Source organism: Vicia villosa, linkage group LG5 (assembly GCF_029867415.1).
Source record: "Vicia villosa cultivar HV-30 ecotype Madison, WI linkage group LG5, Vvil1.0, whole genome shotgun sequence".
Taxonomy (NCBI): Eukaryota; Viridiplantae; Streptophyta; class Magnoliopsida; order Fabales; family Fabaceae; genus Vicia; species Vicia villosa.
The window spans coordinates 165,963,460-166,035,131 of NC_081184.1; the positions used below are offsets into that span (position 1 = coordinate 165,963,460).

At 32.9% G+C, this 71,672-nt stretch overlaps 6 protein-coding genes and 1 non-coding gene across 9 annotated transcripts; 3 read left to right on the forward strand and 4 right to left on the reverse strand.

Moving 5' to 3' along the window:
- Positions 1-134: 134 nt before the first annotated feature.
- TRNAC-GCA (transfer RNA cysteine (anticodon GCA)) lies at positions 135-206 on the reverse strand. The gene has a single exon. It is a non-coding gene; the product is annotated as a tRNA-Cys (tRNA).
- Positions 207-3,768: 3,562 nt separating this feature from the next.
- Positions 3,769-6,254, reverse strand: LOC131603736 (B2 protein). The gene is made up of 5 exons (XM_058876158.1): positions 5,492-6,254; positions 4,922-5,022; positions 4,666-4,749; positions 4,383-4,493; positions 3,769-4,169 (listed from the first exon to the last, which is right to left on the reverse strand). The coding sequence occupies exons 1-5, from the start codon at positions 6,111-6,113 to the stop codon at positions 4,098-4,100; spliced, it is 990 nt and encodes a 329-aa protein (XP_058732141.1). The 5' UTR covers positions 6,114-6,254; the 3' UTR covers positions 3,769-4,097.
- Positions 6,255-24,739: 18,485 nt separating this feature from the next.
- On the forward strand, positions 24,740-31,971 carry LOC131608107 (uncharacterized). 3 transcript variants are annotated; one of them, XR_009285505.1, is made up of 16 exons: positions 24,740-24,923; positions 25,056-25,251; positions 25,750-25,824; positions 26,173-26,247; positions 26,482-26,579; positions 26,883-27,129; positions 27,945-28,042; positions 28,249-28,495; positions 29,284-29,400; positions 29,558-29,662; positions 30,088-30,150; positions 30,225-30,314; positions 30,447-30,502; positions 30,873-31,059; positions 31,173-31,277; positions 31,377-31,970. XR_009285505.1 is itself a non-coding variant. In XM_058880039.1 (15 exons), the coding sequence occupies exons 1-14, from the start codon at positions 24,816-24,818 to the stop codon at positions 31,038-31,040; spliced, it is 1,743 nt and encodes a 580-aa protein (XP_058736022.1). In that variant the 5' UTR covers positions 24,740-24,815; the 3' UTR covers positions 31,041-31,059; positions 31,173-31,970. The 3 variants fall into 3 exon arrangements, 2 of the variants coding, with proteins under 2 accessions (XP_058736022.1, XP_058736023.1); XM_058880039.1 differs by having other exon boundaries at positions 31,173-31,970; XM_058880040.1 differs by lacking the exon at positions 26,173-26,247 and having other exon boundaries at positions 31,173-31,971.
- A 7,615-nt stretch (positions 31,972-39,586) lies between these two features.
- On the forward strand, positions 39,587-42,000 carry LOC131603738 (small ribosomal subunit protein bS6c). The gene is made up of 2 exons (XM_058876160.1): positions 39,587-40,008; positions 41,598-42,000. Exons 1-2 carry the CDS (start codon positions 39,652-39,654, stop codon positions 41,841-41,843), a joined length of 603 nt encoding a protein of 200 aa, XP_058732143.1. The 5' UTR covers positions 39,587-39,651; the 3' UTR covers positions 41,844-42,000.
- A 67-nt stretch (positions 42,001-42,067) lies between these two features.
- LOC131603737 (3-oxoacyl-[acyl-carrier-protein] synthase I, chloroplastic-like) lies at positions 42,068-44,691 on the reverse strand. The gene is made up of 8 exons (XM_058876159.1): positions 44,374-44,691; positions 43,926-44,284; positions 43,345-43,773; positions 43,052-43,225; positions 42,751-42,864; positions 42,552-42,653; positions 42,372-42,438; positions 42,068-42,278 (listed from the first exon to the last, which is right to left on the reverse strand). Exons 1-8 carry the CDS (start codon positions 44,504-44,506, stop codon positions 42,211-42,213), a joined length of 1,446 nt encoding a protein of 481 aa, XP_058732142.1. The 5' UTR covers positions 44,507-44,691; the 3' UTR covers positions 42,068-42,210.
- A 3,329-nt stretch (positions 44,692-48,020) lies between these two features.
- LOC131603740 (uncharacterized) lies at positions 48,021-51,307 on the forward strand. Its single transcript, XM_058876162.1, has 4 exons — positions 48,021-48,162; positions 48,258-48,364; positions 49,152-49,186; positions 50,849-51,307. The coding sequence occupies exons 1-4, from the start codon at positions 48,160-48,162 to the stop codon at positions 50,914-50,916; spliced, it is 213 nt and encodes a 70-aa protein (XP_058732145.1). The 5' UTR covers positions 48,021-48,159; the 3' UTR covers positions 50,917-51,307.
- On the reverse strand, positions 51,135-55,429 carry LOC131603739 (bidirectional sugar transporter SWEET4-like). Its single transcript, XM_058876161.1, has 5 exons — positions 55,189-55,429; positions 55,051-55,087; positions 51,893-52,271; positions 51,691-51,810; positions 51,135-51,600 (listed from the first exon to the last, which is right to left on the reverse strand). The coding sequence occupies exons 1-5, from the start codon at positions 55,235-55,237 to the stop codon at positions 51,430-51,432; spliced, it is 756 nt and encodes a 251-aa protein (XP_058732144.1). The 5' UTR covers positions 55,238-55,429; the 3' UTR covers positions 51,135-51,429.
- Positions 55,430-71,672: the final 16,243 nt, after the last annotated feature.

A 71,672-nucleotide genomic window follows, 5' to 3' on the forward strand; every position in this document is an offset into this window, starting at 1 on the left:
TATGTAATGTATTCCTTCCTTTTTCCTTCAGCACTGTATTCCTTCCTTTTTCCTTCAGCACTGCTGGGAACGAAAGAAAAGAACGAGCACTGTTGGAAAACGCAAGAAAAAACCGAAAATATTTGATGCAAAAAAGGGCCCAACCAGGTTCGAACCGGTGACCTCTTGATCTGCAGTCAAATGCTCTACCACTGAGCTATGGACCCAAGAGATATTGGATTGTTCTCCGTTAGTTTTCTAACTCGATGATGAAACTCTTTTATATCTACATGTTTTGTATGTGTACTTATTAAATTTTAAAGCGAACTCTAAAAAAGGCCTCAGCAGAAAACTAGAAATTTTATTTTTGTTTTTTAGATGAAAATATTTTAATTATGTGTGTTAATTGGTGTATTTAATATATTTGTGAAACTTTTTTAAGGCTTTTTGACCCCTAAAAACAATATTTTTTTCAAGACTTATAATTTTTTTTAAAGACCAAAAACATAGTTTTGCCTGATTGAGTATTTGTAAACTTTGTAGTTTGGTCTGAATTGATTTTTTTTTTGTATATGTAAAATCCAACCAATTTAAATATCAAAGTAATACATTGTTTAGTTTTATTTGAAATCTATTTTTATTTTTCAAAAAACTCGATCCAATTTCATTAATCATAATTTTAATTGAATTATTTTATTTAGTTTCCCACTTAGTTACATAAAATAACTATTATAAACTAAATAATATTGTAGTATATAATGCATAATACTCATAATACTAAATAATAACAGGAGAAAATAACAAGCATCAATTTTACTTATAATTAATGAAGTTGTATAGTGGTCTTGCTCAACTGATAATTCTGCAACGATATTGGACTATAGATGTATGAGTTCAAAATGTAACATCTTATAAACTTTAAATTATTAATTTATCAATAAAAAAATTATAAAAAACATAATATAAAAATAATAAATTTTCACCTTCAGTGTAAAATCATAATCTTGGTCATTTTATTGATCACATGCAATTTATTAGATAACCATTCAATGTATCTAAAAGTCTCGGCGAACAAAATTTTCAGAAATTCCTTAATCTTTTCTTTGATTCGAAGAATAACTTAGAGACTAAATTTTCTTAAAAGTTGTTTGTGTGGTTTATATCCTTTCTTGATTGGTAGCATGTATTCAACTTATTATGGGTCAATCTAAACATATCATGATAATTCCATGCACAATGATCTCTATAATTAGTTCCATTGATCAACCTATCTCACACTTTTTCAATAATACACAAACCTTGCAATCCAAATATCTTTTGTTGGAATTAACCTCAATCTTCAGGGTAATCTAAATCAATTTTAATGAACAAAAATCAATCTTTATGATTGATCACTCCCCACGCACTACAAGAAAATCAAGTTTTAGCTTCAACATTTTAGCGTTGGTCCCGACTCTCACGCTAATAGCGTTGCTAATATGATTGTCCAAACCGACGCTAATCAAGTGTTTTACTTATTTATTTGAAAATTAATATTAGCGTCGGCCAAAGCCTTGGCTACTTGTGAATTTGACTAAATCTTTTTTTATTAAAGAGGAGCGGCGGTTGTAGCGGACGCTAATGTTGGTGGAAAAAAAAATTCATTTCTCCCACCAATTTCGTTTGCCTGCCTATTTATTTATTTAAGAGTAGCGGCAGTTTTAGTCGACACTAAAGTTGGTGGAAAAAAAATTCATTTCCCCGTCAATTTCGTTTGCCTGCCTATTTATTATATTATAAATATTTATTTATTTAAGAGTAGCGGCGGTTTTAGTCGATACTAAAGTTGGTGGGAAAAAAATTTCATTTTCTTCATCAATTTCGTTTGTCTCCCTATTTATTATATTGTAAATATTTATTTATTTAAGAATAGCGGCGGTTGTAGTTGACGCTAAAGTTGGTGGGAAATAATTTCATTTCCTCATCAATTTCTTTTGCCTCCTTATTTATTAAATATTTATTTATTTAAGAGTAGCGGTCTTAGCCGACGCTACTTTTGGTCTTTTCTCCACAAATTTACCTTTTTTTATTGTTTTAGTTATTTTTAATTAGTTATAATAACAACAAAATATATAAATTTAAACTATAAACTAGAAAAAACATATTTCATAGAATAAAGTTTAAAAATTAATAAACTAAAATCAAAATTATACTAAACTCCAAGTTATAAAATAAAATCAATAATATAAATGATAAAATAATAGAAATAGGATTCAATATTTATTGACGAATCTTAAGTACTTAGTTATATGAGTTCTCTCTCTTATAAATTCAACATTTCACTTATTTATTGACGATGTGGGACTTAACCACTCACACTTGCATCCAACATTTTCCTCCACAAGGGTGGGTTCTTACATTCTATAATAGGATTCAACACAGGATCTAGCTTCCCGACCAAGCCGGACCATGACTCTGATGTCACTTGTTGGAGAGACCGAGAAAGACGAAAGCACCAATGAAACCAATGTTTCATGATCACTAGAAAGGGAGGCGTCACATCTTCACCCAAAATTTTAAGACATCAAATCAAATATATAAATCTTCTATCTTATGAATTTGATACTTCACTCGTTCATAAACAATATGAAAATTTCACCACTCACATTTACACTCAAACGATAACTTTCTTTAACTAGGCTTATCCACAAATTTCAACTATTTTCTTAGGAGTGTAACTATAGCACCAAGTATTAGATTAGGATCCAACAATTTCTATCTAAGAGGTCTCTTAGCCTCACAACTGCTTGTTAGTACCGCTTATTTTATAGACATTATTTTATAGAGAATTTAACAATTATGTTAAATTTGACTTAAAATTGAAACTACAACTAGATTAAATTCAAAATTAAATTATATTCAATTATTTTATCAGTTAAAAAAGATTAAATGAATAGTCAAATTAAAAGAACGAGAAGAAGAAAAAAAAACTGAAAATTTTATATTTCCTTTGTTTCCATAATAAATTTATTTCAACTTTCAATATATAAAAAAAGATTTTATCAACTAAAAAATCAAAGAAAAAAAGTGTGGCAATCGATATCTATCTTTACTTATACCGTAAGGCACTCCAAAAGTAACAGCTGTAGCCAGCTAGTCTTAGACATCCCAACAGCAAAATTGACTCATAAATTAAAATGTATAGTTGACAATCCTATAGTCAATTAGTGAAAAGAATGCTTCCTTGTTTTGGTTCAGTCTATTACTATAATCATATTCACAAACCAACTTGGTAGAAAAAATATCTACTAGTAGTTGTAGTACAAGTTATTTAAATAAACTTAACGGCAGAGGAAATTTACTCCTTTTTAAGTTTATCTACTTTTATAATCAAATTACCTAACAAACAACCAAGAAAATGCCTTTAGCATATTCCTATTTGGCTTTTGGTTAGGAATTCAGATTACCAAACCATACCCACACATAGCTCAAAACTGAACCATATCCATACTCAACATATAAGTCTATTTTTCATCATTCTTGAAATTGATCACCTAATAATTCTTATCAAATAACCTCTTCTTTTTTTTTTTTTTAATGTAATGATGTAATGAAATGACAAAGTCTTTTCTCATTAGTAAAAGATCATTACTCCTATTTTTTGAAGACTAGGCACAAAGTCTTTGTTGACTACTAATAATAGTATTGCCCAATTTACCTAGTCAAATTTTTGATTTTGAGAAAAACACGGACATGAATGAGAATGCCAAATCTAACCTAGAATGATCATAGAAAAACAATAAAATTAACTTAAGCAAAATAAATATTGTATTCTTTTTAAATATGATATGATAGTTTTATACCAAACAAAAACATAAGAAAATTGGACAACCATGTATAGCAGTAGCAGCCTCTATACAAAACATTAGAACACAATATTTAGACTGAATACCCATCCAAACATATCCTCCACTAAAAACACTCACTTTGTTTTTTTTATATTCTTAGGACTCTATTTTTAAGTCCATATAGCTATAAAAACAAACCAAATCTCTAATTATGACTTATTTTTCTTTATTCCTTTGTAAACTGTGTCCCCTTTTATGCTTGCATAACCTTTCAAAAGAGATGTGTCCCTTTTATGCTTGCATAACCTTCACAGAGTTGTTGGAAGTATCTTGTTCTTCAAAAATATCCAGCAGAGATAACGCCTACAAACAAATCAAACAAGAAAGCACAATTTAGTTGACATGAAAAAAAAAAAAAAAACATTTAACTACATTAAAAAGGGATTGTTAGATTGGACGCCATCACCAGGGTGATTCAAACCAGAATTCGAATTGGATAGATTGTGTCTGAATTTCTAGTGATTATTCCAATTTTGTCTACAAACCCAATATAATGAGCAAGTTGAAGATTAATACCTCAGGCACATTGAGCTCAAGACGAAACTTAGGACCATCATAGTGATGAAGAACTGGCCTGAAAGAATCCTCTTCAAGTGGCTCACATGTTTTCCTAGTTATCACTCTGACCTGTATTCATCAATGTTTATGAAAAACATTCTTAGCTTCCACAAACTAGCAATTCAAAAGTGACATAATAAAACATAAACCCGAATCAACTCCAGTGTATAGTGCATCAACCGTATGAACGGTTGCTGCGCCATACACGGTAGAGATTGAGATTGGATATTGAAAATGTTACCTGAGCAGGGAAACGAGATTCTCCGACACACTTCTTGTCCTCCCAAGCAGTTGGATCAATATTTGTTCCTCCAAAACTTGCAGCCTAAATAAACCCAAAATCATATGTTATGAAACTTCTAAAATGCATAAGCTGGTAATGGTTGTTTTAAGATGCCTATTCCATAATTTTAATGGATAATTCAGCTTAACTAACAAAACAGTATAATTTAAATTGATTAGGTTTAAAAGAAGATGATATTAACCTAGTAACATACCTCAAAGACTCCATGAAGTTGATGAGTTGTATAGTTGTACAGAAAAAGGGGCAACCCAGGAGTAATGGCCCTAACTGAATCTCTGTATCTGGGAGGCAAACCTAAAATCACAAACATACAGAAATTCAGAAAAGAAAAAAAAAACAATTAATATTAAAGGCTATTGTGATTCTGAAATCAAACACTTCAAAGGATTCCTTTAACATGATATATACATTGAAGAACACATTATTATCCCTTATATGCCTAAAGTAATCATCAAACACACAAATCTATAATCAATAAACTGTAACAAAAATATCATACAATCTGCAAAATTTCATGGCTTCATAGTTGCATATAACTAAAAACTAGCAAACTAATTGTCCTATTAAGTGAGTTCAGTTGGTAGCTCAAGTCACTGTTAAGTCAATTCAGTTGGTAGCTATGCTGAGATATTAGCGATAATACCAATTACAGTAAAATTAAACAAACATGGAAACCAAATTAGAGTACCTCATAGATCAAAGATAATAATAACAATTGCATTATTGAATAAGAAAAGAAAAAAAGGAAAGTAAAGGAACATACCAAAGAGTTGCCTCTTGAGATTCTCAGCCATGGTATCATTGTTACAAACAAAGATATACCCTCCAATTGTTTCATTCCTAGGCAAAGACTCCGTCGGTGGCAACGTTTTGAATCTCTTGTCAGAAGCACCTTTCACATCCTTATTCTTGTTCCCATCACTATTGTTGTTGTCTTTCTTGTTAGGGTTTGTGTTCTTCTTAGAAGATTTAGCCACATGAAAATTCTCATCTTCAACCTTAGCACCACCAAACTTAACTCCCTTGAAATTGATATCAAAGTTGTTGTTGTTATTACTGTTAAAATTACCATAAGGGTTTGAATTCGGATAAACTCCTTTGTTGAAACCGCCATTAATCCCAACATCAACAACACCAACCATGTTGCTGTTGTTGTTGTTCATCTGTTTCCAACCATCACTTTTGTTGTTGTTGTTGCTGATTTCACCACCAACTTTGATATCAAAGTTTCTTCGTTCATTTTTGGAGGATGAGTAATTGTTACCCCAAATTGAATCGTTTAACGATAAGTTTGCAAGATTTGATGTGTGAACACGAAGTTGATCACTGAATTGCCAAAACGATTGTTGATTGTTGTTGATGTTATTGTTGTAGTTGTTCTCCATCTTGTTCTTCTTCTTCACAGATAGATTTTCTGAAGAAAGTTCAATGTTTATAGAAACTATATCTATATGTGTATCTATATGTTACTTTGCTCAACAGAGAAGAAAAGTGTTATAGAGAAAATTGTTTGAACGACAAGAGTGACAAGTGTTAATATAAAGATGGAAAAGGGTAAAATGGATATTATGTTTTATTTTTATTTTTTGACCTGGATAAATAAAAAAGGAAAAATGTTACTACAAATTTGTGAGAATATCCGATTTTTATTAGAATAATAATGATAATTAGAAATTAATTAATAGTATGTTGAAATGAAATATCGAGGAAAGCAATATGAGAGTTATCTTAGCTGAGAAGGTTTATCCAGTGTAACTGCCAAATGTCGAAATGGAAAATGGTTTATGGTAATTTGGGATTAAGATATTTCAATTAAATGTTAATTAAATGTGATTAGGTGGGTGAGGTGATAAGTGAATGGTGATGATGATGCGAAAACCGCGTAAAAGTGATGAGGTGGCAGAAAGTGGAAGGAGGAGGTTGAGTTTTGATTTCGTGTACTCTTTTCTAGAAGATGCTACATAACTTCATGTGTGACACAGTATTTTTACTTGGAGAGCAAGATTCACTTCACACTGGATAAATTAATACTTCTCGGTGTCATATTATAACTAAATTTTAGTACTGATTTAATAGTGTATTTTCTTTATTTTTATAATATAATAAATTTCACATTTTTAAATTTGTTGAGTAATTTACTTATCTGATAGATTAGATATATTAATTATTTAATAAATTTAAAAATATATCTAATCTATCATATACGTAATTTATTCAATAAATTTAAAAATGTGAAATTTATTTATATTATAAAATAAAAAAAATACACAATTAAATTAATATAGTTGATAGTTGTGTACTGCAGGGACGGATGAATAGTTATGATATTTTTATTATTTTTTTTTTGTTTGTAATAAAAATTTATTAAAATATATTTAATAAATTATACAAAGTCATATGAAAATTTAATTTAATAATGGGTGACTTAAGTTTATTTAATTTCATTGAAGATAATTAATTTAAGAGTTTAATGGTTATGCACGGAAAAGTTTTACACTGTCATCCAATTAGAATATTACGTTCTGCCATGTCATACAAGTTTTTTTAAATTTTCAGTCTGACTTATCCTGATTCATGATTGTCATTGGTTGACACTGCATATCTTTTTTTTCCTTAATTTAAATATTTTTATTGCAAATATGGTATACTAGCTAAAGTTTCTTAGTTACAAAGATATGAAAATTTGGACGCGTAAGCATGTGAAACTGCGTGTGTGACACTACTGTACAAAACCTTTGGATATGGTGCGTAACGAGCGGGCACGTGTTTTTTTGACATTTTCCATAAATCTAATTTAGTTTTCCGTGTTTGGTGGCACTTTTAATTTTTAAATTACCGTTTCACCTATATCTATTTATTTAGAATAAACTAGGCAAATACTGTGTATTATTTGAAGTAGAAATTATTGTTATATTAAATTAAATATTAATAAAATATATATTGAATAATGTATTTAATTTATGAGAAAATTGGTCATGCACTGACAGTGTAAAATATTTTTACACTGTCAACCAATCACCACCATGCATCCAATTAAACAATTCTTTTATTTTAAAAAAATTTTAATAACATGGCACATCCATGACTCCCTACTGGATGACAGTGTAAAACTATTTTACACTGTCAGTGCACTACCTTTTAACTCTTAATTTATTAAAAATTATGAGAAAAGTTATTAAATAGTAAAATTGAAATTAAGCGATATAAATAATGTATGCAAATCCTAATTCAAATGACACCAAAACCAAACCTCAATAAAAACAAAAACAATTCGAATGATAGACCAGTTCTTATTATAAAATAGTTACTCATGTTTATGTATTAAAAAAATGATATATGGATTACTTTTATAAAATAAGAAATAAGAAGTATGGATTTTACACTCCATCTATTTTTTTTTTTAATTAATATATTATAGTCATTCTTAGTTTTATATTGTTGATATTAAAAATATATATATTTTTTATTAATTTATTTAGTGACATGTAATTATTTTATGTATAGTTTTTATCATAAATTATAACTTATATATTATAATTATAAATATTTATTTTAAAATATTTTAAAAATATTAAATTTAAATAATTAATTAATAAAAATAATTATTTCATATGTAAATTTCAATCCTCAACAGTTTTTCTATTATTCATTTTTAAAAAAATGCGATAAAATTGAATTATGGAACATTATAGTTATGAGATAGTATATTATAATTGTTTTTATTTTTATTTATACAATCGAGAAATAGGGATGATTGTAGAAACTGCGGTGGACTGAGTTTTTGATGACATTACGTTGACGTGACACTGTGGATTGAAGGTTGCAATCACGGTGTTTTTTGAATCAGATGTATCGGTTTTGATGCGGTAATTGATGTGTCTCTTTCGCCAGTATACGGAGTGTATTAGAATAATATAAAAGGGATGATTGTAGAAACTGCGGTGGACTGAGTTTTTGATGACATTATGTTGACGTGACACTGTGGATTGAAGGTTGCAATCACGGTGTTTTTTGAATCAGATGTATCGGTTTTGATGCGGTAATTGATGTGTCTCTTTCGCCAGTATACGGAGTGTATTAGAATAATATAAAAGGTCGTCGAACCCACATAAACTTAAGGGTCAATCTATCATTTTCTATTGTTACAGTGTTTATCTAAGGCAAACGTTAAAGGGTTTGGAATAAGAATAACAACATAAAAGAATGGGCTTTGAATAAATTAAAGGATATAATATTGAAATGTGGCTCTCATCGATCAACAATACTCTTATCATTTCTAAGAGTACTTACGAGGCAATATTTTCTACCTTGAAAAGAATTAATTAAACAGGAATCATCACTCTCGCGTATTCGGAACCAGATTATACTCTCTAAATTATATTGTCCGACGCGCTATGCGTTAAATTAGCAAAACCTATTTTAAGGAATTAGATCCTTTACTCAGATGAAAAGTAGTTTTGATTAAAAAATTTAACTTAAAAGGGTTCCCGACTTTCGCTCGGCTAGCCGAATCATAAACCTATAAACGCGTCCACAAATAGTTTTAAACTCACTTTCTAGAAATGTTGAAATCTCTTAATTAATTAATTAAGTGCTCTTGCGGTATTTATTTAAAAAAATCAATTTTAATCTTAAGTTTTAGACGGCTTTCAATCTTACCCGACGTGTTCACGATTCTACTTTCATAGTAACCGATCAAATTAAGTTCAAAAAAATTGTGTTTAAACCAAAACAGCCATCAGTCGTAATCCTAAGGAAACAACATATAGAGTATCGTCGAATCAACGTCCCTCACATTACAACACTAACAAATTAGTTGGACATACTTACGATAAATGTTAAAGCTTTTGATTAAAATATGGGAATTAAACATGTTGAGCGATTCAAGTAAAATTAAGAACATGCAATGGAATAAATAATAAGGCTTAAATAGTAAATAGTATGTTGGTCCCTGTAAGTTAGCGTGTTTTTGTTTTTAGTCCTTAATATGATTTTTCTTTTTGGGAAATGGTCCCTGAATGTTAATTTTTTGTTTTGTTTTAGTCCTTCAAATTAAAATCAGCAGGAAACCAACAAATTTTAAATTTAAGGACTAAAACAAAACAAAAAACATTCAGGGACTGTTTCAAAAAAATTCTAGATTAGGTACTAAAAACAAAAAGACGCTAACTTATAAGGACCAACATACTATTTAAGCCAAATAATAAAGTTGCAGGATTAAAGTAAAGCAAGGAAATAAGTGTGCAAAGTAAAATAGACAAAGTGAATAAAATGTAAATACTGTAATGCTGAATAAATTAAGAACATGCTCCAAACAGAGACTTGAATTTGGTACAATAGAAATAGACGGAAATAAACTTCAACGGAATGTAAATGACGGCAAGATTAAAAGCTTCAAAATAAAGTGCTCCAAACTCAATGGCAACAACAATGCAATAATCCTCCGATGAGAAGAATTAGAGCTTTCTTAGTGTAACTTTATGCCTAAGTTGTACTAAGTTTGGATGCCTTAAAAGTGAAATGTTACTCCTATTTATAATGCTCTAAAATTATAAAATTTCAAGTGGTGGTTGTTGACTTCGTGTGAGAGAATGTAGGGAGGAGTGGAGGAATTTGAAGACCATGCCAAGCTCTTTTTTCCAACTGCTGCAAAATACAAAGGATGGTGAACACCACCTTCGCAAAGTGGCATAACTTGGTCTTTGTGACTGTTAGTGCGTGGGACACGTCATTCGCCTCATATATAACCACCTCCATGGAGAACGCCATGATGGACGCTATGAGTGCAAATTAATCTTTTTTTCTCCGTTTTTCACCTGATTTTCTTCATTTCTTTGCGTATGACGCTATGAGTGCAAATCACTCTTTTTTTCTTCATTTCTATGTAGTGCATTTCGGTGTTATCAGTGACGTTAACCGATGTTGTTACCTCTGATACGGTGGACTAAGGAGGGTACATGCATTGTTAGCACTCTAACACCTAAGTCAATTTAGGGTTCAAGATAGTTGGTAGTGAAAATGGAGATTAAAGATTGTGTACCTTAAAATTCTTTAAGAAAGTATTTATACCTTGGGCCTGGCAGAGTAGGTTAGATAATGGGTCTCGTGCTACTGGGCCTTTGGCCAGCGTTAACTAGTGGTTCCCGAATCTTTGTCCAGCACAGAATAATGGTCCCGGGTCTTTGGTCGATGTGGAACTGTGGGTCTCAAGTCTTTGACCTACACGCAATAGTTTCCCCTAAGACTTGTCCGACATGTTTAATGTCAGGGGAGTCTTTTAATAATAGTGACCGACCTCAAAGGAAATTCTTCCAGTCGTCGACTGGCATGCTCCACTTTGGTTTTGCCAATGTGTGATGCGAATATGAGCATTAAATGCAATACACCGAAACAGATCGGCATTTTTCTTTGACGCGTGACCTAAAAAGCTATAGGGTGACGTGACACAGCTTCATGTTTACTTGAGTACACTTGCACTTGAGTGTAGTTGTCTTCCCTATATGAAATATGCCCGTCAATTTGTCCTTATCTCCTGCTTTCAACCGATACGTTTGATTTCCTTCGCATATATAAAGATGGAGAGAGAATCATGGAGAAACTTTTTAAACTTCTCATAAACTGAGTAACCGTCATCACATGTTCAAAACTTAAAAGCATTAAAGCTTTTATTTCCCACCTCTTTCTCCTGTTTAAGCATCGTCGCCTTCCTATTTCATGTACATTCTCCTCTCCTCCATTTTTACTCAAGTTTTTATCACATTTTTACTCAAGGATAATTGGATAGAATTGATTTAATAGAAATAATAGAATTTTTAGCCGATAATTAATTAACCAGAAATAGTCGAAATAGTCTGAATAATTATGTTGTTTGTTTGTAGTTTATGTTGGGAGATTCAATGTGTTATATACTCGTCGTAGATTGTGAATTTGCAGGTGATGAAATTGGTTGTGTTACTCTGTGTGGTTGTTTTTCCTTGTGATGTGTTGTGATGTTATGATGCTGTGATAAATTTTGTTGATTACGATGTCGATTGCGATGTTAATTATGATGTTGATTGAGATGTTGATTACGATGTTAATTGCGATGTTAGTTGTTGTTGTTATGTGTAACGTTGCATTCATTAAGTCGCATACATTTGCATACTTTGCGATGGCCTAGGTTGGCAACACGATGTGAGCTTTGCTCTGTTTACGATGGCCTGGATTGGTAAACACGATGATGATGAAGGCTTATGCCTTGGCCTTAATGGCAAACACGATGGGAGTTCTACTCCATTGGTACGTACCACGTGCATGCGCATTTGAATAAGTTGTTACATCACATGTTGCATATTTGAGTTGTTATGACGGTGAATTCATCGTTGTGTTACGTTGATGAATATGTTGATGAGTATGTTGTGATTGTTTGTTGTGCGAATAATTTGTGAAGTGGTGACTTACATTATCTAAATTCTGTCATATATTATTTATCATACGATTTATTAGATTGTTAGATATTTCACCCCTTCTATTTGAATGTTACTCTTTGTTGGTAACGTGCACGTAACCAAGATGAGTAGTCGTTACCGTTAGTAGCTCGAGTTGGTGTCCTTTGCTCTGATACGTAGCACTTGGGGGTTGAACGCTTGATTGTTTTATTTCGTTTTAATGAATTATCGTTTACTTGAGGATTAATGGGAATTATTGTGAACTCTCTTTTATTTTAAGTTGTTGTTGATTTTGATGAAGTTGAATATGTTAGAAACAAATTACGATTTTCTTTCCGCTGCATTATTAAAGTCAAGTTTGAGAACCACGATTTAAGTTTTTATGTTGGTTTATCCTAAAGTGTGCTATGTATCAAATTGTTTAACTTGAGTATGTTTTGTTGTTTTGAAGAAAATGTGACATCCTGTTTTACGTATGAAATTTCACAACTCTGATTTTATTAATATTCGACGGGTAGAAAATGAGGTGTTACAAGTATAACATGTGACAACTCACAACATCTAGCAGAACATCTATCAAAACTCATGACAACAGAACCTATCATGACAGTTGGTCAAGATGTTACAATATCTTGCTCAACAATATATAAGAACCATGTTTTAGCAAAATTTATGTCAACCATAAAACCATGGATCTAACAATCTCTCCCTTTGGTAAATTTTGGCTAAAACAACCTAAGCACAATTAAGTCATGGAGATAGGAATAAAACTACAACCAAATGCTATATGAAACCATGTAAATTTACATCAAACTGCAAACATAAATATATCAGAGATGCACAACAGTTACAGAGAGAGACCTATTCTTCAAAGCTCTCCAGAAATCATAGGTTCATACATGTGGCCAGAAATCACATCAACACAACTATTATAGCTTGTACAATCAGATAGGTCCATTGCTCCCCCTATCATACAAAACCAAATATCCCCCTCAAAGGGAAAACCCACATATGAACTACCCAAGTTCATACATTAGAGGTACATACAGCAGAAGATAAATAAAAACCTCACAAATCTCCCAGTCTCCAGTAGCAACAACATCACAACACAACCAATAAGCATGACAGACTATCATGCTCCCCCTAAATAGGTGCATCTAGAAAGCAACCACAATTACTACTTTTCCTTAGCTGTAGCACAGTCCTATCAGCATGCTAATCAACATGTCAAGACATGTGTCATAACATAAGGACAAACAAAATACACTAACACTTTAAGCCCCATTTATAGCCAAAAATTGACCCAAAAAATAGAGTAAAGGTAAACAAAAATGGAAGCACAAACATTGCACACAAGCAATAAACACAGATGGAAACATACAAACTTGATCATATCCAAAAAATCCAAGGTATATCCCACAAATGAAGAGAGATACACAAGCAAATAAAGATTTACACTTATCTAAATATTTGCAGGTATCCTTCAGCTCAACTATGATTCATTTCTTTGAAGTTGAGTTGAAAGCTTCTTTACCAGATGTCACAAAATGTTTGAGACATATGTTCCTGCAAATAACCTAAACATGTAACAATGGTAGAGGTATGAGTGGTGGGAACCCAACAGGCAGTCCCAATCCTATGAAGCACAACATACTTTACACTCAACTTGCTAGCAGACATTTTGCCCTTCTTTGGCCATTGTTTGACCTGTTTAGCCATGATATCCTTGCAAGCGTTATTATCAAAATTATTTTCCTCATCACAACAGATTTACCTTCAGACACAACCTCTTGAGATTTCTCAGGGGACTTAATAGGTCCAGACTCATAGTCTACCACATTTTCTAAAGCATCAGTCTGTTGGGATTAGAGCTGTCAAAATGGGTCAAAGCCCATCAGGCCCAAAAATAGTTAGGACTTGAGCCTTATTTTTAAAGCCCATTTACATCCGGGCCTTTTTAAGCCCGGCCTGAAAAAGGCCTTAAAAAATATGGGCCGACCCGTATGGGTCATGGGTAGCCGTCAGCCCGAAAAAAATTAAAATGTTTAATATAACTAGAAATTATCCTTTCCTAATTCATAAAGGTATCTTATAAACAATTTGCGTATTATGTATTTTAATATATTTTTTGTATTATAAAGGTATAAATATCAAACAAAAGTTGATGGTTTGACTTGATTTCAAACTAGGTTTCATCCTAATATAATTATGTAGATAGTATAGAAAAGACACCATGATGTATTCTAATTAAAAAATAAGGTTGAAATGAGATTTAAAAAGTTCTGATGTAATTTTTATGGTAGGATGGAGTTAGTACAAATCATATATATAATAATTTGTTACAAAATAATATCCCATCAATCTAATTATAATTGTTATAATTTTTTATAACAGTTTGTTGTTATGATTGTTATGAAATAATAATTGTCATGAATATTTATATCTTAAAATTTGTTGGAACAAGTTATTTAATTTTGTGTGCTACATTGGATAATTTTTTATGTATTTTGAATAGTTGAAATTAAATTAATTTGTTGTTTTACATTTAATTGTAATTTATATAGATTATTTAGAAATCGTAATTTTAGATATGAAAATTAATATATATATATATATATATATATATATATATATATATATATATATATATATATATATATATATATATATATATATATTATGATAGTTAGAAAGGAGAAAATTTTGTTTGCCCGTTTAGGGCCGGGTAGCCCGCAACCCAGACAGGGTTGGGCCCGGGTAGTAAAAATAGAGCCCATTTAAATATTCACTTTTTGGTTCCGACCCTGAAAAGTCAGAGGCCCGCATGGGCCGACCCGTTTAGGACCGGGTAGCCAATTTTGAAAGCTCTAGTTGAGATGATGTTCCAAAATCTCTGTCAACATCACTCCCTTTTTTAATGATCAAGTCATCAACCATAAACGATGTATCAGATATAGGACTAGTATCAACAACCTTAGGTAATTTCCAGTCCTTTGTAGTTTTGATCCTTACATGATTAGCGCTATGTTGAGGTGAATGTTTTGGATAACCATACAATTTGTAGCCTAATGGTTTTATGTGACCATATTTACCACAATAATGACATTTTAAAGGTTGGAACTTGGCTTTAGTTTGAGTTTTCTGAAGTCTGGAAGGATGTTGTAACATTTTGTCAGACATTAAGAGCTCATCCTTCACTTTAGCAGGAAAAAAATTTGTCACTTGGGTTTTTCTTTGATTATTTAAAGACTAATAATTAAACCCAGTAGCAGTAAATATTTTACCTCCTTTCCCAACTTGAAGAATTTCATCCAACACATTAGATCCATTGCTCAACATTCTTATGGATTTGGTCATGTTTTCAAGTTTAGAATTCAATAAGGTTATCTCTTTTTGAAGATCAAGGATAATAGATGACAATTTCTCTTTTTCAACCCGCAGTTGAGATAAAATTTCCTTATGTTTTTCCCCTTGTTGACAGACTTATTCACTTTTGATTAGTAATTCTGTAAGAAGCAGCCAGCTCATCATAAGTTATTTCTTTATCACATGATTCTACATCAGAAGCCTGCCTTCTAGTTAAGACAGTAACAGGCTTGGCAGATTCATCATCGGGATCACTTTCCTCATCAGACTAAGAAATAGAAAGCCTTTTAAGTTGTTTCTTGAGATAGGTAGGGCATTATACTCTAGTATATCCAAAACCTTCACATTCATGACACTAATACCTTTAATTTAATTGGCCTTTTCTTCTGTTTCAGCCTTTTCTTTAATTGGCCTTTTCTCCTTTGACATTTTCTCTCCCAAGGCACTAGATGAATTGGTAATATCAAGAATGCTCATGTGAAATTCACGAATAGATTCATCATCCCTCATCTTGAGATTCTCAAATTGAGTAGTGAGAAGCTAAGTTTTAATATTTTTACCTTAGATGTGCCTTCATGAGTGGTCTTGAGAATTTTCCAAGCACTTTTTGCCACAGTACATGTGTTTATCACTCTGAACATATTTTTATCAACTCCATTGAATATGAAATTCAAAGCTTTGGAGTTTCCAAGAACACGTTCATCTTCTACCTTTTAGCTTCAATTCAACTGTACACATCACCACAAGGTGTTCCTAACCTTTGATAACTACTTTATATATTTTGCTATCCATATATTTTAGAAAAGACATCATATGAGTCCTCCAGTAATCATAGTTGGTTCCATCTAAAATAGTTAGTTTGTTAACAAATACTCCTTCCATAGTACCAGAAAATATCTTCCTTGGAGCTCACTCAATAAACAGAACAGGGTGCCTACTGTGATGCCATTTGAAATTCTAGTATTTACAATACAGATGTCAAGACAAATGTCTCAACATAAAACACAATATCCGGACAGTTGTTATAACATCACCTGCTAACAGAAAACACTTTTACCAAAATAGAAACTATGCAGAATTCAATTACAGAAGGTAAAAGAATACAATCAGTTGTTAACCCAGTTTGGTGCAACTCACTTACTTTGGGGGCTACCAAGCCAGGAAGAAAATAAACTATAATAGTATTAGTTCAAAGCAAAAACAATTCCAGTTTACAACTTATCACCTAATCACTACTTCTATGCAATTTCTACCTAGGATCCTCCTAGATACGAGAACCCCCTCTCACTTTCCACAATCACCTCAATGATAAAAATAGTCACAGTCCCATCAACTGACCAAAGAGCCAAATAGAATATTATATTTTCAATAAATAATACTCGGTCTTGCTTAAAAGTTTCAACCAAGAAAAATACTCGACTCTTTTGCTTAAAAGATTTAAGAGTGAGAATAATCATTCTACCTCAATGTATCAGAAGATACATGAGTGACATAAAAAAGATACTAAAACTTTAAAAGACACTTGCAGTATGGGCTTGGACTCTTGAATTAAATTCAATCTGCTCCTTTTTCAATCAACTGCAAGATCTTCACACAAAATAGGAACAAGTCAAATCAAATCAAATCAAATCAAATCTAAATTTTCTAAAAAGTCTTAAAGATCCTTTTTATGAAACCAAATCAAATCTGCATTGTGCCTAAAAATTCCTTGATTGGCCGCGCTTGTATGAGTGCCTGAATCTTCCAAAATCTCATATTTTTCAATCAAATCTTCAAGGATGAAAAACCAATTTATATTGTCATGATGTTCTGGAATAACATGTCACAACATCTGTCAAAACTCATGCAGCAGAACCTGTCATGACAGTTGGTCAAGATGTTACAACATCTGACTCAACATCAGATAATAACCATATTTTAGCAAAATTTATGTCAACCATAAAACCATGGATTTAACACATGCCATCATTCAAAATAAAACATTGATCATTAAATAATATATCTAAATTACCTATTACATAACCTGATGCTCAATTTCAAAAAATATATAGAAAAAAAGTTTGGAAAAATAATTTTTTTACCAAATGTGAGTTTAGTTCAATGGTGATTGAACTCTTTGATCGATTTGATATTAATGGAAGAAGATTTGAAGTGAGTTGAATGACTTTAAGTGAACGTGAGTTAAGAGAATTTCATACTTGAGAGATTTAAAGTTCGACAGAGTATTTTGAGATGCATTAAGAGATGCTTTTTTTACTAAACAATGTTCGGGGAGCATTTCTGTAATATGTTTTTGCATTTCCTCTGGGCTTGACTCTTAAACAAATGTGTTTGAGGTGCGTCCGGATATGCATCTCCAAAATTATGAGTATTTTTGAATTTTTACGATAGTGTTAGCTTTGAAATGTGAAAGTACTAAAATCTCACGTTGTCTAAGAATGGAGGAAATGTTGGGCTTATAAGAGAGGTGGCTCATACCCCTATTTTCTTAAGGTTTTGGATGGATATGTGGCGTCAAAGTCTCTTGGATCTCCAACGTCTGACCCATTGACACTTCCGGACCTCGCTCTCCGGACTCCCAAACAAGTGGCATCAGAGTTTAGTTGGCTCGGTGTGGGAGTGGAAGTGAATCCTAGTGTAGATCAAGGCTAGTGATGTGAGTGACTCATACTTGTGTGAGAGATTGTTGAATTTCAAATATGAAAGTGTTAAATTTCCACATCGACTATGAATGAAAAAAATGTTAAGTTTATAAGAGAGATGACTCATTTCCTATTATTTAAGGTTTTGAATAGACACATGATATCACTATTTATTGGATCTCAAAGTTTGACCTATTGATACTTTTGAGCTTTTGCTTCCAATTTTTCTAACATGGAGCAATTTTCTATTGTTTAAAATAATAAAGAGTGAAGACTCATTTTAGTCCCTCGCAAATATTACATAAGTCAAATTAGTCTTTAACAATAAAATAGATCCAATTTAATCCCTTATAAAATTTAACCGGGTCATATAAGTTCTTCTGTTAATATTTTCTCAAACCGGTTTTTTCCTAGTTTTAAACCGTGACTGGACTACCACGTTGGATTTTATTTATTTTTCATTTTTTAAATACTAAATTATTTTTTATTTTTAATTTCATTTTTAAATTATAAATTAATAATATAAAAAAGCCAAAATTATTTCTTGTAAGGAGTTGAACTCAGGCTCATGTGGTTAATCTTAAACAATTCTAAATTTAAAATAAAAAATACAAAATTTGTATCAATATGGTCTCGAACCTCTTCAGATTAAATGACAGTCAGTTTAATACAATAGAAATTGATTTGTCTATTTGTAAATGATAGTCATTTTACTAACAATAGAAATTGATTTGTTTAGTTGTTATTGATAGTCACTTTACTAACCGTAGAAATTGATTTGTCTAGTTGTAAATGATAATCACTTTATTAACAATAGAAATTGATTTATCCAGTTGTAAATGATAGTGACTTTACTAACAATAGAAATTGATTTGTCTTGTTGTAAATAGTAATCATTTTACTAACAATAGAAATTGAATTTTCTAGTTATAAATGGTAGTCACTTTATTAACGATAAAAATTGATTTGTCTAGTTGTAAAATGAAAATTATTTAGCTTGGAGGGACTTGGATTTGAGACTTCATAAGTAAAAATTTACGTATAGAATTTGTTAATATTAGTAGAAATCATGAAAATTACTTAGTTAAAAATTACTTTATAAGAAATAATTTTGACTTTTTTTGATATTATTCATTGATACTTTAAAAATGAAATTAAAAATAAAAATTAATTTAGTATTTAAAAAATAAAAAAAATAAAAAATCCAACGTGTCAGTTTTGTTACGGTTTAAAAGTATGAAAAGAACCGGTTTAGAAGTAGGAAAAAACCGATTTGAAAAAAATATTAGCAAAAGGACTAATATGTTTTGGTTAAATTTTGTAAAGAATTAAGTTGGGTCAATATTTTTGTGAAGGACTAATTTGACTCGTGTAATATTTGTGAAAGACTAAAATGGGTCTTCACTCACTAATAAAAAATTAAAGGCTTAAATGCAACTTTGGTCCCCCTATTTAGCATTTTTTTTGATTTTGATCCCCCCACTTTCAAAACCACCATTTTAGTCCCTAATTTAAGTTTGTTGCTTGAATTTAGTCCCTCAGTCAATTTGGGACAGATTTTTTATGACGTGGCGTGTTTTTATATGATGTGTCAACGCCAGGTCATTTAAATATTAATTAAATTAATTGTTTTATTTCATATTTTATTTAAAATTTTCATTAATTAAAATAATGTCAATTAATTTAAGCCAATTTTATATTGTACTATATATTTCTCACAAAACCCTAAATGCCTCTTCACGTTTCAGATTAAGCTTCCAGCAGCTTTCTTCCACCCTACCGCCAACATTCTAGCCTTCTTCACCATTCCTTAGATCCAACATTTTTTTCTCTTTGTTCAAATCTTCTTCTCTATCTTTCCTAACCATTTCGTATTACACCCAAAAATGTCAGAAACAAATTTCTCTTTTGCCTCCTCAAATTTATCCGGTGCTAGAAGAAGAGGTGGTAGATGTTGGTGTGGCCTTGAATCTCCGTTGATGACTTCGTGGACTTACGAGAATCCAGGAAGAAGATTTAATGGATGTGGTAATTACAAAGTGATGAAGAAAAAACAATGTAACTACTTTCAATGGTATGACGAAGACATGAGCGGCCGAGCAAAAGATGTGATTAGAAGTTTGAAAGACAGGAACGACGAACTTGTGGACTTATTTAGGGACACCAAGAATAGGGAAGAATTTCTGCAGATGAAGATTAAGTTTATGTCCTATTTTGTTGGTTTTTGTATGGTGTTTGTAATATTAGGGGTCTTTGTACTGGTTGCAACATATGTAGTTAAATGAGATACTCCAATGGATTTAAATGGTTGTAAAATGCCTTGTCTCTTAAATGAAATGTTTGTAACCTGTTATTGTATCTTTAGTGAAATGGTTGTAACCTGACTTATAAAGAAATTGCACTGTTTTAATTGTGTTTTAATAAAATGGTTATAACCTGTTTTAATGAAATTGTTTGGAAGTGAAAAACACCATTCCTGTTTCTATCATAACATTCCTGTTGAAACATGTTTGTGTCATAACATTTCTGTTAAAATTGTTATAATGAAATGTGTTTCGAAGTGAAAACACCATATTAAAACACCATACTAAAACAACCACGTGAAAAACATCATGGTGTGTAGTTGGCTTTTGAAAAACACCATATTAAAATAACTTGTTTCTGTCATGCACAACCATGTGAAAAAAACATCATGGTGTGTGTAATTGGCTTTTGAAAAACACCATACCAAAGTAACCTGTTTCTATCATAACATCATGGTGTGTTTATTTGCCTTTTGAAAAACACCATGTCATTAAAAATACATACAAAGAAGCATAGTTTCTATCATAACATCATGGTTTAGTTACCAAAATAACAGTATACTCACCAAAATTACATACTAAGGCCAGAACACAATAGAAGCATAGTTACCAAAATAACAGTATTGCACAACCACGTAACAGTAGGGTACCTAACAGCATAACAGCATACAACAAGAACATAACAGCCAGCCTAATTCAAGTTTAAAAATGACCCAAAATGTTTGGTCATTACAAAACAGCTAACAACAGAATATATCAAACAACAAAGTAACTATTCTTGGGTTGATGGCGGTGCTTGGGATCCTCCTTCAATGACCGTTTGTCCAGCCACTTTGTCAACCTTCTTTTTCGCCTTTTTATTTCCACCTTTAGGAATCGCTCTCTCCGCCGCTCTCTTTCCTTTACACGTTCGTTTGTTATGGCCAAAACTACCGCATTTTTTGCACTTCACAGTTTGTAGACTTCTAGGCAGCGTATTTCTTGCTCTTGGTTCATCATTTGCCTTGTTGCGATTCTTTTTTGGACGACCGATAGACCTCCTCATGAATGGAGGGTTGATTGGATGAGAAACATTCACCGGCCATAGTTGAGGCCCATTGGTTGGCATTACGATATGGCTATAAGTAGCCAACACAGTAGATTTCCTATACACAAAAAACAATACATTAGAATATGTAGAACATGTAGTAGAACATTGTATAGAATAACAGTAGAACACGTTACCGATAAAACGATGAAACGAATTCTTCGGGCTCTTTCTTGGCAAACCATATGCACGAGATAGCGTGGCAACATGGAATTCCGGTTAAGTCCCATCTCCTACAGCCACACCTCCTTTGCAGCAAATTAACAGGATACGTCTCGACACCGTTTGAAACCCCAAATATAGCAAAGTCATCATCGGCGTGCCATGTCGCAATCCAGCCTTCAGCTTCCCTCTTTGTTCTTTCCAAGACTTTTTGAATGTTAGGACTGATTACACCTTTGTATCTACCTAACTTCTCCTTTTGAGTGGAAATTCTAACTGTTATGTAATGTTTGATTCCTTCCAGCAATGAAATAATCGGCTTGTCTCTATACTCCAAAATTGCTCGATTAAAAGCTTCACACATATTGTTGACTTGTAAATCGCATTGTGTGTTAGTCTTGAAATGAGACCTACTCCAACTTGCTGCAGGCACATCCATCATGTCTTTCCAAGCATTAGGATTCAGCTCTTTCATGTAATTCATTGATCTTTGCCATCCAGATATTGTTGTGGCCCTAGCTGCCCTCCATAGCACTTCCTTCATTATTATCCCAGGATATTTTTTCCTCCAATTACCATACAAGTGTTTAACACACAGCCGGTGTTCAACATGTTGGCTTGTCTCTAGAATAGCCGGTACCAAACCCTGGACACATTTAAATAACACATTATCAGAACTACTGCTATTAGTAAACTCCATAACAGAACTGAACTATATTGATCAGAACTGAACTATATTTATTAGTAAATTCAGAACTATAATTACATGATCATTAGTAAATGAAAAACATATTAGAACTGAATGTTAATTCATAATAGTAAATGAAAAACATATTAGAACTGAATGTTAATTCATAATAGTAAATGAAAAACATATTAGAACTGAATGTTAATTCATAATAGTAAATGAAAAACATAACAGAACTGAACTGCAGAACCATAAATGAAAAACATATTAGATGTGCTTCATATTAGTACAGAATGATGATAAAGCCATAATTACTAATCCATTTGTTGAACTGCAGAACCATAATTATTAGTAAATGAAAAACAAAACAGAAATGAACTGACCTTCTGTTGATCGGATATAAAGCCATAATCGTTTTGTTGAACGGAATTTAAGTCGTCAAGTAATAAGTTAAGGAACCACTGCCAAGAGTCCTTCGTTTCAGCTTCCACGACAGCATAAGCGATTGGATAAATCTTGTTATTTCCATCCTTACCAATTGCCCCTATTAACTGACCTCCATAATCCCCTTTTAGAAAACACGCATCCAATCCTATTAAAGGCCTACATGTAGTTTAACAACTCCTCGGCGTAACTCCTTAGATGGTTAAACTGTTCGCGACCAGCACCTTGAATCAATTCTATTGCCTTCCTCTTGGCTCTATATGCTTGATGACTTGATAACTTTACCCCCCATCTTTGAAGACATTCTGCAACTAGTCCTTTACTTTTCATTTCAGGAGTGTGTCTTAACGTATCCACAAATTTACGAGCTAACCATTGTGTCGTCGCTTGTCTATTCTTGGCTGTCCTATGACAATTATGTTGATCAATGAAGCTAACAACTTGCCAAAATTGATTGGTAGACCTCATGCTAAACCTAATATGAAATGGACATCCTTCAATACATTTGACAACAACTCTCCTCTTGTCATTTTTCTTGATCACAAGACTCTTATTTTTCTCCAATGCAAACTCCTTGATGGCATCTTTGATTTGTTTTTTATCCTTAAACATCATCCCTAATTCAAGTTTTGTGGATTCCTTGAAAGTTGGATACTCCTTTATCGCATCTTCAGCATCACTATCCGGTGGAGTACGAAGCACATCTGAATCACAACTATCATTATCAGAAATAACATCCAGCCTTGAAGGGTTTTGTGTAGGAACCGTAGGGAGAATTGTCGTCCAATCAATTACAGTATCACTACCTAAATCCAACTCATCAAAAATAGCTTCATCGTCCTCCTCATCTTCCTCACTACTCATCTTATAATCAGGATCAGATTCACTATCACTGGGTTTTCGACAAAACTTCACTGGGTTTTCGACAAAACTTCCCCGATGATGTATTCGGAGTCTCACATATTGACTTTTGGATGGCCTGCAACAGAACACAACTAACTCACGTGACATGTTCAACACTTTATAAATCAAACAACTTAAACTATTCAGAATCTGGGACCACATAATCTGGGACCACATAACAGTTTAAAAATTCAGATTTGGGACCACATCATAAACAATTCAGAATTGGGACCACATCATTTACAATTCAAAATTGGGACCACATCATAAACAATTCAGAACTACAACCACGTCATAAGCAATAGAAGCATATGAAACACATCATAAACAAAGACCGAATGGCTTAGTGAAAAGGACGAACCAAGAAAGAGTTACCTGGAAACGAAGCTTGGGGTCGCCATTTCTTCAACTGATGAAACGAACAGCGTAAGTTCAGTAAACGCAGAGGGTTGTTCGTTGTTCAGATGAAAACGAAAACGAAAACGAAAACGAAAACGAGATGAACAGTGTGAAAATGGAAACGAAAACGAGACGAACGAGATGATTTCAGACAATTTCTCACAGCAGCCTAGGGTTGTTCGTTGTTCCTCTCTTCATTGTGTTTATGGTTCTTGGGAAATTTCAGAGTAATGAATGGATTATGAGAAAACCCTAATTTCTAATTAAATTAAATTGGGAAAAAAGAATTTCCATAATTAATATTTCATTATTATATTATATTAGTGATTTTAATGGAGGAAAATGACGTGGATTTTGTTTCAAAATGCCAGCTCATATAAAAACACGCCACGTCATAAAAAATCTGTCCCAAATTGACTGAGGGACTAAATTCAAGCAACAAACTTAAATTAGGGACTAAAATGGTGGTTTTGAAAGTGGGGGGATCAAAATCAAAAAAAATGCTAAATAGGGGGACCAAAGTTGCATTTAAGCCAAAATTAAAAGAAAAAAAAATCGTCTCACAAACATTCTTCCCTTTCCCGCGTTATCATCTGGCAAAATTCAAAAGGTAACTGAACAACAACAATCAGATTCCGTTTCAGCGTGAATGAGCTCACACCAACAATGGCCGATTCAAAGAAGCGATGGACGGTGACCTACACAAAACACATCAAACAGAAACGCAAAGTCTACCAAGACGGATTTCTCGTGCTCAACGTCTCCACCACCAAGGTTTTCTCTCACTCTAAATTACCTTCAATTTTATTGAATCAATCGTTTCTTCCGATCGGAACTTCACATTGAATTTACTCAATTGCAAAATTGCAAAATCTCACGAAGTTTTTTCGCTCAATTTCTGTGTAGTTGTCGCTGTATGATGAATGCGAGAAACTGTTGGAGTGTAGGCTCTTGAAGAGCGACGAAACTGTCGCATCTGGTGAGAGTTTGACGTTCAACGGTCACCTTGTTGATATCGGTAGTCTCGAAGGAGAAAACAAGCCTGAATCTAAATTGAATGTTGATAAAAAGCAAAAGAATGTTTTCAGATTCAGAACTCCTGGTATGAACTCTCTCATAATCTTTTACAATTTTATAGATCGATATATATTATGTATCTAAATGTGTTTGAATTAGTTGGATTTTGTTAAAGGTAGTTGCGGACTATGTAGCACCGACACCTCTACAAAAGATGTGTCTGTGTGAGTGTTGTTGTTCGAAATCGACACCGACACTTGTGATTAAACTTAATTTATTTATTTTTTCAAGTTATTACTGGTGTCGATGTATCAATATAGGTGTCGTGTTTTCGGTGTCAGTGTCTCATAGGTTGAGAACTTTGGTTATAGTGTGTACAAAGCATTTTATATAATGATCTTAATTGCGTTAACTAATTTTAATCAACTTGAAATTAATTATTACCAACTTTCAGTTCCTTTAACAACTCCAACTAATTTTAACAATGCGTTTATTTATTTTTGCTAATTTTAGAGGTACCATTTCAAATGTTTAATCATGATTTACTGCTTATGTCTTTCTGATGCATGTGTTGATGCAAAAGATGTCAAAGGTAATGCGAAGGAGACTGTTACGCAGACACAGAAACCTCTCAGTCCGTCACAGAAAATTATCAAAGGTTAACATTAGCATCATTATTTTCAGAATTTGGCTTCTAAGCTTTGTGAAAATATTTTTGTGCTCTTAGATTATTCTTGTTGAGTGTCTTGTCTAGGAGTTCAAACTATGATGGCATGATGTATTTTTCAAAGTACACAAAGATCATTATGTCCATAGTGTCAGTTTTCTCGTTTGTGTATTTTTGCTGATATAGGTCGAATTAGATGTTTCCTATCAACTTATTCCTTATGCGGTTTGGGCTATTGCTACAAGTGATGATGATAATTGATTAGCCGTAGCCTGTAGGTACTTATATGATTTGCAGTGCGGTATAGTTGTATAATTAGTATGGCTGTAAATATTGCAGAATTTAAGAAGAGAGAAATTCTTAAGTATCAGTCACCAAAGATAAATCAGGAAATACCAAAACCTAGTTCAACAGGTTAGTGTAATGCTGGGTTCACTCTGCTTTGCTTGCCTTATTTATCTTTTTCTATCATTCTGGTGCAAATATGGCAATGCAGCATTGATTCTTCCTAGTTTACTCTCTCTTAAGTTCAAAGTTGAGATACATGGGGAACATGACACTATATTGTAGGACATAATGAGAAAGAAACTTACTTTTCTTGTTATATTTATCTTCTAACTATTAGAACTTTTTTCTATATCCAATTAGAGTTGCAAGTTCTATACACCAGTCAAATGACTCAGAAGGCAAAGAAGTACCATGATGGTTTTTTACGACTTGATTTAAGCGGCTCTCGGGGGGCACAGGTTCACTTTCAAACGTCTATTTCTTTTATCAAAAGTTCAATATATGCTTTAATTTCAGGATATGATTGGTGAGGTTATTTTAAATTTTTAATGCATACATACTAAATCCTTTTTTTGTTTGTTATTCTTGTATTGTGATCAATGGCGTGCTTGGATTAGCTTAAATACTAAAATTGTTTTCATAATTGTTTGTAAATATATTTATCCAAACAGGTTATAAATCTTAAAATGTCCCAGTTGCAGTCAGGATTACATGAAGGGCTTAATAAATGGTTATCCGTCCCTATTCTGTCTGTATTTCAGGTTAGGCTGTTTGATGCAAGCAGGACGCTCTTAGATAGCAGGTTTCTTAAAAAAGATGACGTAATAAAACCCGGCGAATCAATTACATTTGATACATATTTGGTTGACATTAGTGAGGATCAAGTAAGTCATAAACCAGATTCCAGTGTTCAGGGACACAATTGCACTAATATAAAGAGAATAGAGAAGATAGACAGACAGAAAACTTCTCTTGACACTGATAGCCAAGTTACCGTTGGAAAACGTGGTTAGTTGACAATTATACTTATTGTTTCGAAAATATGTTGTATTTGGCCAGTTGTTTTTAGTTGCATCAGTTATTTTTCCATTTTGTATTTTATTTAATAGGATCATGATAGATGTCATAAGCATTTCCTATTTCTCATAAATTCTTAGTTACACTAATTTTCTTTCTTGTTACTCAGTTCTGTAACTTCTAGATGTTTTAAAATTGAAGCAAGAATATCAATGTAGAAGAAAAAAGTGCAGAGTCTTTATGTGCCAGTCACTAATAGGATTTGGTTAATGAGTCAAATATGATTTACATTATGCATGTAGCTGTTCTATTTAATGACAACACTTGGATCTAAAATATAGAATTTTTTGCACTTTAAATTGACAAAGTACTTTGCCTTTTCAAAAAATAATGAAAAGAGTACTGATTTTATTACGCGAGATCTTACATTTGAGTGGTTATTTTCACTGATTTTTTTTAGAGATACAAGCCATGTTAACTGAGTTTCAAACAATCACTTTACAAAATTTTAAAATCGAAGCTGATATACTGAATTCCATGAAAATACACACACACACACACACACACACACACACATATATTCATAGTATTTATAGTTTTATCATGAATCAACAGAAACTAATAAGTGAGTCAATTAATGAGTTTTATTCGTTCTTTCCTATGGATTCCTTCTTGCTTGTATATTGTTAGTTTCTTTTGAAATCCATTATTGGTTGCATTTGTTTTCTGCTTTGATTGTCTTTAGTTTTTTCTTCTTCATTAACTGTTCAGCGTTCACCTGTATATCTCTTTCCTTTCCAATATAGAATGGAAGGTCCTATACACAACACAATTAACTCAAAAAGCAAAGAAGTATCATGACGGCTTTTTACAACTAGAATGTTGTGGATCCCATGGGCGGCAGGTTAATTTTCTCACTTGTTATATAATTTTCTTTTTCCTGTTTGTATCGCCACATGTTTCTTTATCTGTCATCAATTTGTTTGATTTTTGTTTATTTTGAAACTGGTTCCATGGAAATGAATTATTCAACTTTTCTTAATAACACTAGACCTTATTTAAACACACATTATCTTGGCACAGTGATAAGTTTATTAGTTGTCTTTCCAGGTCATACTTTATGATTTGAGCAAAAGACCTTTAGAACGCAGGTTTCTAAAGAAAGATGAAGTTATAGAAGCGGGTTCAATGGTATATTTTGCTGGACATTTAGTTGATGTTGGAGAACCTGAGGGAAGTCATCAATCTTCAGTGAAGTTGAGTGAACGAGGGACTGGTAGTGAAAATGTTGTTGAGAAGAGACATCAAAGACATGGGCAAAAGGCCTCTCGCGAGCTTCATCCATCTACTGCTAGAGGTTAGTCCTTAGCTATGCAGAAGTTTCTTCAAGTCATTTTATTGTTGTACAATTCTGTACTTCCGTGCATGTCATTCAATTGTTTTGAACTTACTATCATCCATTTATTTATACACAATGATCCTATTAAGAATTATCATATATTTCTGCTGTGTTATATCTTTTGTTCATTTAGTTTTTGTGTTTTTAAAGCTTCTGTCTTGTCTCTTAAAAAAGCTTCTGTCTTGTTTTAGTTGTTACCCATTAATGACACCCATCCATCTCAAAAAATGAATGCAAAATAATAAATAATAGTTAATAATCATTTAGGATTAAAGAAGAAACCTCCTTAATATCAGTGATGTTACAACTCACAAGAGACAAGGAAGCTAAGAATATTGGAAATCATTCACAAAAATCACAATAAAAAACACCAAATCTGGCACTCGAAATAAAAAACACTGTTTGAATAGCATGACTTGATAAGAGTTAGCAATTTACTTATTGGTTTCATGTGAGGAATCACAAACAACTTCAAATTGTGCTATACATGCATGAATCAATCAATGCAATTAATGATTTAGTATCACCAATTTGAATCAAATGATTCAATTTTCAACAACTTTTTCTTATATGCTTTAACCAATTCTCATCAAAATATTGGATGGTCAAATATAAACGAAAAAAAACTAACGGCGTGCTATCGGTATTGGGTGCACTCTGATAACCATGAGCATGAAGCATGTCTTGAATGAGGAGTGGACAAATTTTATTTTTCACTCTCATCTGTTTATGGTTATGTCATGCAGGACAACCTTCGAGCAAGCCTTGTCTTCGGCAAGGTGCAAGCTTGAACTCTCAACCTTCCGAGATAGAAGAGATCAAACCAAACAAGAAAGTCCCAGTAGTCAAGCCTTTACATGATGGTTTGTACTTCGTACCTCTGGTCTGGACTCTAATCTTCCTTCTCTTGTTTGCGTTATTGCACCCTCCTCCCCCTCCCCCTCTAGCAGGAAAACAATAGAATGACCGGTGGACAGGTTTTGGTTTTCACTCTCATCTATTTATGGCTATATTATACAGGACAGCCTCCGAGCCGGGTTTGTCTTCCGCAAGATACAGGCTTGAACTCTCAACCTGCGATAAAATCAAACAAGGCAGTTCCGGTAGTCAAGCCTTTACGTGACGGTTTGTAACTATGGTCTTGAAGCCAAATTTTTTTATTCACCCTCCACTAATAGGAAGTTGTGACTTAACATCTATTAGTATATCTTTATCAATACACCTCTTTATAATTAAGTTGATTTGTCATGCCTAATTCAAACTATATTGCTTCCATATTCATGTTAGCTCTGGCATCTCTAACTTTACATAATGAGGGAAGTATCAAAATATAACTTGGCGAATGGCAATAATATACATACAACTGTGAAATAAGATAAATTATGAGCTCCCTTTGACTATATAAAATTCGATCAAGCTGATCATTCTGCAACAGAGACACAGACATGTAATGCCTGTGTGCTATGATATGGGGCTTTTCATCAACATTGCTTATCTCAATATGTCATTTCATTATTTGTACATGTGGCTGATATCTGGTTATTGTGCAGTCAATCAGATATTGTCCTTTTTACAAGGCCCTAAGACTAAGCCTCATGAATGTTACATCACAGGTTAGATGCGTAACCTTGTATGATATCAATCTGTCTTTAGATCATAATAGCGTGACTATGTTGGATTTATATAGGTGGCCGATCTCCCAATAAGTCATATCAAAATATTTTGGATAGTGAATCAATGGAGACTAAGAAATATCCTGATATTACACCTACCAAAGGCAAGTCATGATGGATATTTTGGATTTCTTGCTCTTTTATTTTTGTTTTTGGAAAATATTAGTAGCTGTTTTTTGTTTTGACTTTTAAAATGTTAGTAGCACTGTTGATACTTCTTAATTTGGGTTCTGCAGCAACTTCTGGTGGTGGCAGTTTCCAGTGTACGGAGAATGTCAAAGTGCCCCACCAGGTCTACTCTCTTTCTCTCTCTACATTTTCTCTAGTTGCGATTTCATAACGTTGCTTTCTGTTGTTCATTAAACGTCACAATGAAAATATTAGCTCTTGGTCTTAGAGGATTGGTTGAGATTTTTTAAAAAGGCCGAGTACAATTATTTAGGAGCATGGTAACCGATAATAGAGGCCAAGAATGCAGAACGTTCATGTGATTTCTATGGCATTAGTTTCGTACTTTCTATATGGTTGAGAACTTTTCTCAGGCGTTGTTTGGCAACCGTAGAAAAATACTTTTTCTCCATGAATTTTGTTTGTTTTCTATACACTGCAAAATCATCTGTCATCTAAGATTTGTTTAAATGGTTTTGAAATTGTATATGTAGTCCATCTCACACAAGGAAGCTCAGCAAAGTATCAATGAGGCAGATTTTGACTTATTAATATCAAGTCCGGATGTTCATTCTTCTTGCCCCATTTCCAATGAAGGAGAGAGTGCGGAGGATTTTTCGCGTGAAAGTGAAGCATTCCCAAGCTTTGACCTTGGATTTTGACGTTTAATGCATCTTATGAGTATAACCTTATATCACATAATCATTTAAAATTGAAATGATTGAAGAAACATTTCCTGTCTATCTCATATACACAAACTGATGCGTGCATTTGTTCTATGTTGCTTCGTGCAGGTCAGTGACTAGAGTGTCTGATACATTGGTTCAGCTATTTTTCAACATTAGAAATGAAAAAGGAAAAGCTAAAGCTTCAACGTTAATGTAAATTACTTATACAAGGTTATTATCTGAATTAAAATTAATCCACACAAGGTTATATAATTCAAATATTGAACTTTTTAAATAGAATTGTGACATGGAACCAATACTTCCCTATAGCCGTTGCAGGGTAGTCGATTGCAGAGACATTAGATTTGAATAAGGTCCTACATCCATTGGCATTGCTTTGTGCAGTGTGGCCTTGGGAGATTCAAACACAAAAAGTAGTTTATTATTATTATTATTTATTTTATCTTAATTTATTTAACTATTCTATTAATTATTATTAATACAAATATGTTAATAAAATGGATTGAGATAGATGTTTTGCCCCCTCATGAATTTGAGTTGCCAAAGGTATAATCTTATCGGCTATTTGTAGATAACTAGAACAAAAAAAATAAAATGGGATGACCAAAGAATGAGGAAGACAATGTGTTCATAGTCACAAAATTCTTCATGTTCTTCATGTTGATCCTTAATATAATTGCTAACGCTTGCACGTGAAAAAGTAAAATTGGGTTTGATTTTGCTTTTCAGAGGGGCCCAAGGTATCCCCAATTGGTTAAAGATCGGTGGTAACAACCATGTTGAAGAGGGTAGGGGTTATCATTCAACAACGAAGGTGAAATGTGTTAGTCGAGCCTTATTAAAAGAAAAGGGCTGAAATGAGCATGTTGGGGTTGTATTTATGACTAGTTCTGGACAGTTGAATCAAGTCATATATACCTTAGTTTTTCCAGATTTGTCCTTTCTTCTTTTCTACTTTGCCCACCAATTGAGATAAGCTTCATGGTGAGTGGTAGGTGAATAACAAAAGGCACGTTGGGGTGCAGTCATGAAACCTAACTCATAGGGTTTATCCTTAAACACACAGGGTTTATAGCAACGATAACAAGGACATACTTTCTTTAACTTATTAGGTTTTACAGAACACTTGGAAAACGGACCCAAAACTGCATGAATATTACCTAAGATGGAAAAGGGTATCAGTACCCAAGAAGCCCAGATTTTGGATTTTCCTCCTCCATTGGATCCATTGGAGGTTCAGGAATATAGGTGTGATCATTGGGAAGAGTAGGAGCAATGACATAAACAACATACATGATTGGAAGTTGTTTCGTTAGAACGAAGAGGAAGCCATAGTTTTAAATTTCCGCTGAAGATGAAGATTGCAAGATGAATTGGTCAATTTTTTATTTTTTATTTTGAAAAATATATTTTGTGGCATCAAAACTTAAAACATCACCCCCTCACAATAAACAAACCATCATTAGAGCTTCATTCTAGTTAGAAAAGATCCAACTATTAATAAAGAAAGAAACCACAACTTTAATCACATCATTTTTATTAATCTTCTAATAAATTCAGATGAATTGAGCTTCAAAACTAGGGCTGGTAATTAGGGGTGGGAATAGGCCAGGCCGGCCTACAGGAGTCAATGGCCTAGCCTATATAAGGTCAGGCCAGACCAAACTTATTTAACAAAAAGTAAGACTTAGGCTTTTTTAAAAGCTTATTTAATAAAATAGGCCAGACTTAGGTTATTAAAAAAACCTATCAAGCCTTATAGGCCGGCCTATATTTTCATGTATATTAAAAATAGGCTAAATAGATCGGCCTTTATTTGCATGTTTATTAAAAAAAGACTAAATAGACAAGCCTATATATGCACATATATTAGAACAAAGGCTAAATAGGTCGGCCTATATATGCATATATAGGACGACTTATAAGATTTCTTAAATAATATGGATTAATTGAAAACCATCATGAAAATAGGCTTTTAGGTCAGGCCATACTCTTAAAAAGGTCAGACCGGACTAAAAAAGAGAGCCTATTATAGGCTACAGGCCAGACTCAGGCCTTTCAAATTTATCGTAGGCCAGACCCAGGCCCCATAAAGCCTAGCCTAGCCTATTTCCACCCCTACTGGTAATGACTCGAGTCGAATTTGCCTCTGCTCGACTCGACTCGTTGAAAATTGGTTCAACTCAAATATTGGTTCGAGTTTTTCACGAACTTTTTTCCAGCTCAAACTCGACTCGTTAGAAGTTCACGAACCATTCGATTTAACTCGTTAGGTTTAACTCGTTTACTTCACAAACTTAAAAGTCATTTTTTAAAATGTATTCTTTTAATATATGTGACATTCTAAATTAATATTTTTTAAATAATAAATATAAAAAATATAAAAGTTATAAGATTGTAATTTATACAACGTTGATTTTATTTGTATAATTATTTTTAAAAATATTTTGCTCACTTGAGAATATAAATTATCAATTAAAACCGCTATATTAAAAGAAAATATAGGGCTAAGATTTGGAGCAAATCTTTAAACCTACTCTTAAAAACAATATAATCCATCTCATATATAATCGAGTTGACTCATGAGCCTAACGAGTCGAACTATGTATAGTTCAAGTTCAGCTCATTTAGTTAAGAAATTTAATTTTTAGCTCATATTCTGTTCATTTGATTCATGAATATAGTTCAACGATTTAAGTGTCGAACTTAATTCAAAATTATTTTCGAGTTGGTTCGTTTCAATACCATCCATATCCAAAACCAACACGTTCAAGAGCACTATTACTATTTATAGCATAGATTGCATCATTCACTTCAATGAGAATGATAATACTAGTAAACATATAATTCATTTGGTCATCCACTATATTTGAGATCCTATCCTATATTAATCCATTATCAAAACATCTTTTTTATAAGCAAAATTATATATTAAACAAAAGAAAAAAGTTCAAAGAGGAGGGAACAAGACCAAAACCTTCATAACATCAAAGGAGGAAAAAGAAAACCAAAACATATAGGGACAACTCCCACCAAAGAAACTAGTGAAGCGGGCGGCTGGAGATATCCACCTTGAATCCTTTGCTCGCCTCAGACTGCTTGTTCTTGTTCTTCCTCTTTCTTTGGACCACCAATTAAAAATGGTTGAATTGTGTTTCCATTCAAATCAACAATCTTATCTTCCTAAGCCATGTTAGTCCAAGACTCACTCATAAAATTCATAATTTGTTGGGTCTATGTAGGAACAAACCTTAAAACTTACATGTCATTAATAGCTTAGATATTGAAATTTGACAAGTTAGAATCTCTCGATTAAGAAATTATCAACAATATAAATATAATAGAAAAAAAATAACAAATTAGTTTTCAATATCAGCATAATCAGTAATAACTTCATCACCAATAGTAAGAAAAGATATGCTCTTAGTATCATGCCTAATTTTAACAATCTAGTGAAAGAATTATGTGTCATATCATCTTCATCACACCATTTGATTCTAGCCTTATCATACCAAAAACTCTCAACCTTGAAACCCCAATCATAAAAAATCATTAAATTTTTCTCTTGCTCCATTAAGGCATCATTGTATGCATGATCATCAATTTTCTTATGTATAGTATCAAGCTCAAAGGCAATTATGTGAACATTAACATGGACATTACCAAAGATATTTTTGTTTCATCCTCTAAGAATGATTTTGATGTTCTTCAATTTTTGAGAAAGAATAGACATGTGATGACCATAATATTGATTATTCCAACTATATTTTATGACTTTGGCAGAATCAAGATGAGTGAATCACATATTCATAAATCTAAAGGAACCATCACACGTAATATTATTATATTTATAATCAAGCATAAGAGAAAATTGATCATAGTTACTTTTAGTAAGGGTGCAACAGGCGGTGAAGTCAAAGTCCAATTGGCAATCCAATGATGATTACAAATGGCTCAATCAAATTTTTTTCAATAAAAGTCTTCCCTATTCTTTTATTGGACACAGTCAAGAAAGAACCTCTAGTATGCAAAAGAATGAGATGATTGACATCACTCTAAGCTTGAAAACCATCTGAAAAAATTTGGAAGGGATTACCTCTATATTAATGAGAACTAAGAATATAGTGTTGAAGTCTCCAATAAAACACCATAGAATAATTTCACTTAAGTTTTGTTAGAGCTATGTTATCTTAATATAATTTGTAACACCATAAATAACATTAATTTTATAATATGAATTATTATATGTAACATGAAAACTGACATTTTTGTTAGAGATGTGGATAACAACACGATCAATAAGATTATCACAAAGACATCATAAAATAGGCTCATTCGAAGGCTTATTATTAACAAAAAATTTCAAGAGAAAACTCTTAAGTAACTTCTTGGAGAAGAAATATAATTCATCCAATACTAGAAATAATTAAAATGTCAGGCTTGGGACGATGACTAAATCTTTTAAAAAGCCAATTTGAACACCTCATTTGGACATGTTACTATAACTTGTCATATGAAGACTTTCCAATTTCTTCTCTCTTCCTTCTATCTTTCTTAGAGAGAACATGAGAGTAGTCCTCATTCTCCTTTTAATTAGAATTTTTCTCCTCATCGATCATATCTATCCAATTACCTTTTTTTTAGAAACATTTATATTACTTCGAATCATATTAGATATATTGACATTATTGTCACATACCACAATAATGTTTCCTTCAACTATAATTTTCTCATCAATATATTATATATTTCCTCGTGTTGTGTGTTGTACACAAACTTAGTGTATGTTTGGATTTTCATCAAGTTTAACAAAATTGCGTCAAGTGACCACGTTAACACAAAAACTCCATTTTCCAGCTTCCCATTTTCCACGTTGAAAGTGCCTCGGGACGCGAGAATGTCACACAAACGTAGTTCCAAACATATGCTTAGAGTTCATGAAGTTATCATAATCTTTATCATTGTTGCCTAATATAACATCATCATAACCATTGCTAAAAGCTTCACCTTCGTTAAGAACACTAGTATTTAGATAATGAGTTTACACACCTCAGGATGATAAGTAAGTTTTGAATTTTAGTTTTTTTTAGATCAAATGATCAACATTAATTACAAAATTTTGAAAACTTCATAATCAATATCAACATAAAAGGACTAACAATTTTTTTTCACTAAAATTTTGTCTCAAAGTAACTAAAAAGATGAACATCAACCAATATTCCAGCGGAATGACCAAAAGTCCAAAACTACCAACACTACCAACAATAAAATAGAAAATTTCTTTACCCACCTCCCTATGGGGGGTCACCCCCAGCGAAATTCCCAAACTACCCCTGCTTCGGAAATGAACTTCCGAAGCGCTTTTTTTTTAAAAAAATTTCCTTGATTCGGAAGTTCATCTCCGAAAACACCTCATGGGGGGTGCGTTCGGAGATGAACATCCGAAAACACCTCATGGGGGGTGAATTCGGAAGTTCATTTCCGAATTATGCAGAGACTGTGTTTTTTTTTAATGTTTTTTCTTAAACGCAACCGCATTTTAATTAAACGTTACCGGCAAATAAAATAAACAATAGATAGACTGAAAACACTAATATGATAAATAAACAAAAAAAAATACTAATATGAAAATATTATATACAAACCGAAATAAATAAAAATAGTGTGCTAAATATACAATCCAAAATCAAAAAATGAATAAACCCCACCACTACTGGGTGTGCCTAACCCGCTCACCCTGGGCCCTCCTCTGCCGCCTGTACCCCGCCGCACGGCCCGCATCAGTGACGATGATCTCCATCACGGCGACTGCCTCTGGTCCGCCCTGATGAATGACACCTCGATGCAACGCGTCCCGCCCAAGCATCTCTATCCGCTGGCAGATCGGAAGGAGATCAATGGCGTGGTCATCCTCCGCCTGCCGGTTCTCCAGGATCTCCTCGTGTGCTGGCCTAGGAGCGCCGGGAACGTCGGGTCTCAAGAGAGGATGGGACACCCGGTAGAACCATGTGACGTACCCCTCCACACTGTGCCAGTCCTGGGTGACCCGCATGCGACGGTACTCCTCCGGTACCACATGATGCTGCCACTCCTCCCATATGGCAGTGAGCTGCACTCTGGTCACTGTGTCAGGAGCAGCCTCGAAGGGTGACCTGGGTATGATCTGCACGAACCCAAACTGCCGCATGCACCGCTCCGGGAGATACCGGACCATGATGCCGGTCCCGCATGCCAACCAGCCTGAATATAGAGCAACCCCGTCGAAGGGGACAACCTGAGCATAGTTGGCGAACGACCTCCAGGTGACGTCGTCGTGCATCGTGCGGTCCAAGTACAGGCGGTATGGTCCCACCGCATCGTTCCCCCTCTGGAGGGCGTATCTGGCGGCCCTAGGCATGGCGTCAACGTACGCAGGATCGATGTGGAAGTCGTGGATGCGGGAGAAGTAGGAGATGATCCAGCTCTGAAACACAAATACGATAATGTATTAAAAATAAATACGAAACATAAATAAATAAATAAATACGAGAATGTGTTAAAATCAAACGTACCGTAAGCAGAGTGCAGGATCCGACCAGCTGCCTCGTCCTCCAGTTGGAGGCCTCATTCAGCTTCTGGTAGAGATATGCCAGAGTAGCTGCCCCCCAGTTCCACTGGTGAACGGTATCTAGGTCCATGAAATAGCGGAGGTAGGTCACGTCGACGTACCTGGCGCTCTTGTCCACAAAGCATGCAGCGCCTACCACATGCATGTACCAGCACCGAAGAGCGCAGCCGCGGTGATATTGTGTGAACAGCTCGTCACCCGCAGCCTCGGCCTTGGCAGCCGCGTCCAGATGGTGCTCAAAATAAGTCTTCAGTGTGGTGAACCGGATATGAGGCCCAGATGTCGTGGCGCACTCAAAGTGAGCAACCTCCTCCTCCATGCCCAGATAGAGCGTCATCCACTCGATGGCCTCGACCCTCTGGATCCGGGAGTGGTCCAACAGCGGCCCCCTAATCGGCAGGTGGAGAAGACACTGCACGTCGTGCAAGGTGATCGTCATCTCCCCAACCGGCAGGTGGAAAGATGACGTCTCCTTGTGCCAGCGCTCCACAAATGCCCCCTGCATGCCGGTGCTGATGGTGGTGTACCCGGTCATGCAGAGCCCGCTAAGCCCTGAACCTCGCACGTGGTCGTTAAACCACTGAGCTGCTGGTTTAAACAGACCGAAAATCTTCCTGGAGTGGTTCACTATTTTCAATGGCTCTCTCTCCTGTTAAAAAAAAACAAATAAGCGAGAAATAAACGGTAAAATTATAAAAAATGGTGACAAATAAACGGCTAAGTTAAAAAAAATACCTCTCCCTCCCAGATCCGCCGAGCGACGTGATCCTGGTAGTGAATCAGCAGGGAAGTGTCAAAAGGCCCTCCCGGAAAGCTTTCCACCTCCTGCTCCTCCTGCTCCTCCTCCTCCCCGACTGGAGGGTCAACATCCGGTATGACCTCCTCCTCCTCCTCATCCTCCTCCTCCTCCTCTCGCTGGCGGGAAGAAGATACCCGAGCCAGCCTACTCCTAGAGCCTGAAGCAGATGAACTCTCCACCAAGTCCTGTGGAACGCGGACACGGCGTCCCCGTCCCTACCCCCGTCCCTGGGTCGACGCCAGATGCGCCGCCGCCCGCTCGCGTCTAGCCGACGCAGTCTGGGACTCTCTCCCCTGTCTGATGCGTGCTGGCTGGTCTGACATGATCCTGTAAACAATCGAAATCGATTAATATGCGAGACAAATGAAAAAACAAAAAAAAAATGAACTTCTGGTACAGTTCGGAAGTTCATTTCCGAAAACAGAGATGGAGGTGTTTTCGGAAATGAACTTCCGAAACACCCCCACGCAGAGCTTCTCTGCAACCTCCAATGGCAGACCCAAAAACCTAAACCAAATCCATTTTTTTGCCTACTAAACATCCTAATATCAGTACTAAGCTATCTTAATGTCATTTTTTCAGATTCTAAACACCCTAATATAGTTTAATCAAATAGATCTAAAACTTGAAAAAACAATGATAAACTTACCAATTAGTGTTTAATGATGAGTTTGGTTGAGTTTGGAAGAAGAGTTTGGCTACTTCACACTTGCTTCTGCAGAAATTTCGCCTATGGAAGTGTTTGATGATGATTAGGGTAAATGATTTGGGGGAGGGGGAGAGTTCTGCTTAATCTGCAGAACGCGTTTTATTTCGGAAGTTCATTTCCGAAATTGTAGTTTCGGAAATGAACTTCCGAAATAAGACATTTTTTTCAAAAAAAAAGGCGCTTTCGGAGATGAACTTCCGAAAACACCTTTTTCATGCATTTCGGAAGTTCATTTCCGAAGTCAGGGGTATAATGGAGTTTTCACCAGAGATGGACTAGAAGATAGGGAGGTGGCCAAAGAATTTCTCATAAAATATACTAGTAGCAGTAGTAGATTTTTATTTTGCTCCAAAAAAATAAAGAAAACAAAATAACTGCATTTTAAATTGCGCCGTATGCGCACAGTTGGCCTTATCTGATTCTATCTATCATTCACCTTTCAGTAACATCACTCATCTTCTTCAAAACAATGGCATCAATGGCAACATCCTCTTCACTCAATTCAATTCCTCTTTCATCTTCTTCCTCTCTTTCCGCTCCTTCCATTCGTGCATTCTCTGAATCCAATTTCCACTTTCCCCAAAACAGAAACCACCATTCCAACCTCACCGTTAAAGCACAAACCCTAGATTTTACCAGTTCGTTCTTCGAAGGCGGATTCGGTTCAGGCGATGATCCGTTTTCTCCAGCAATCGGTTTTCCTGCCGTTGAAGAGAAACCGGAACCACAATGCCCGCCCGGACTTAGGCAGTACGAAACTATGGTGGTTTTGAGACCTGATATGTCTGAAGATGAGCGTCTTGCACTCACTCAGAAATACGAAGAGGTTTCACTTCTTTCTCATGCTTTTCTTTGTGTTCAGTTAATCAATTTGAAGTTATGTGCATGTTATCTTGTTACTTGCTACTGCTGGATTTGAATTATGAATTAACTGTTTTATAATGAGTTTGAAACTTGATGAATGGCTTGTTTTTATGTGTATGTTGCTAGAGGGACCTGATATGTTGGAATTGTAGAATTCATAATTCTAATTGAATGAATTGATTTAATTTGGAAAACTATGAATTAACGTAGTGCAAATCACAAATTGCTTTGTGAATTATGTGGTTTAAGAATGAATCAGTGCAATTCTGTATTTCCAATTCAAACTAAGGCTTTGTTTTGATTGACGGAATCGGCTAGAGCGGAGTGGTCTGGGTTATCAAGTATCCGCAATTGCAGTGCTATGGCAGATATACATGGCAGTTTTCGGGCTTGTCGCAATGATAAATATTGGCTGATAATGTGGGTTTTTCAGCTATAATCCGTTATAATGGTGCCATTAAGTGTCCTGTATGGCGGGATTTTTGCTCTCTGCCATGGACAACACTGGAGCGGTATGAGATGGAATGGAGTGGTATTTCATTGTTTAGATGATTTAAAATCGGATTGAGTGGTATGAATTTTATTTCATCACTCGCCATCATATTTCTTCCCCTCCGATTTGGGATAAATGAAGAACTTGCCTTGTTCAGTCCTAAAATGTTCAAACGATGGAATGGAATCTTCGTTCCATTCCGCATCATTCCACCCCACTCCTCTCCATTCCACTTAGTTCATTTTATGATATCCAAATGTTCGGTGGTTATTTATTTGTTAATTTATGTTACCAATTCTCATCAAAGAAACTCAAAACTTGGAGAAGCTTAAACCATTGATTGATGAAGGAAACTCAAAACATAATGAATGTAGTGCTGTTTGGTTGTGTTTGTTTCTGTCTTCATTCTTTTAGAACAGACACTTGATTACACTCAACACCTTGTTTGATTAAGTCATTGCTCTGTTTTGTTCTTCACAAATACATGCTCCATGCAATCACTTTATGCCTTTCCTAAAAGAAAGGAAGGTTGATGTTATGTCCATAAACAATGTGAGGGTACAAAATCATGAACTACCCTTTTATAAAGAATCATAACTTGTGAATTCGCTGTTACTTATGAGTTGAGTTTTATTTATTTCTTAGTAGCTTCTATGTTATACGATCGACTGGAAGGTGAGACTCAATAACTATCTATCGTTTTGTTCTGTCGGGCTTATTGTTTAAATTGTATTCTCGACTCGTTGCTTAAAATTATTCCATTGAGCACTATACTTCATTCATATTACATATGTCATGGTGCTCTACATTATGTCTCTGAAACTTGTGATTTGATATGGTTTATGATTTAAAAACAAGCTTCATAATTAAAAATTGCAACCTTAGAAGAAGTGACATTCTCATAGACATAGTCATTTACATTTCAAGTAATAATATCTAAGTTTGTGCTGCAATGTAGATGAATTTGATGAGCTATTGAATTACGCAAACTAGATTTTTACGCCATTCTATTCTCATTTGAATATAACACACTATTTCTATGATTTTTCTTTGTGCAGCTTCTTGTTGCTGGAGGTGGCATGTATGTAGAGGTTTTTAACAGGGGTATTATTCCACTATCGTATAGCATCCAGAAAAAAAACAAGGAAGGAGAAACTAACACCTATATGGACGGCATCTACCTCTTATTCACCTACTTCACAAAGCCCGAGTCCTTAAAAGCCCTTGAGCAGACACTATTGGCGGACGATAATGTTGTCCGATCAACGAGCTTCAAGATCATCAAGAAAAAGAAAGATAAGTGATAAAAGGATGGATTGAAAATAAAAAAAGAATGTAGCATTCATCATTTGTTGTTATGGTGTTTTTTTTTTCTTTCATTTTCATATGGATTCAAGTATTTTTGTAACATGGTTGTATTAAATTAAGAGAGGAATGTATGTGCTATTACTTAAAAGCCAATGAGTCTACAAAATTTTGTTAAAGGATTCATATTAGACAAACACTAGAAACTGTTACTTAAAAAATAAGTAACATGTTTCTAATTCCTTACAAAAAGTCCATATAAACTTAATGTTCAATAGTCACTGCATCCAGAAATGTGAAAAAAAACACTAATACAAAATCTGCTTGAGCACACTAATACAAAATCTGCTTGAGCTTGAATTCCATTTAGGGTTTGAATGGAGCAAAGACAACTACTGAATTGTGTCCACCAAATCCAAATGAATTGGAGATAGCTGCGAAAAGGATAATAAATAAAGGTCAATAACATATAATTTTTTTATTTTTCATTTTTATCAATATTCACACCAAAACAACACCCTACTTACCAACACTAACTTCATGCTTTTTCTTGAAATTAGGGACAGTATCAATTGTAACATCCTCTTCCAAATTCTGTAGAAAAATGAAAAATAAAAATCAGATTTATTATTCATTAAGATTATGTGATAGTCAATTTTTTATCCAAAGATTGATTAATAAGATGAGTTTCTAGGCTAAGACAGTACTTCTTGGTTAATGGTTGGATGCAACCAGCCTGTAGTTATTGCTTTGATAGTTGCTATAGCTTCCAAACCACCAGCAGCACCTAGACAATGGCCAATCATTGACTGAAAAAAGAAAAGAAAATCTATAATCATAAGCTTCAAGATCAATAAGAGGAAGTTGTTAGGGTTCTAAAATATTTAAAGTAAATACATTTCTTACCTTAGTCCCATTCATTTTTAGTTCTGATGTATCCTTAAAAACCTTTTTGATTGCATTAACCTCAGCCAAGTCACCAGCTAGTGTTGATGTAGCATGGGCATTCACATAGTTCACCTTAACAATTTAGAAATTAACCAATTAATATTCATCAATTTTACATATATTTGAATCGGACTGAGTTTGATGAAATCACGGTGACACTGTGATTTTGTTAAAGACTCGAAATATAGTTTTTTTTTTTTTTTTGCCAAAATCACGACTGTGATTCTGCCAAGTTCATTGTCACTGCTCTCTTTCTTACCTCTTCAGGGGAAACACCGGCGTCTTGTAAACCCTTGCTTATGCAAGATGAAACTCCAAATCCATCCGATCTCGGATCAGTCATGTGATGAGCATCACATGTTATGGCACCACCCAAATATTCAGCAATAATTCTTGCTCCTCTCTCTGTTGCACTCTCCAAGCTCTCCATTATCTTCACTCAATGATACAAAATCGAGTTCAAAGAAAAACTTATAAATACACAATGCTAGTAAAAATAAGGATTAAACTCGAGTAAACTCATGAAACAAAACAGTAAGTTTAAGACTTTACCAGAACACCAGCGCCTTCGCCAATGACAAAACCATCGCGATTCTTGTCCCACGGTCTTGAAGCCTTCTTAGGCTCATCATTCCTCTGAGATAAAGCCCTGCAAGCAACGAATCCTCCAACACCAGAAGGTATAATCGAAGCTTCAGTACCACCAACCACCATAATATCTGCTTCACCACTTCTAATGTGATGAGAAGCTGCACAAAAGCAGTAATTCGCTGTTGCACAAGCAGTAGAAATGGAGTAATTTGGTCCCATTAGTCCTGTGTCTATAGCCAACAAAGCAGAACTCATGTTAATGGTGTAGGGAATGAAAAATTGATTGATTTTTTCATGTCCTCTATGAGTCAGAGCATCAACAGCATTGTTAATACTACTTACACCTCCCATTCCTGTTCCCACTAGAACTCCTATTTTTGTTTTATCCATCTGTTACAAAAATTTAAGTATACGTTAGAACATCGACTCCGCTTCAAAAAAATTAAGTACAGATTATGAGAAACACAAATACTAAACACGGTATTTGTTAACGAAGTTCGACCAATTCTGCAAACTTCGGATTTTTTTTTTTTTGGACTTACATTGTTGAGGGCTTCATATCCAAGATTAGCATCTTCAAGTGCCCTCTTGCCAGCAACTAAACAATACCTCGAGCAATCATCGAGGCGCCGATCATTCTCACAATCAATGTAACCTTGTGAAGAAAAATCGCGTATCTGACCGCCGAAACGGACGGGGAAGCTTGAGGCATCAAACCTATCTATTAGGCTTATTCCACTCTCTCCTTCAAGAAGCTTGTTATAAAATACATCTATGTCACTACCAAAGACAGAAACAAGACCCATTCCTGTTATTACTACTCTCTTTTTTGGATCTTTCTCTCTTTGAGGAGCTGCCACATTTGGAGAAGCCATGGCCTTGATTGTTTTGTATTTCTTGGCTGCAATGTGAGTAGAAAGCTTCAACTCCAATGTTAAAACTAGATAAACATCAAGAATGTTGAAAAAAATAGATATTTTAAAGGATTACTTGTAGCTAAATTGTAGCATTTTGGCATGCATGCAGTTGAAAGCATTTGCACTCTTTGAGTAAACCTAAGACCTTCATAGTGAACCAAAGATACCTCAAAAAGACATGTACTAGAAAAGCCAGTGCATGCCATGATGATTTTTGTTGTTGTGAAAAGTGATGTTGATTTTACATGCAAAGGAGTGAAGTTTGAAGTATGAGTTGTCGGTGGAAGATGAAGAGGAAATTATATAAAAGGAAAGGTTTGTTTTCAGTTTTGTTTGTTAAGTGTGCAACTGGTTTTATTTGTCCTGAATTGTATGTAAATAAAATATTATCTATGGGGAAATAAATACTGTTGTTATGAGTTTTGGTTTGCATTTCTTCCCCTTAAAGGAACAATATTTTGACACGTACAAGTTATGTACTTAATACATATATAAATGTGTAGTAGCGTTTCCATCAACCTTGAGTCTGCGCATTGAGTATCCGAACCCTGGTCTGTCCACCCATTCTTTTAAGATGAATGATTTGGTCGATTTCAAATTTGTTGATCATTGCGACGGTAAAATATAATCTGATTATAAAGTATTGTCTCCTTTGAGAGTAAGAAGCGATCATTGTTTTATCATTTGAAATATTCGTCGATAACTTATTAATACGCGCCAAATTAACAATACTATAAATATATTGTGATAGCTATAGTACTATAATGTAGTGTGATGTGGAAATTTGATGTCAATTTTGATGTTTAAATAACACAACTATTGCTTTTAATTTCTTAACTACCTACATAACTCCATTTATTCAACCTTCAATAAATAATGGCACAATTTTCGAAAGAAATGAAAATTTGTTGGTGGAGTGTGATTATTGTGCAAAACTACTAGACTGACACATTCAAGGAATACGTACTACTACAAAGTTCTTGTGTGAGACATTTTGTCTTCAAATAAGAGGTTCTTTAAATTGTTATATCATATGCTACAATATTTATTATTTTTACTTATTTGTACTATTTTCTAATTAATATTCTCTGTCCCACAATATTTAGTGTACATTTAGTTTTCCATTATTTTGACACGTTTGACACTCATAATTGATTCTATCTAAAATAATTTATATCTCAATTAAAAGTAGAGCAAATATCAATACAAAAAAAAAAAAATAGAGCAAATCACACCAAAAAAAAATAAAAAATAGAGCAAATGTATTATATTGGAAGATTTTACACTAATTAAAATCATAATTAAAAATTTTTAATATCACAAAATTATGTTAGTGAAAAGCAGATGAATTTACCCATTCATTTCAAAGCAATTCATATTCATTGAGAGCAACATCAATAGTCTGTCAATCTGTTTCTACACTCAGATGTTTTCTTTGTTGTAGGTAAAGTTCTTCTGTTGGTTTTGACTTTAGGATTTAAAATGGACTTGTTATGCTAATAAGTTTTCTTTATCCAGTAGTATCATTTATCTTACACCTACACCAACTTCATAGTTTAATTATTATTCAATGATATAAGAATCATAAATACTCCTGCCACTCATTATTATCAACAAACTAATTATTTTAAATTTTAATTATTATTATTATTATTCAATGATATAAAAATAAAAAATACTCTTGCTAGGTATTTTTCAAAATCAATAAATTGATCGCTTTAGCATTCATTCACTTTACGAATAAAATTGATCATTACATTGTCAATTCCAAAACCTTTTACAATCATATTCAAAGCGAACACAAATAAAATATTTGGTTAACACCAATTTTTTCTCGCAATCAAATCGTTTACAAAGAAGCTCTCTGTGTATCTCCACCTCTACCGGGTCACTAGCAGCCTCATGTGTCGCCAGAAGCTCGACATCATATCTCCGCTGCAAGAAGGAAAACCTCACGTGCGCCCTGTGGGTCCTCTCCACCTCCTCAAGCGCGTCATTAAGATCTGCCCCGAGCTTCTCAATCAGCATCTTCATTGCATCATCCTTGGTCAGCGTACCGTGACCAAGGAGGATACTCCTGATAGGTAAATGCAGGAGGCATGCTACATCGTCAAGAGTGATGGTAATCTCACCGTGAGAAAGATGAAATGACGAAGTCTCTGGATGCCACCTCTCTGCAAATGCCATGAGCATCCCATTATGTATCGTCTGTAACCCGACCTGACATAGGTCCCTCAGCCCAGAAGCTGCGAGGACATCTTGGAACCACGGCTCAGTAGGTTGCGCGAGAGCGGCAATCTTTTGGTCGTGGTTGTAGAACTTCTGGGGATCCCTATCTTAAAATTTTCAAAAAAACACGGTTAATAATAAGCAAAGTTAGAAACAATTAATCAGAAACTGAAGAAAAAGTAATAAGTAATAACCAAAGAATATTTACCTCCCCGTCCCAGATATGCCTACCTGAATGATCTGCATACCCTGTCAATAGAGATGCATCTATAGGATCCCCGGGTACCAGACAGGCTCCAGAACCTCATCATCCTCGTGTAGCTCAGGATGTGGGACTGCAGATCCTTCATCCGCCGTCACTGGCACATGCATAAGAGTAGAAGAACTGCCCCGATGACGTCTGCATGCGGAGGGCGTCTATGACGAACACTCACCATCATCCCGAGGCCTCACTGATGAAATAGTAGTCGTGGAAGGCCCCTCAAGTGGAACAGATGTAGAAGGCCCCTCTGCTGGAATAGGTGTGGCAGGTACATCTGCAGTAACGACAGCTTCATCCGTAACTTGTGGCACTACCCGCATCCACGCACGTCGCACAGAGGCATGCTTTGTAGTCCTCCCAAATGTATTGCCGTCTGGGCGGTCGACCATAATATTTGCATTGTATTACAAATAAAATCGAGTGAGATACAATTTAGTTATAACTAGAAAAGAAAAAAAAAACCTCCGTAGATGCACATACGGAAACCTTACGTAGACGCATCTACGAAACCACCTAACATTTCAAAAATCTGGGTTTGTTCCGTAGGTGCATCTACGGAAGTTTCTGAAACTCCAAGGATGCAACAATGACGTCTGTCACTGTTCCGGGGGCTTAAAAACTCCATTTTGGTGACTTGATTATCCGTTTTACACATCCAAAAATACATACATTGTCTATAAATTACGTTTCTAAAACTATCCAATCATTTCTACACCTAAAAATTGAATTCTAACTTTATTATGGGCAAACTCGAAAATAACTGGAAAACTCGAAACTTACCGATTAAATTGAGTTTTGAAGATGTTTGAATGTGTTGATTGTTGATGTTGATGTTCAAAGCCGAACTCGAGAGAAAACAACGGATTTTGGTGGAAGTTTGATTTTTGATGTTAAGAGAGATTGATAGTTTAAAAATATGAAAAGTGAACAATGAGGGAGGAGAAGAGTCTGACGCGAATATAACATGAAAATGCTTCCGTAGATGCATCTCACAAGAAATCTTCCGTATGTGGATCTATGGAACAAAACAACGTTAAACAAAAAAAATACTTTCAGAGACATATCTTCGAAAATAGAGGCATTTTAGACAGCTCATATAGGGCATAGGGACTGATAGGGTGGAGTAAAATATTTTGTAATAATAAGGCAGGCAATTACTTTATAAAAAAAAGGTTGTCAAAAAAATTTTTACTTTATAAAAAAAAAACATTTATCAAATGAAAAGGCAGGCAATTTTTTACATGGAAACATGAAAATGATTAAAAATATAAGAAAACTTACCTGAACCCGTCATTTCGATTTCCCTCCGGATCAAATATATTTATCGAAGATCCGTGGTTTCACAAGTCAATTCCGCACACCCAAAATATGGTACTGTACTATTTTATTTTCAACGCCAATGTTTCATATAGTTTAGGGTTTATGCGTTTTCTGATTTTGTTTTCCCTTAATTTGTTGCATTGCAGTCTGCCCTTTTTAATTTTCACTCTTTTTTGACGGTTGTGTTGCTCGTCATCTCTACATGTACCTTCCTCAAGATGCAGTTCCCTTCCATGCTTCAACAGAAAACTGGGTATGTATCATTCATTACTCATTACACATATAGTTCATGTCTATGTAATGAATTGATTATGTAAAGTTCATTCTGAGAATTACTGAGATGGATTTAAGTGATTTATTCATCTTTTGAATATTATTTATGTAAATACGTGTTTAAAAATTAATTTGACTGGAGAAGTTAAAAACTAGAGATTCTAGCTTCTTGTTAGAATCAATTTTAGATTAGTGATTCTTTTGTAAAGCAATGGGGTTTGTTAGTTGCCTGTCTGCTGAAACTTGTTAAGGTTTCAAATAGAGACTAGTATTATTTACGTATTAAATCGACAACAAACTTTAAACAAGGTAGTCTATATTGTAGAAAGGAGAATAAGCCGAGTTATCGCTCTTCCTCTCCAATTTAATCTTTCAAGTATAGAAGTCTAATAAGAGTATGTTAGGAAATTGTATTTTTTACGGTATGAGCGTGTGGAAACTTAAAAGCTAGCACGGGCAACTTCTCTTGTTCCATTATGGTTTTCTCTTCTCACAATATACTACCAAACATCCTATAAACAGTCTCTAAAGTATTCTATCACCCATTCCATTAGTCTCTTTGTTAAGTAGGGATTTTTTAACCTAACAATTAGGCATAGATTTGAAACATTGCTGCAGTACGATAGCTGGCAGCGCGTATCGAAGGAGAAGCCGCGCATCGGAACGGTTCGGCAGGATTTGTCGCAATCTCTTTTAAATCTTAATTTGTTATTGCAGATTGTATATGATTTTCAGATACTCACAAAGTCTTAACTGTTACCATGCAGGTTTCGGGGATTCTTTTGGAAGGCTGCTAGAATAGGTTAGTCTTTCATACTTATGACTTCTCCTAGAATCAGAAGTCAAATCTATTTCTCAGTTTGCACCGTGTCTCAACCTTGTTCAAAGTGTGTTATCTTTTGCTTTCCCATTAATAAACGGGCACATCCCTACACTAATACTTTTGTTGCAAAAAATTAGATGCCAGTCTTCAATGACTAAATGACCAATTGTATAGTGGATGAGATGGATTTTTTTTTTGGAAGAGCTTTTAATTGGTTGTTTTGATCCATTCAAATTCATCCGATCCATCTATAATAGACAAAATTATATGATAACCAAGATACCTTATATTAAAATTTTGATGTAAGTCACAAGCTCTCGAAGTCTCAAATATAAAATTAATGCCTATTATCATCATCATCATCTAAAAACATCTAAAAATTGAATTTAAAAAATCATCCAAGGCATTGGATTATAACCAACATCTGCTGGACAATCTTCAGCTCATACCCCATCAAATACTTAATCAAAGTTTTGAATCTCCAAATCATCTTGAGGGGGAAACAGCAGCTGCAATGTAACTACTTACTCTCCTTCATTTTGAGTGTCGAATTCCAAATCTTCATTGTCTATGTGAAATCTAAAATGTCACTCTCAAATGTTCCTTCATTATTCGCCACAATCCATTCATCATCAGAGTCAAGATCGTCAAGGTTATTTTCAACCTACTTTCTAGTTTGCCTCTTGGCCACTTTGGAATTTGTCACCACAACTTCACAAGACAACTTCATTCATTGTCTTTTGTTTCAGACAATTTCTTCTCTGTGTGGGCCTAATAGGTACTCCATCTAGAATAAAATATAAGAAAATGGTATTTTAAAAGTTGATGAATGTCGTCTATTTTTTTTTTGAAACATCACATTATATTAATAGGATTCAATTCCAACACAAGGTGTGCTAGAATTGAGCAAAAGATTACACTAACAAACTGGCCCAATCGTCCTTAAAGCCCAAAAGCAACACCTAGACATAAGCAATCACAAAAAAAATGCAAAACAAAGAAAAAACAGCAGAAAAACAGAAGCAGTTGCTGCCACAGAAAAACAACAGCAGTTTCTACTACTAAAAGACCAACAACATGGCAGAAAAATTAGGAAAGAGGTAGCCGATGCCTCCAGACAAAAACCAGCCCCATCCCCTGCAAATATGGCCCACAAGACAACATATGGAAACACAATCTCCGTGAGATGAACCAATTTGCCAAACAAAATATCTTTCCCAAGGGAAGAATTGCATGCTATACAAGTCGTTGATGAATGCCGTCTAAAATTTAGACTACATACATCAACTTTTTAAATATCATTTTTGTTTATATTTTATTCCGGAAGGAGTACTAACGGAGTTTGTCTGAAGATGTTGGTAATGATCACAATTTCTTGATGATTTGTTAAATTACAGTTTTTAGATGATAGTGATAACCCTTAGTTCAAGGATATGAGAGCTTGTGACTTATGATTAAAATGATGATATTTTTATGTTTACTGTTATTTATCTTAGTTATGCATAATTTTGGGAGCTTGTTACAATGTAGTATGTAGATTCTAGCATAGTAACTGTAACTGTTACTAGAAGGCAATATTCTAATTTTGTGTGAAGCTAGTTTTACTTCCTTGACCACTTTCATTTACATGTTATTGCGCAGGTGAACGTTTAAGCCCGTGGGTGGCCGCCGGATTTTTATCAATGGGCTTATCAATTCTATTATTCTAAAATGGTTTTCTTTGTAAAATTTGAATCAGTTCTGACTCAATGTTCATCACATTTTATTGGTTATTACATGTGTTATCTGCGTAAACCCCGTATTTAAGGGTTCTCTTGGCATGTATAATTTGTCCTTTCACCCAACCCCAGCACATAGTTGTGAATAACCTAATGAACTCTGAAAAATGACAGTACATTTTAGTTTAATTAGGTTTGCAAACCATAAATAAATAACAACAATTAGTACTCTGAAATTATTGAAAAAGACATTTAGAAGTTACTGTTCTGGTGGATTGAATGTGATATGATTACATTTCTCACCAGAAAATGCAAGAGGAAGGTATGCAATTTATGAACTTCAGACATTGTTTTAGGTAATGATGGCATTGCATCTTAAAAACAAACATGCCAACAAGGTTGGAAAACAAAAGGAGGATAAAGTAACATTAATTCAGTACTAGTCATGATCAAATGGTAGGTTAGACGAGTCTATCAACCATCCATATTAGTAATCCATTATGATCAATGATTTGTCTTGGATTTTTGATCACCATTGCCAACCACAACCTGCGACAGATCCACCTCCGTCTTGTTGGCTTTTCTTTCCGCTATCTGCATCTTCGTCGATTTGTAATAGGTTGCATATAGAATCAGCTGAACCACGGAAAACAATGTCCCAATCCCATTTGGCACCTGATAATCAAGAATAATGGTAACAGGTCATTCGATTGCTTATAGATTTTGGTATATAGTAAAAGTAAGGATTTAAATTTGTTTTTTTACAGTGATGAATGCGTCGAATTGGATGAGAGCATAAGTGGTCCAAGCGACACCATTTCCAAAGGAAGCAAGAGATATAGAAAGCGGCATATACTCAACGCTTTTAGTCACAATCACCAATTTCTGCAGCGCCATTTTATCAAATACTTCAAATCCAAAACCAAATATTCAAACTAAGAGTTTCTCTGATTTGATGATTACTTACCATGACAGCTAAAGGTGCAGCATACATCATAATGTTGAAGACAATGCAGGTGGTACCAACAATGGCCGATCGTTTCTTGGCAGAATGAACGAGAATCAATGTGACGAACGCAAGAGCTCCAATGAAAAGGAGTTCAACAATTAGCCACAAAAGAACCTTGAGCCTTTTGTTGCGGTTAGAGTAAATTATGAAGAGTGTGACATATACGATCTCGACCACAGAACCCGAGCCGTTGATGGTCAGCACTAAGATATTGTCCGGGTTCACCATGGGCAGACCATATAGTGTCCACACCATGCAGTTCACAAGTGTTGCTAAGTATGGTGCTGGTGAAAATTGCTCAACTGATCCTTTCTTCCATATCCCATAAAAAGTTGGCCTGATTATATACATTTCAATTCAACTAAAAATAGGAAATTCTTGCCCCAACATGACATTACAAGCCCAATCAATTAAAAAAAACTAAGATATGTTAAAATATTAATGAAAAATTTATTTAAATTATACTAAAATGTTTCCTTAAATTTGTCATGACTTATAGATTTACTGTCTTTGTACAAGAATAATTGATTACTTAGAGATGGTAAAGGGAGATTATTTGCCTCCAACTGGCCTGTTCAAAAATAGGAGAGCTAAGGGCTGGTTGGTTCAGTTTCTAAATTTAGTTGGTAGACACATTGGTAGGTCACCATAATTACTTGAATAAATAAGTGAAAGTTGAAAAAAATATATGAAAACTTTAAAAGTGAAATAAAAAATATGACTAAGAATAAATTAATCTAAAGTTTTTTTTTTTTTTTTGTCTTTCACCAAAATGGTAATAACTATTAAAAACATAGACACAATCATGAATATTAATATTCAAATTGTTTAATCTAATAACATCGATTTTTGTCACTTAGTAGAAATATAAACACAATCCTAAATACTAGGATTCGAATCTTGATGATGACACCTAACCTAATAATAATTTTTATTATTGATTAGAAACGTAAACACAACCGTAAATATTATCATTTGAATCTTGATGATAGTGTCTTATCTAATAACTTCGATTTTTGTCAATTGAATTAAGATTTGCGGAAAATATAAAAATCTATGTACTTAGACAACACCATGGGAATTAGCACATGCTAAAAATATGTTGAGTTAACCAGTAAATAGTTATAAATTTAAATTCAATTAGGTGGGTGATAACTCATAAGATTCTATCAACTTGCACACACTAAAAAAAAGAAACAAACAAATTATTAATAAAAATATCAAACACAAAGTCAAGTACTTTACCATTCCTAGCAATATTACTTTTTAGCCAATTTTGTTTTTTTATAAACTTGATTGAGGTTAATTCAAATAGATATGTGATCAACAAAATTTAAGGAAAAAATTAATAATGCATTGTAGAATATAATAAAGTTAATGAAATAAGTAGTACTCCAATTTTGATGGTATTCATCCATTCCAACTATTTTTAGGGAGACACAATATAAATAGTACTATAAATACCACCTGTTTTAGAATTCCAACCCCCTTTCTACCACATGGCCAAATTAATACTGTTTGGATTTTGTAAGAAAGTATATATAAAAAAAAATAGAGGTCTAAGATGAGAATCTCTAATTTATTTTGTATAACCTAATAATTATGTTAGTAATATATTATGTAAATATATTTTAGATTTTTTGAAAAATTATACTTATAAAAAATCTCATCTCAAGCTTTATTTTTCTATATTTCTGAAATAAATAAATTGCTTTTTTATTTATTAGATAAAGCAAATAAAAGAGAGACTTGAATTATTTAAACTTGTCTTAAAAAAGAAAAGAACAGAATAATTTTTATTGCCCCAGCACCGCTCTATATATAGAAGGAAATTAATTTTGCGTCATAATAGTCTTGTTGAATTATTGCAAAGAATATCATAAGGTGCAAGCTCATCACATTATAGCCATTAAAATGACACCTCACAATTTAACTATATTGCTCCACCTCTAACTATAAGATTTGTTTGAAAATGTTGAATTTTTTTTTTTTTTATCGTAGTTATAGTTATAATTATTAGTCTGTTTTCCCCTTTATATAAGTGTGTCTTATTTTTTTAACCACAATAGTGACAAATAAAATTAACATGTTCAGTTTATATGTTGATGACTACTATAATTTTAATTTTTTATATTATAAAGAGAAAGTAGTACTATTAATACAGATTTTCTTTGAAAAATAAATAAATATTTATATCTAGTAAATTATATATGAAATTATATTTATAGACACAATTTTTTAAAGAGTATATAATTACATATGTCGATATTATTTTTATATCTTTAAAATAAAATATTTTAAGAGATAATTAGTTTTTGGGTCATGCTAACGAGTGCCTCAGGAACACTGGTTAAGGATTTCAAATATAAAAAAATATTATTTAAATGAATATATAATTTAAACTTTTAATACTTTGAATACAAGTATTTTTAAAAAAAAAAACATACCTTTTATTTTATAGAAAAGTCAATTATTTTAATTTTCATTACATTTAATATAAATATTTAATAAAAAAATATATCATTTTAAATTCTTAACCAGTACTTGAAGTTCTCGTTACCATTACTCTCATTAAAATGAGATATAACATGCCTTTAAAAAATTGTGGGTCAATCAAACCATACCTAATCATGTGTGCTAAATTAATTATGTAAAATATTCCTTTTAATATAAGTAATTTATAAAGTTATAAATTTTCTCTAAAATGCATATGTTAAAATAAAAAATTTGAGTTGAATAAATCAACAATTTTTTTAAAATTCAAATATTACATTTTAAAAAGTATTTCTATAAGTGACCAACTAATCTGTTTTCTTAAAATATATATTAGCATTTTGATAATATATAAATAATATTATTAAAATTTAAAATTGCTGTATTTATGATAAACCAACTTGGTTGATAGTTGTCTAGAGATGATAAATGTGCCGTAAAATTTTGTTCATTATTCTATTAAACAAAAAATAAATTTAAAAAAAAAAAAACAAGAAACTTATAATTTTTGCATTTTGTAAAAAATTCAAAATTTAACTAAAAAATTATCCATTTATATAATTTAGTAAGAGAAACTGCAAGTATGAAAAAAAAAAACAAGAAGAGAGAAAGATGAAGCTTACACTGGTGACAAGAACAAGAAGCCTGAGATGATATTTCCTGAAGTTAAGAAAATTGAAAAGACAAAGATAAAGATCCATAAGAATTAAGAATATTACACATAAATTATTTTGGTGTAGAAATTAAGAGACTTAACCAACCTATAATACCAACAACTGTTCGAGCAATATGTGCTGCTGCTGCAGTCATGATTCAAAACTGCTTATAAGTGATGATGAAGTATGAAATGAAATGTAAGAAAGAGGAATGGTGATGAAGGTATATATATATAGCTAGGTGATGAAGGTAAATGAAAATTGGTGTTATGTGATGATGATGGTGATGATGATGAATCAGGTTGATCATATGCATGACATGTATTTTTGGGTTGTGTGAGTGAGTGAATATTAGTGCTTCTTAAATAGTGCAAACATAACATACTCTTTGGCATTAGTCACTCTCTTACTCAGATATTCTTAGACCCTACTTCACCAAGATTAGAAAGCGACTCTATTTCATAAAACATGGAATTCTATTAATTTTTATGTTGAGAAACCTATTTCTCACATTATATGTATAGTCCAAATTCATCCTAAACTACTTTAAGTTGTTTATTTTGAATGAATTAATTCCTTATGTTTTTTTAACAAGTTAGTTTAGTTTAAAAATGAACATAGTTAATTTTTTGGACTTATTTATCAAATTATATGTTTATTCATCCAATTCTACGATTAACCTATAAAAACATGCATTAAGAGCTTAATTTATCACTAAACTCTCAAAGAATGTATGCATATTTATAGATATAGAGAGAATAAGAAATATATACATCAAACATAAAACTTGATGATTATATATTTGGACTTAGGGTGAGATACTCTAGCTCAGCGATCTCTCATATGCAATATGCGAATAACACTTTAATTTTGACTGAGATTTCAGTCGAGAACCTTTGGATTATTAAATCAATTCTCAAAGTCTTTGAGCTTATCTCTAGACTTTGTGTTAATTTTGTTGAAAATAATTTTATTAGAGTCGACGTTGGCATTGATTTTAGGGCTATGGCTAAAGGTTTCCTCTAATACTATCAACATTCCCCCCTTCAAATATCTTAACCTTTCAATGAGTGTGAATCCTAGACTTGAAGTCACCTAGGAGCCATTGCTTAGGCTCATTAACATATGTCTGTGGAGTTGTATGTCACTTTAGTGTGTGTGGGTGGGGGGGGGGGGAGGCTTTACTTAATTTAGTCCTTAACTCGATTGATATTTTTCTATTTGTCTTTCTTAAAGATGTATGTTAAGGTTTAGAAGAGGATTATAAGTATCTAATATAGTTTTTGTGATGGTGGGGTTAAATGTGAGTCTAAAATATTACGGGTTGGATGATCTAATGTTTGTAAGTCTAAGCAGAAAAGAGGGATATGGGTCCATGGTCTTCTTCTGGTTAATTTGGATCTGCTTGAAAAATGGAGGTGGAAATTGATATTAAAGAATATTGGTTTGTGGCAAGATATTATTTATGCTATATACGGGTCTAGGAAGTCTTCTCCACGAGAGGGGAGAGATCTTTCAATTTTAGATCAACTTCTTCATGTTGGAAAAGTGTCCCCTTCCATGGCTCCGACCCTACAATCCCTTATGACCGGTTTGTGGATAACATGTTTAAAAAGGCGGGGTCGTCAGCTTACCTCTTTCTAGAAATACCCTTGGGTGGTGGCCGACCTCATTGTGAGCTACTTTCTCTAGAATTGATCACTAGGGCGATGAAGTGATGGCTTGTAATTTCCAATGGAGAAGGATCCTTTTCGTATAGCAACGGGATTTAGTTAATAATCTCCGCCAGGCTATTCAGGTTACTAGTCTGTCTCTAGCCATGAATTTTTGATGGTGGCGCCATGTGAATGATGATGTTTCCTCGGTTGCCTCGACCTATAATTCACTTCTTGATACTTTATTTGATTAGGATACCTCCACAATTAGAGCTAGAAAGTATTTATCCCTTATCTACGATAGTTGGGCCCTTTCTAAGATGGTTATTTTCTTTAAGCAAATTCTCTTCGATAGGACTCCCACAAAAGAGAACATTTTTAAGCATGAAGTCTTACATGATCCAGGTGGTATATTTTGTTCCTTTTTCCTAAAACCCTTGGAGTCTACTTCTCATCACTTTGTTACCTATGAGGCGGCGATGAGTTTCTATTATAACATTTTTTCGTGGCTTGGATGATTTTTGGTTCTTCAACGTGACTATGATTTCACATTCAGTGGGTCAATGATTCTATTATTTTTGGGTTCATCGGTAAACATGAAAGAATTAGTGAACATAATTTTTTTTATCTTTTTGAAAGTAGTTTCTCGGTAAGTCTTATGACTATTCTTGCACCTTCAATGATTGGATGAAGGACCTTATCCTCTTCCTGAATCAATATTGGATTGAGGTGTATTGTTGCACGCTCTCTAGGGGTTATTGGTTGCGATCAAGTGCTTTCTATTTTTAGTGTTTGAGTTAGATGGATTCTTTCTTTTCTTTACAAGTAGGGATTTTGATTTGTTTTCTTTTTGTGTGTTTAATTTGTTTAGTGATTTCAACTATATTGCTGATTTTCTCTTTTAGCTTGTTTTAAACTATTACGGTACCTTTTTCTTGCTCTTTTGTATTCATTTTATGTTTCATATGAGGTAGGATCCATTGATACCAGGTGTAAATCTAAAAGACTTACATCAAATCTCCTAAAAGAGGGACAATTAGTTAGTATGGATGGATCAGAAGACAATGGGCACTTCCTCTATTTTTGTCTCTGAGGGCGGTTTGGATTGAGCGTTTATCAATGTAGAGGATGTATGGAAAGTATGGCAGGTGTGTAATTCCTCTTAATGAGTGTCTATTTTTCATAATAGGTTTTTCGTACCCCTTTTAAAAAAATTGCGGTTAGCGTTCTTAATCACTTATTAATTGCCCATTCGCAGATGCACCTGATGAGTTGGGCTTATGTTAAAGCTTTCCAAAATTTGTATGAATATAAGATGTATGTTCCAACTATGAAGCTCTTCTTTCACCTTTTCAAAGCTCAACGTAGCTTGACTGGTTCTTCAAAGAGCCATCCTTGATATCTCTTCGGTAGTGTACCAGGATGTATAATGTTTATTTGGATAGTGTGAAGTACTTCAACGATCGATTTTCTGGACCACCCTTCTCAACGAAGAAGCCCATGTTAAAATATGCTCAATAAGCCTTCGACCGCATTACCAATGTTCGGACAAAGTCTCCAAGTTATGGTGGCATAGCCACTTCTGATTATAATCAAGGTCCTTTGTTTACAAGATGGACGATTTGTCTTAAGAAGACATTTTCCTAAAGAGGCACCTCATGTCCTTCTTTGAGGTTCTTGGTTAGTTCGAAGGTTTTATTCCTCTTGATGCAGCATCGAAGAAGTAATTAATGGGGTTCATAGAAACACATCTGCTAGTGGAAGTCCATTTGAAAGAGGTCATGAAGGTTATTTTTGGTGAGCAAACATGGAAATCTTCCCTTTTACGACTATTTTTTTTACGATTTCCACTATAACCTATTTGTTCTTTCCTCCCAGATAAGATGCAATGTGATAAAATAATGCAGCAAATGAGGAGGACTCCCAGGGCTACCCCTCTCTTAAATGGTGTTACTAATATTCTGACCACTAGAAGGATTCCCAAAATGTGTGTCTGTACTATTTTGGTTATCTTGGATACACCTACTCTGGCATAAGTAAAAGTTCGGGATTCATCTGATGAGGTTATGGTGGAGGATGGTATGTGTTCATCACAATCTGATGATGGAGGAAAATTTGATCTTAGTCTTGAACTTGAAGAGCTTCAAGTGGAGGGGTTGCTCGCTAAGCGTCCCCGAATTAGAGCACGAAATTTAAAAAGGTAAAGGTCTACGAGAAATTCTGTGTCGGTTTCGACCGGGTTGTCTCCTACGCTGTTGGGCCTCCTTGGTCCGAGGATGGTTAGGGAGTTCCTGTCTTCCATCTTTGAAAAAGATTACTCGTATTTCTTAAACAAATCCGAAGAAACTCGTCAAAAAGAGTTATCGAATTGAGTTTATTATATGCGCCAAGGACGAATTACCCTTATCAACAAAGCAGACACAAATTAAGATGAATACTAATTTCTCAATTATGCATTTCATCCCTATTTTTTTTTTTTAAAAAAAAAAAAAACTCAATTTCAATAAAATGGATTTTCATCATCAAACACAAGACATATTTAGACAAGTAGCCAAAGGTACGTGTTTTGTTGTCATGTATATACCTTTAAAAAATCCAAGAACTATATGGTTAATGATTTTATCGAATAAAGTTATCCTGATATATATGACTTTTCAAATACATATTTATGCAATTAACTGTATTCATAAAATAACTAACTTTTTTCTCACAAAAAAAACTGACTTTTTATTAAAAAGATGTTGTAGAAGTGGAACGGTTCAAGATATAAAGAACAAAATCTTGATGAAATGCAGATACCTGCACGGTTCAAGTTTTCATAAAATGCCATTCAAAAAAGAAAAAAGATTTGAACAGTTTCTACCAGAAATGAAATTTTGTTGGAAAAATATAAAATTATAGTTTTTACATTCATAATTGTTTAATACAACACAATTATAATATTTAAGAGTTTAATAGTGTAAAACAGTTTTACACTGTCATCCAATAGAAAACAAACAATTTGTCATGTTATTAAAATTTTTTAAAGATAAAAGTGTGATGGAATTGAATATATGATTGTGATTAATTGACAGTGTAAAACTATTTTACACTGTCAGTGAATCATCCCTTTATCATATTTAAAACAATATTAAATTAAAGACACTCAAACGAAATGTTATCTCATCTCTAAATCTTCCTAATTTGATAAAGAGAGCAAAAATTATTTTTTTGGAGAAATTTCTCTTCGTATTAATAATTGAATAAAACAATTTAAAAGAATATTACCTATTCTCAATTAGCATTTTTTATAGTTTTTTTTTTTAAATAAGCAAATGGAACAAAACATAGTATAAGCAATATCAAACCCAACATACATAGAAAAAGTCCATCCCAAATTAAAAAAAAAAAAAAAACAACAAAGAAGGCAAACAACAAGACTGACATACAGACTATAAACATATATCTGACCTGGTTACCTTCTCTAAATAAAAATCACCCCTATAAACAATTTTAATACGTTGTACCACCATATGCTCTCTTGTAATACATGAATCCATGCGTTCATTTTGTATTTATTTATTGTTTTTCATTTTTTTTAAAATTGTTGATTTATAAATATTAATAATTTATTTATAAATTAATGTCGTTGTCAGAAATTGAATCTTAAATAAGGGATTTTTAAACCTAAATAATAAATGTCAACTGAGATATTATATCCACCGTATCCATGCGTTCATTTAACTCCTTTCAAGAATCATAATTTTCATGATAAAATAAAATAGGGAAATGCTAACGAGTGTCCAGGGGCACTGGTTAAGGATTTAAAAAAGTATGTTTTGTTTATTAATTAAAGACTTCTATTCAATGTAATAAAAATAGAAATAATTGACGTATGTTTTCTTAAAACTACTTGTATTCAATGTATTGTAACTTAAAATATTTTATTTATTTATAGAATACTTTTTATATTTGGTCAACATATTATTTTCTTGGGTCATGCTAACATGCTAACGAGTGCCCCAGGGATACTGGTTAAGGATTCTAAATATAAAAAGTATTCTATATAAAATATTTTAGGTTACAATACATTGAATACAAGTAGTTTTAAGAAAATATACCTTTTATTTTTTAGAAAAGTCAATTATTTCTATTTTTATTACATTGAATAGAAGTCTTTAATTAATAAACAAAACATACTTTTTTAAATCCTTAACCAGTGCCTCTGGGGCACTCGTTAGCATTTCCCTTTATATATAAAAAAGAAAAAAGATAAATTATTAACCGTTGGATCAAAATAGATAACTAAGATTAATGACATCATTTTAAGTAATACTACATGGATATCTCCTTACTTTATCAATTTTCAATTAACCTTTTCATATTCTCAAACCCACCACCGTCGGATGGAGGCATAATCCCAGTTTTTTTTTTAAAAAATTGAATCTTCTAACATTATTATGAATTTGATCTAATTATTAGAGCTGTCAAATAGACCGGTCCGACGCAGCCCGCTTCGGCCTAATAGGACAATGTATTTAAATGGGTTGGCCTGGCCCAGCCCGATTGTTTAATGGGCCACATAAATTGAGTCCGACTCATTTTTCAAAGGCTCGTGCGGCCCGACAGGCCAGCCCGACCCGTATTTCAATGTTATAGTTTTAATTTTATAAAAAGAATGTAATGGATAAATGCAACACAACATAAGTAGAGACTCATCATAAAAGTATATAAGTGATGTTTAAAATATTTATCCATAAATATATATGAATACCACAAAATCATCCATATAAAAGTACAAAGTAACTTAATATTATCGTCAATACTTATCAAATTTTCTCTGCATCTCACAATCATTTCCTTGACAACATCATCTTGAAAATATATCTTCATCCTCTTTAACTTTTCTTTATCACTTGAAAACACATAGATGAAATCATATCTTATCTCAATCTTTTTCCCTTAAAATTTACCAAAATCTTTTTTTAATGGACCAGTCCGAAGCCCGCTTGGTCCGACCCATAAAAACATAGGCCCGATAGGCTGACCCAAAAACACAAAATTGTGTTTTTTAAGATATTTTACGATCCGACCCACGCTAAATTGTTGGGCTTATGGACCGAGCCCATTTTGACAGCTCTACTAATTACCATCGTTTCTAAGAATATATTATTCTCCATTTATTTGAATTGCTTTAGGATGTTTAAGGTTTCACAATGTCCAGCAGAACCACTCAAGGCCAAATCAAACTTTATCAATTTGTTTGGGGTATATTTCTACGAAACATTAGTACATAGTACATAGTGTATGGTGTATTTTTCTACACCACTTATTGACATAAAATTTAATAGTGTGTTTAGATGAACCATTTTAATAAAGTAACGTAATATTTTAATATAATTTAAAATGATTTGTACAAAATTTATTGTTTGAATATTATAATAATAAAGAATCGTTAAAATGATGAAAATTTATAGAGTATTTTATTTAAGTTAAATTTAATGATTTTGAAATGACACTAAAAATCAAAGAATTTGAAATTTCTCTCATACTCCATAAAATATATTCGTTACTATTATTTCTTCAAAATTTACAAATTAATCCTCATATTTTCTAAAATTATAAAATTGACTCTAAAAATTTTCAAAAATTTATAAATTGATCCTTAATAATTTTTAAAATTTATAATTCGATCCTTCAAATATTTAAAATATTATAATGTGTAGACAATGACGATTCAGTAATATTGCATAAGAGCCCAAATTTAATATGAAGAACAATGACAATGACGATTGAGTAACTTCATTTATTAAGATTTATTTATTATTATTAATAATCAATATTTTATTATTTATTATTTATTTATTTATTTATTTATTTAATTATTTAATTATTATAATCAATAGTCATTTAGTCCACTAATGTTTTCAACGACCCATTTAGCCCACGTAACTTATTTAGTAAACACTAACTTATTATATTATTTTAAATTAATTTTTTAAAACTACCTTTCCCACTAAATCATTATATTCAAATAATTTGTAAAATTGATATATGTTATTTATTCACTAAAAACTAACTTATTATTTCATTTTAAATTTATATTTTAAAACTAGTTTTCCTACTGAGTTATTATATTCATTAAATGTTTAAAATAATTTGTAAAATTAACTTTTTTATTACATTTCAAATCAATAATTAATAATTATATTATTCAAATCTTATTAATTAAAGTTGTTAAGTCATTGAAGTATATTTTGGAGATAAAATTAGGTCAAAAACTCTATTATTATTATTATTATTAATAATTATATTTAATTAAAATAATTAAAGAGAGTGGATTTAGTGGGAGGTTATCAATAAATAATTCGTAAAATTAACTTTTTTTATTAGATTTTAAATCAATAATTGATAATTATATTATTTAAATTAAATAAAAAATATGATATCCACTAACCCCTTAACTATTCTATAGTTGCTGATATTTATTCATCTTTTTTTAAATATTGTCATGATCCACCATATTTTTAAGATAGGGTTATTTTGACACCAAAAAATGAGATTGTTGAACTCATAAAAGATTATATGTTATGTTTGATTCCTGGTGAAATTAAAATATATTTGAGTTTTGATACACCATGTGAACAAAGTGAAACTCTTTATGGTCTATCAAATCAAAGCTTCAGGTCTGCCAAATCATGAATTGAAATTAAAGATTGGTGTTTCTGTTATGCTACTTATAAATATTGACCAATCATAAGGATTATGTAATGGTACGTGTCTCATTATTACTCAATTGGAAAATTTTGTGCTTGAGGGGAAGGTCATTTCAAGAAATAATATTGGCCAAAAAGTTTTTATTTCGAGGTTGTCATTGACTCCTTCTGACATGAGAATTCCATTCTAATTTCAACGCACACGGTTTCCTATATTTGTTTCCTTTGGAATGACAATAAATAAGAGTAAGGGCAATCTCTTAAACATATTGAGATCTACCTTCCACAATCTGTTTTTACTCATGGTCAGTTATATGTTGCAGTTTCTAGAGTTACTTCACGGGCTGGTTTAAAACTTCTTGTCATCGACGACTATGGTAATGCCACTAATAAGACTTCAAATGTTGTTTACAAGGAGCTCTTCCAAAACATGAACAATGTACGTTATTTTATAGTTATTTTTTTTCACAGGTTTAGTCCATTAGTTGATTATGCTACCGAAGAATATAAGGATGGTTTGAAAATTTTTACTACAATACTTTTATATCTCAATATATAAATAAATATATAAATTTCATTAATTTATGTCATATTTACTTTTTTTAAACATAGGTGGATAATGCCAATTACAAATTCGAAAATTTTTATTGCACATTATATATTGTGTAAGTTTATTCAAATTTCTATTTTAATTTACTTTTGACATATGTATATTGGATTAGATTATATTTCATTAATAATGTTATAAATTTTTTTACATTCCCTTCCATATTTATTCTTTTTTTCTTTCAAGTCTCAAAGATAAATTTACTCTATTTTTATTCAATTGCAAGGAATTAAGTCGAAGAAGAGCAATTTATGTTTCATATTCTATTCATATTTTAAGATTTTTTTATATGTTCCTATTATATCAATGGAATGATATTTTCACACATTCATATTTTTACTATAAAATTATAATATCTATCCACAATTTGTTCCATGCATCGCACAGGTAGAAATATGTTTTCATAATAATATTTTCTGTTACAAGACTAACCATATAATTAAAACACCATAAAAAGAGAACGACTCATTTGCAATGAATATGTGTGTAATAGTCATTTAATGTAAATGAATTTGTTTTTATTTAAAATTTATATATTTATGTTGTTGTTACTTGTGTGTGACACCCTTTACCTTTGCTACATATATATTTGAAGAACGATTATGCAATACCTCTTACAAATCCATTGTTGGAAGACACCGTCAACCAGAAGCTCAAAACAAGAAGTGTATATGTCTTTCTAAAGTGGTTAGATATAACGACTTTTTTGTGCTCAAGGTTATGTCATAGTTGAAGATGATGTTAAACATGTCAGATTCCAAGCGTAATATTTTGTCGGAGATGTCGGGTTTTAAAATCGGAGCAACTCCTTTTATTTATCTTGGGGTTCCGATTTTCAAAGGAAAACCAAAGGCGGTGTATTTGAGGCCTATTGCTGATAAAGTTATCCACAAGTTGGCTGCTTGGAAAGGTTCGTTGTTGTCTTTCGCCGGCAGGGTGAAGCTTATGAAATCGGTTATTCAAAGTATGTTAATTCACAGTATGGCTATCTATGCTTGGCCTTTATCCCTTATTAGAGAAATTGAGCGTGCCGTTAAATGATTCATTTGGAATGGGGATTCTTCTAAAAGGTAAAGTCATCACGGTTTCTTGGATGAAAATGTGCACTCCTTTAGCCGAAGGCGGTCTAGATCTCAGATCTCTTGTTAAGCTTAAGGAAGCTTTCAACTTAAAGCTTGCGTGGGAGCTTATTAATTCTTCGAATGCTTGGGCTGCTTTGTTAAGGCGCAAAACTTTTCGAAAAGGTAATTTCATAAATCACCATATTTTTTCTTCTCTTTGGTCAAGTCTTAAAACATAATCGAGCACTGTGATGGAGCATTCTGTTTGGTTCTTGGGTAATGGTAATTCTATAAGTCTTTGGTTCGGCAGTTGGTGCGGAGATCCGTTATATCTTGAGGTTGATGACGTGAATGCTTTAGTCGATCATAAGGTGAGTAATATTATTGTGAATGGTGGCTGGGGATTTTCTCTTTGTGCTTCTCCCATTCCTCTTATTCTGCAGAAGCAGGGCCGGCCCTGGGCCAGGGCAACCAGGCCCACAGCCCAGGGCCTCAAAGAATTAGGGGCCTCATATTTTTGGGTTTGGGCTTTAGCAATTTTAAAATACAGTAAATGTGTATATATTGTTGCGAGTTGATTATGATACAACATTATCGTTTCAGTGGAGTGGTGTGTGTTCATTAATTCAAACGTGGAGAACGTGTGTTCGATTCTTGTAGCAGTTATGTTTAATGTTTTTTCTTCATTTTATATCAAAGCCTACCATTTTTTTCTTCATTTTATATCAAAGCCTACCATTTATTTAAAAAACTACCATAAAAGAGTAATGCAAACAAATTTTAATTTTATATTATTTTGTGTATTATTTTATAGTCATATATATTTTTTTAAATAAGAATTAATGTAGACTATCGAAATATTTTTAAGGCCTTATAATTATTCTAATTGGTGCCATTTATTTAAAAAACTGCCATAAAAGAGTAATGCAAACAAATTTTAATTTTATATTATTTTGTGTATTATTTTATAGTCATATATATTTTTTTAAATAAGAATTAATGTAGACTATCGAAATATTTTTAAGGCCTTATAATTATTCTAATTGGTTCGACTTTTTTCACGCTATATATCAACTCTAATAAAGTCTTGAAGTATTTATCGCATTGTCTCAAATTTAAGAATATATATTTAAGAATATATATTTAAGAATATATAAATTTTAAATATATATTTCTCTTTTGGAATGGGTCTCAAAATAATTTGAGACGGCACTGCTTCCAAATATTAATAAGTATAAAATATTTTTTTATATTAGTTATACGGATAATTGACTAAGTTTAATAATATTTGATATTATTTACAATTTATATAGATGATGTTTTTTTTTTAATTATTTTTTTAGTAGAGGTTTATTTTTAATATTTGCCCCGGGCCTCTAAAATGTCGGGACCGGCCCTGTGCAGAAGCGCATTCGTAAGTATTTGATTCTGCATGATCTTAGGGCGGATACTCGAGTTTGGATTCACTCGGCGTATGGTGATCTTTCTCCTAAAATTTGCTACGATTTCAAGCGGTCTAAAGGTATTCCTTTGGATTGGTGCCGTTGGATTTGGTCAAAATCAATCCCTCCCTCAAAATCTTGCATGGTTTGGAAATTGTTGCATAATAAGATTCCTACGGACGATCAATGGAAAAGAAGAGGTTTTGCTTTTCCTCTCGGTGTGATCTTTGTAACGAAGATGAAGAATGCTCTCAACACTTGTTCTTTTATTGCAAGTTTGCTTCTCGGATTTGGGCTTGGATTAGTTCTATGTTTCGGCTTAGTGCTCATATTCTTTGTTGGGAAGACGTGAAAAAAAAATTCAACAAGATAGCATCGGGACAGTGTAAAGCCTTACATTGTGCTACGGTAATTTTTCGTTTTTAATGCCATCTGGCAGGCTCGAAAGAAGGTTAGATTCCAGAACATTGGCTTTAATGTTTCTTATTCCATCTCTAATATTCTGGATAGTGTTTCTTTAGCTGGGAACAATGCGGCTGGTTCATATTTGGATATGCAGGATTTTATGCTCCTTAAGAGTTTCTATGTTTCAATTCGGCCTCCTAAAGCTCCACGAATTCTTGAGGTTTTATGGAAACCTCCTCCTAGGATCTGGGTTAAAATTAACAGTGACGGGGCGTCAGTTTCTCCCTCTGGTAATTCTGCTTGTGGTGGTATCGTGCATAATAGTGAGGGTGATTTCCTTGGTGCGTATGCCATTCGGTTGGACCTTTCTTCTTTGCTCATTGTTGAACTCTTCGGTGCAATTTTTGCAATTGAGTTCGCCCATGAGAATAGTTGGAAGTCTCTTTGGTTGGAAACGGGTTCTATGGCGGTAGTCAAGGCGTTCAAGTCTCCTTTTTTGGTTTCGTGGCATATTCAGAACCGTTGGGTTAACTGTATAAATTTAGTTTCCTCTTGAAATTTTATAGTTTCTCATATATATATATATATATATATATATATATATATATATATATATATATATATATATATATATATATATATATATATATATATATATAAGGAAGAACAACAACTGTGTTGATGCTTTTGCTAACTTAGGTCTTAGCTTAACTGATCCTACTTACTATTCTTCCATCCCTGCAAATATTCGTGCAGATTTTGTAAAGAATCAGCTTGGTTTGCCATTCTTTAGGTTCGTATCTTCTTGATAGGGTTTCAGCTACGTCCCCCTATCGTTTTTGTAACAATCTTCTTTCTTTCAATATAAACTTCATTTAAAAAAAAACACCTCGAAACAAATGGTGATGACACGAAGTTTGAAGGCGAGGATGATACAGTAGACCTATCCATAGATTGGTAAAACAAATATGATTAAGAAACTAATTACATTTTATATATGATATGATATTTTGACATATAGTCTCGAGAGTGTTGATAATGAAACCATATATGATATTTTGATGTATAGTCTTAAAATTGTCGAGGATGACACCATATATATTATATTTTAATATAGAACCTGATCGTACCTGATCAGAATGGATCGTCCTGATCAATAATGGATGATCTTCTGAGACAGGGGGTGTACCTGCGAGGTACTCCAATGTCAAAGTAAGAAGAAGAGCAAAGGAGCGCAAGTACTAAGATAACAGTGGGAAAGAATGAATACATGACCCTCTAATAAAAGAGGGTATTTATAGACCTCAGCGTTAGGCCAAGATTCCTTATTTTGGGTTGGATTATTGGAGGCAAAAAAAAAGGAAACTTCCTGGATCCTACGTGGTAGGGCAGAGTCAGCAAGTGACTCACGTCTTGGATGATCCGACCGTAGAGTTCGGAGGTGAATGACCAAATTTCCTGTTAGTGGGTTGACCACGTGCTCTTCGTGAAGCACGTAGGGCTGACGCTCCAACGGTCATGAAAAAATGTGCGCTTGAACTTGGATCCTGAATTAGGCATACTCGTCTATGGACCTGCTCGGCCCAAACCATAACAGAACCTTTGACAAAAATTAATTAAAATATATGATTAGTAGACTTCCTACATTTTATATGTGAAATGATATTTTATTATATTTATTATAATATAATTGATATTGATATAGTTATTAATTTTTTTTTTTAATTTCTAATATGGTTCCAAGTTAAGAGTATAGAACCCGAACACCACTGCATTTGTTTGGATTGTAGAATTCAAGAATACACTGTTAGTTTTTATTGTAGCATTTCAAACTACTATTTTCTAATTGAACTGAAAATGAAATAATCCATAATTTATAATAGTATCATTTTGTCAAAATAAATAAAAACAAACCAAATCCCTTTTTGTCAAACTCCCTTTGTCTTGGTTGCAAATGCAAATTTTGCTATGAAGATAGTAAAAAATATTCTGCAAAGATGTAGCTGTAGGGAAGTAGTGACACAGCACTTTCAACAGTTTATATTTGGAATTTGATAGGCTTGATTACCTGATCAAAGCAAATCCATTATCTATAAAGTGGAGAAGCAGGTAGAACGTAGACTGTGTGTTTAGAGAATGGGTTGAGTTGAAAGAGGTATTGATGCATTATGGGTTTACGTTGTTTTCTTATACTAGATTACGATGACATCTCATTCCATTTACTTGAAAAGGAAATTTTCTTTCCGACAATTCCACCTACATAGGGAAACCACTTTTGGAAAGGTATCGATTCTATGTAAGTGCATGTACTTGTCTACTTCTCTTAGATCATGTTTAGACATACATTTATTAGACATACAAACTAGACTAAAATAGTGTAGAACGGTAGAAACAATGTCTAGAGACTAGAGTATTTGACACCATGCTAAAATGCCAAATTATAGATTCTAAAATCAAGAGGACTCCTTGTTGATTTTGTCAGTGTTATTGTTTGTTCAAACACGAAGAGGAAACCAATTATATGTGTTTAGTTTTCTTTAAACGTGAAAACAAAGAGCCACTAACATTAAATTAGACACGTCGATCATAAATTTAAAATATATATATATATATATATATATATATATATATATATATATATATATATATATATATATATATATATATATATATATATATATATATATGTATATATATTCTAAGAGAAAGTCAATAGAGTTACTTCAAATTTTGTCACTTGATTTTTGTTTAATTTAAAAGGCTTAAGAGGCCAATTCTTGTACACAACACTCCTTAGAAGTAAACTTTGCGAATTTTGACGCATGATTAAGGGAATTAAGGCTAACTCGAACCAGTGTGACACGACAGGGGTGACCCTGAGCACGGACTTGCGGGGCGGGAGTCCAGGACCCCATATTTTACGGACACCAAAAAACTTTTTTTACTCCTATATATTAAAAGAAAATTTTCTAATATAAAAATACTTGTTAGAATTTTATTATTCAAAAATACTGATTAACAAAATTATAGAGGCACTACAAAGTCAAAATTAATAAAAGAATGTAATTTCCCATAAATAAAATATAGAATAGAATAAAATCAATTAATTATCCTAAAATAAAATCAATTAATATTATATCTATAATTTTAGTAACTAAAGAGTTTAATTGAGACACTAAAATTAAAATAATGATATAAAGAATATTTTATATTATTGATAATGTTATTTGATAGGTTATAAATCTTCTAACCATGCCAATTTTGGATTCAAGCTGTATTAATAAATTTTGGAAAGCTTTTATTAAATACTTTTTTAGGGAAATTCATTGAGATAAGTGAGATAAATAGTATATGAAACATATTAATTCAAACTGCTAACATATTTATACTGTATTTATATTATATTTTTTGGAGTGTTACAACGTATTTATACTGTATTTTCTCATTCGACAAAACGTTGGAAAAATTTTAAAGACAATGTGAAAGGTTTAACTATTAAACCATTGTCACAAACACGTTGGGAAAGTCATGTGAATTGTGTATATGCAATTAAATCTCAAACTTCATATGTAAGAGAAACACTACTTCAACTAGCTGAACAAGATAATGATCCCAAAATTAAGAGTGAAGCCGAATCTTTGCAACTCATGGAATTGGAAACTTTGAATTTTTAGTCGCTATGATTATTTAGTTTGAATTGTTAACGGCTGTTAATGAAATTAGCAAAAGTTTGCAAAAAAAAAAAGACATGCGTATTGATGTGGCTATAAAACTAGTAAAAGGTTTGATCAAGTATTTGAAAAAATATAGAGAATTTGGATTTGTAAATGCTAAGGCTAGTGCTGAAAAGATTGGGAATGAAATGGAGATTGAATGTGTTTTTATTCAAAAACGTAAAATTCGTAGAAAACAACACTATGATGAAAATCCATCTCAACCCACACAACTGAATCTTGAGTCTGCTGAAGAGTCTTTAAAAAATCACTATTTCTTATATATTGTAGATCAAACAATTGACTCACTTGATAGAAGATTTGAGCAGTATAGCACATATGAAAATATTTTTGGATTCTTGTTTAGTTTTGAAACTTGACGAATCTCTTGATTTTGATGGTGAAATTTTGTTTGAAGAATTGAAAGTTATTAGAGAAGTCTTAACAGTTGAATCAAAATCAAGCTATATGATATTGAGTTCTTTAAATACTTTTAATTGTTTTCCTAATGCACGCATATTTGTAGAATAATATTGACTATTCTTATTAGCGTTACATCTTTTGAAAGAAGTTTTTCTAAATTAAAATTATTAAAATCTTATTTGAGATCTACTATGTCACATGATAAATTAAATAGTTTGGCGTTGATTTCAATTGAAAATAATTTTTTGAAGAACCTTGATTATGAACAAATTATTAATGATTTTGTAACAAAAAATGCTAAGAGGATGATATTTAAATAATTTTAAAGATTTTGTCAATTTTTTTATAGAAAAAAATATCAGATCAAGTAGAATAAGAAGAAGAAGAAGAAGAAGAAGAAGAATAAGAAGAAGAAAAAGAAGAAGAAGAAGAATAAGTCTCTTTATAGTGATTTATATTTTAATGTAGTATAAACATCGATTCAAAGATCCATACTTGTATTCTTTTTGCACAATATCAAATGAAAATGTGTTTTTATCTAATTATTTCTTTTATCCTTATGTATTTATTGTTAAAAAAAATTTTGAG

What these genes read in the sequence shown, in the direction of transcription:
- LOC131603736 (XM_058876158.1), bottom strand. Translation starts at nt 6,113, where the DNA reads ATGGAGAACAACTACAACAATAACATCAACAACAATCAACAATCGTTT. An exon ending in AATCTCGTTTCCCTGCTCAG is followed by an intron (nt 4,494 to 4,665) that starts GTAACATTTTCA and finishes TGATGAATACAG; the next exon opens with GTCAGAGTGATAACTAGGAA. An exon ending in TTGAGCTCAATGTGCCTGAG is followed by an intron (nt 4,170 to 4,382) that starts GTATTAATCTTC and finishes ATTTGTTTGTAG; the next exon opens with GCGTTATCTCTGCTGGATAT.
- LOC131603739 (XM_058876161.1), bottom strand. Translation starts at nt 55,237, where the DNA reads ATGACTGCAGCAGCAGCACATATTGCTCGAACAGTTGTTGGTATTATA. An exon ending in CTGCACCTTTAGCTGTCATG is followed by an intron (nt 51,811 to 51,892) that starts GTAAGTAATCAT and finishes ATGGCGCTGCAG; the next exon opens with AAATTGGTGATTGTGACTAA. An exon ending in AATTCGACGCATTCATCACT is followed by an intron (nt 51,601 to 51,690) that starts GTAAAAAAACAA and finishes CTTGATTATCAG; the next exon opens with GTGCCAAATGGGATTGGGAC.
- LOC131603740 (XM_058876162.1), top strand. An exon ending in ATGCTTCAACAGAAAACTGG is followed by an intron (nt 48,365 to 49,151) that starts GTATGTATCATT and finishes GTTACCATGCAG; the next exon opens with GTTTCGGGGATTCTTTTGGA. An exon ending in TTGGAAGGCTGCTAGAATAG is followed by an intron (nt 49,187 to 50,848) that starts GTTAGTCTTTCA and finishes GTTATTGCGCAG; the next exon opens with GTGAACGTTTAAGCCCGTGG.
- LOC131603738 (XM_058876160.1), top strand. Translation starts at nt 39,652, where the DNA reads ATGGCATCAATGGCAACATCCTCTTCACTCAATTCAATTCCTCTTTCA. An exon ending in TCACTCAGAAATACGAAGAG is followed by an intron (nt 40,009 to 41,597) that starts GTTTCACTTCTT and finishes TTCTTTGTGCAG; the next exon opens with CTTCTTGTTGCTGGAGGTGG.
- LOC131608107 (XM_058880039.1), top strand. Translation starts at nt 24,816, where the DNA reads ATGGCCGATTCAAAGAAGCGATGGACGGTGACCTACACAAAACACATC. An exon ending in TTTCAGATTCAGAACTCCTG is followed by an intron (nt 25,252 to 25,749) that starts GTATGAACTCTC and finishes TTGATGCAAAAG; the next exon opens with ATGTCAAAGGTAATGCGAAG. An exon ending in TCATGAATGTTACATCACAG is followed by an intron (nt 30,151 to 30,224) that starts GTTAGATGCGTA and finishes GGATTTATATAG; the next exon opens with GTGGCCGATCTCCCAATAAG.
- LOC131603737 (XM_058876159.1), bottom strand. Translation starts at nt 44,506, where the DNA reads ATGGCATGCACTGGCTTTTCTAGTACATGTCTTTTTGAGGTATCTTTG. An exon ending in GATATGAAGCCCTCAACAAT is followed by an intron (nt 43,774 to 43,925) that starts GTAAGTCCAAAA and finishes TTTTTGTAACAG; the next exon opens with ATGGATAAAACAAAAATAGG. An exon ending in GCGAAGGCGCTGGTGTTCTG is followed by an intron (nt 43,226 to 43,344) that starts GTAAAGTCTTAA and finishes CATTGAGTGAAG; the next exon opens with ATAATGGAGAGCTTGGAGAG.